Source organism: Triticum aestivum, chromosome 2D (assembly GCF_018294505.1).
Source record: "Triticum aestivum cultivar Chinese Spring chromosome 2D, IWGSC CS RefSeq v2.1, whole genome shotgun sequence".
Classification (NCBI taxonomy): domain Eukaryota; kingdom Viridiplantae; phylum Streptophyta; class Magnoliopsida; order Poales; family Poaceae; genus Triticum; species Triticum aestivum.
This window is the reverse complement of record NC_057799.1, coordinates 559,358,775-559,430,863: the sequence shown is the minus strand read 5'-3', so window position 1 is coordinate 559,430,863 and position 72,089 is coordinate 559,358,775. Positions and strand designations below refer to the sequence as shown.

General features: G+C 47.7%; 2 protein-coding genes and 1 pseudogene across 2 annotated transcripts; all 3 read right to left on the bottom strand.

Annotated features, from left to right (window-relative positions):
* Positions 1-4,771: 4,771 nt before the first annotated feature.
* Positions 4,772-5,920, bottom strand: LOC123049960 (transcription factor MYB41). Its single transcript, XM_044472813.1, has 2 exons — positions 5,583-5,920; positions 4,772-5,420 (listed from the first exon to the last, which is right to left on the bottom strand). The coding sequence occupies exons 1-2, from the start codon at positions 5,852-5,854 to the stop codon at positions 4,772-4,774; spliced, it is 921 nt and encodes a 306-aa protein (XP_044328748.1). The 5' UTR covers positions 5,855-5,920.
* A 13,766-nt stretch (positions 5,921-19,686) lies between these two features.
* On the bottom strand, positions 19,687-20,814 carry LOC123049959 (transcription factor MYB93-like). The gene is made up of 2 exons (XM_044472812.1): positions 20,528-20,814; positions 19,687-20,374 (listed from the first exon to the last, which is right to left on the bottom strand). Exons 1-2 carry the CDS (start codon positions 20,797-20,799, stop codon positions 19,687-19,689), a joined length of 960 nt encoding a protein of 319 aa, XP_044328747.1. The 5' UTR covers positions 20,800-20,814.
* Positions 20,815-37,083: 16,269 nt separating this feature from the next.
* Positions 37,084-52,670, bottom strand: LOC123049958 (transcription factor MYB41-like; annotated as a pseudogene).
* Between the last annotated feature and the right edge of the window lie 19,419 nt (positions 52,671-72,089).

Here is a 72,089-nt window from a genome sequence, read left to right as displayed (position 1 = left end):
CTCCATCTCAAACAAGTCCTCAACCTCAGTGTCACCCTCATAATGTAATTGTTCCTCTTCTGAATCCTCATCATCTTCATCTGAATCTTCATCTTCAACTTCTTGCTCTGCTAGTCTATTCCCCTCAATTATCTCTGTGTCTTCAATTATCCTGTACTTCTCCATGCGGAAAGGGTTGTTATCACTGTCATATGCAGCAGCCTCAGAGTCATCACTGTTATTATGTCCCTCCTCTAGCACTGCCTCTTCTTCCATTACAGCTTTGAGCTTCTCCTTACTAAAATTTATGCTCTCTTGTGTGCACTGACTATGAAAAACAACACCTTGTTGATCAACAGCAAGAACTGCAGGCTCACTAAGATCATACACAACAGGTGGTCTATACAATATAGTTGCTAAATTTTCTTCTCTCCTCTGACAGACATTGCTGTAGTTTGATCTCACTAAATCTACTTCTATCTAACATACAAAAGGTGCTGTTGCCCTCACTAGCAAATTCAGAACTAAACTATGCTCATATTCCTTCTTAAGTTGCTGCAGTTTGATGTTTGTGTCAATTAACTCTAACCCATGCTCTCTTTCCTCTCCTCTGCCTAAATTCTTCATGTGATACAGTTCATCAGAGAGAGAATAACCTTGTGTGTGCATCAGTGCATATAAGTTCAGAAATGTAACATCTGAACTGCATATCTTCCTATCCAGATTGTGTTGTGCACATCAAAATGAATCCGAACATCCCAAACAGCATCATCCAAACTACAATTGACAGCACAAATTTATACTGTCATGAGCAACACTAACCCTAGCACCCTATTTTGGAATATACAGAAAGAAGCAGAAGCAGAGAAGAGAACGACTTACAGCACGCCGCCAGCAGCTCCACTGGTCCACTGATGGCTACTGGTAGGGTGGGCCACCCATATCTCTGCCAGCTTCACCCTGTCCTCCATTGACAGCGCGGCCTCCTCCTCCAAATCCGCGTCGTCTGCGCTGGAGTAGTATGAACTGGAGCCGTCGACGTCGTCCAGACCTAAGTGGTCATCGGGGCCGAGGCCAGGAAGGTCCCCGTACCCGCCCGCGCCGTCGACGCCGCCGGGACTCGCCGCCGCCATCGCCTGAGAGGGGAGAGGAAGACGAGGGCGGGGGGGGGGGGGGAGAGGAAACCAGGATTCGTCGCGTACAGGTTCGACCAGACCGGACCAAGCTACTTGGTGCGACCGAGCAGGCTGGGACGAGTGACCGCGCGGGTGCGGGTGCGCGCGGGTATGCCACCGTGGCACTTGACAAGTGGGCCGGGTCGGTCAGATACGTGGTCAATACGAGCTTATACGGCTATCAGACCGTTTTGCAACACTTAGGCTTAGAGTTGGCACTGCATGACAAAAAAAATGACTACTGGTACTGATTCGTCACAACGTGCCAAAGTGTGGTAGTGCCTTGCAATTAACTCGCACATCGGCGTCATCGCTTCGGTAAACGCGGCGTGCGGGCGTGCGTGAAATCTCTCGCCGGCCGGCGAGACGTGCGTCGCGTTTTCTCAATGTGCATGCGTTGGAGACCGGATGAACGGCAGTCAAATACGTTTCCCTTTATCAGCGAACCGATCCATCAGTTACTGTTTTTTAAGGAAGAAAAGCTACTGTTGTTGTTTTGCCCCGGCGAGATGATTGGGTTGCTTCGGGTAGAATCTTCCCCGGTTGCCCACATTCACAAGCATTTTAGCAGTTCGCGGGGGTTTCGTGCATGGGCAAGGTAAAACAGGTATTTCACCATCCTTCCTCCTGTCTCCTTTCGTCAAGTGTTGCCGTCATCATAATCACATTGATCATTTTCACCGACCATGTAACGCCATCATTTTGTGCTTGTACAGAAACTCTCCGCCAAAGATTCATGTTGACTTGGCTTAGATTCACCGTTTCACCTTTTACCCCATTGATCTTAATTAGCCAATATGACCACAGGCTAGGTCCTGCTACGTCTCAGTTTTTGGTCATTCACACTGGAAAATGCCTTTGCCCGTCAACAGTAAAATATATGCGATCATGCAAGGGATGGCCTTGGCCATTCAACATTCTACACTTCATGTTGCCGTTCAGTCGAACTCTTCTTAAGCACTATCTTGCATGTCGAACAATGGACTGGAGCATTCTGCGTATGGTCACTTGGTTCAGGAGATTAAAGAGTTAATAAGTAGTATGGAGTTTTATCCTCAGAAAAATTCTTCGTAGCCAAAATAGAGTTACAGATCGGCTAGCCAATATAGCCGTACCGATAGTACAACTGCTTTGTGGTTGGTCTCGGCTCCACCTTGTATTGAGAATTTGTGGCCTTAAAACTGTAACACTTACCTTGCAATAAAATTCCCTTTACATCGTAAAGAAAAAGTTCCACTCCATTTCCTATTCAGCTCCAAGAAGCCCCAACGGAGAGGATAGTCTCAAGTTAGCACGAGCAGCAAAAGTCAGCACAGTTCGTTTAACCTTCTGCTTAAAAAATGCTACCAGTCATTATCCATTGAAACGACACAAAGGACTTCCTTAAAGCTCGAAGGAAAGAAATACAGAATAACCCAATGATCATTGATCAATCACATCGATCCTTGTCTGTTTCCTTCTTTTGTTGGGACAAGTCAATGGCTTCAAACATCGGGCAAGCCTTTAACCTACCTAACTGCTAACTATAAACGAGCTTTTGCTGCGATTGTATGGATCAGCTAGAGCGCCAAGTCACCGATGAAGGCATCACTTGTATAGACTTAACACTGTCATTAGATTTAATCAATGCTGTCACATGATTGGAGGTAATACTCTTCGTGTATACTTTGGTGTCAGCTCTAGAAGGCCGCGCGTCGGTCTCAAGGTGCTTGAGCTAGCTCCATCACCTTTCAACACTGCAAAAACAACTTCCTACCCCAACTAACAAGATATCAGACAGAAACAGGACAATGCATCAATTGGATGGTGTATACGTCCATAAAATGTAAGCCTCATAGAGAGATAGATCACCCATAATTAAGAACTCGAAGCTTTTACGTTGCATCGGTTGAGATGGTAACGTTAGCTCATTTTGTAGTTTTATTCCTCTACATGTTGATGTTCATTAGAACAAAATTGTAGATCAATTGTCTCGGCTAGGGTACAAATAAGTTTAACAGATTGAATATGATATTTGTGACAAAGCAACATGTTGAAGCATGTTTCTTTGTGTCACTGCATCAGATTTAGCACAATTAATTCTTTTTATTTTGAAACACATTTTTTAGGTTAAAGGATGTTTTTCTTGTGTCAGTGCATCCGATTTAACAGATTTTTAGGTTGCCTGGTACTTGAAAGAACTGGCCCACATACCAATGTATTATGGCGAAGGCATGTGAAATGTGGATCTACCAGTCTTGAACCAAATTGTTACTTTCTGTTAAAGGCTTAGAGCATGGTTAATAGTATAGCCAACAACAGGCTATATGGAGTTGCCAAGTCACTTATAGACAATTCGATAGCTCACTTATACAATAGTTAGTCAAACTAGTAGTGTTTATACCATAATATATGGTCCACCTCCTTCTCTCACAAAGGGTGTTAGAGTCCGTGGTATAGCCGGATGTAAGTTTATAGCTCGTTTCACTTCTCTCTTATCTTTTCTCTCCTCCAACTAGGCATAAATCTTATGTGGCATCTCTTATATCCCACCTATGTAACTCTATTGTACTTGCTCTTAGGGCAGGTTGGGGTTAGCCTTTTGCTCTTGGAGTTATAAGCTGACCTTGATTACATGTTGCCCACCCATAGCCCCAGGTTGGAACAACATCTAAGAGTGATACTACAAATACAATGAACCAACCAGAATGGCGAGGGTTAGACGATTTGGCTTTATCCCCTCAAACCAGCCACACCGGATGTGTCCTACAAAAACAGGCTTCTATTTCGCCGTGTGCCCTCTGCGACATGTCCAATCGATTGCGTCATGTTACTTTGAATGTGACCATCATGTGAAAACTGTCCAATTGTTAAGCGTGGTTCTGTTCAAGATGGTTTGAACTAAATCTGGCTTCAAAGTTGCCACTGAATTTGCTAGAAAATACAAGGTTCCAAGTGGAACTTTTTTAGGAAACTACGTCAGACGAAAACGTTAACCATCCTGAACCAATTTTAATCCGGAAATAAAAGGTGGTTTTGCTATTTTCAAGGTGACCGAGGAATGTCTATTTATTCTAAATCATCGCTACAGTTTTCCGTATGGTTTTCTTGTGAATATGTTTGTAAGAAAAAATGTAGGGTTTCGGCAAGTTTGCCTCAAAATTTGCAGCTCTATACATAAAATTTCCTTTTCTTCTTTTATGAAAATGCAATGCTCTTGTTGGTTCCTCGAAATAAAAGTTTTTTATTGAAAATGAAATGTACTCAGCTATTTAATACGTACATCTTAGGTTCGTTCGTATTAGCTAGATGGGCTGTGAGTAAGCCAGTATAACACTATCGCTAAGGCCGGATTGTAACCAAATTATATCCTAAGTGCCACCGTTATTGCGACGAAAGTGTTTCAGTTATCCGGAATCTCATTTTACTTAGATGGTCCTCGCGTTTGCGTCGAGTGGCAACATGTTAACTTATAAGGAAAGTGTAGCACTGAGTCACATCAAATCAGCAATTGACAACCTTCAACTTCACTGAAAAATCTTTGGAAGAACCACAATGAACACAAACAAATCAATGAATGTTGTAGTACACCGTTATGATGGATCTAACTCTGTACAAAACTGTCATACACAAAACATCTATAAACGGTAGCTGTCTTCCGATGTGTCCTTCCAGAAAGAGTCACCCTCGAGAGAGCACAGCCCCGGCAGCTCCATCATGGGCTCCAGCAAGCCGCCGAACTCCTGTGTCGGCGACCAGTCACCCGCGGGTGCAACATCATATGAAGCGGCAGTGTTGCAGAGCTGATCAGCCGGTTCAGCTGCTGCAAAGGAGCTTGTCCCCGGAGACGTATCATTGGTCAGCTGCTGCTGCACCACGTGCTGCTCTGCAAAATTGGAGTTGTTGCTGAGATAACCCGTCTGCAGGTAGTTCATCTGGTTGGGAACGAAGCTGCTGCTTGAGTTCAGCACTGTGTTTGCTGAAGCCAGGTTGGCTATGAGGCCGGTGGTGCTGTTGTTAGAGCCGATGGCCTGGAGCAGCTGCTGCAGAAGCTGCGCCTGCATGAGGGCGCCGGTATCCAGGCCGCCGAGGCTCGCGGCGGCCGCCGCCCAGAGGAGCGCGGCGGCGGCGCCGTTGACGTCGTGGTTGGTCTGGTCGGGTGGCAGCTGCTGGTGGGTGACGGGGTCGACGCCCATCCGCAACAGCTTCTTGCGGATGTGCGTGTTCCAGTAGTTCTTGATCTCGTTGTCCGTCCGGCCCTTCAGGTGCGTCGCGATCGTCGCCCACCTAACGTCCACCAAATAATTATCCATGCATGTCAGTGTCGCTTCAGGACTAACAACTATACAAAAGCCAACGGTGAAGAAATTGACAGTGCATGGCGGCTAAGGTGTTGTGCGAGTGGTGGTGTGTGGAGTAGTTGGATTTGGACGTGGACTAGGTACGTACTTGTTGCCGAGACCGGCGTGGAGGGTGATGATGAGGCGCTCCTCCTCGTCGGAGAAGTTGCCGCGCTTGATGTCGGGGCGGAGGTAGTTGGTCCACCGCAGGCGGCAGCTCTTGCCGCAGCGGTTGAGCCCGGCGGCCTTGGGCAGGCCGCGCCAGCTACCAACGTTCCCGCCGCGCTTCTGGATGTGCTCCACCAGCGCTTTGTCCTCCTCCTCCGTCCACGGCCCTTTCTTCACGCCGGCGTCGTGGCAGCAGCACGGCGACCTCCCCATCAGATCGATTTTCTACACGCTCTGCTAGCTAGTCACTTAGGATGGATCGACTACTGGTGGCTGTGATCGCTGTAGTGGACAGAAGTCAGAGCTCATAAGCTATGTTCGTGTCTTCCCTTGGTGAGGTATATATAGAGGGCACGGCCATTCGGTGGTCGTAGTCCTAGACAGATTGACAGGGCACGCGCGAGAGGTGCAGCCGAAGCTGCGAATTTTCCTTCCATTTTGCTCTATGGCCACTAGTATTGAACAGTTTGTGTATGTCGGATATAGTCTTTAGAAAAAGTCGTGCGTACGATGTAAGTCAAAGAGGGCGGTTGCTCCAGAGATTTGGCCACGTAAGACTAGATACATGCTCTTGCATGCGGCAGTTCACACATAATGCTTCCTCTGTGCATGCATGTGGCAAGGCAAGGTAACAAGGAGGAATAAAGTGATCACTCTCAACAAGTGGCAGGCTGCAGCATAGAAAATGTGTTATGAGGTCACTCCGTGTAGTGTAGCACCTGTAGTTATCTGGTTAAGCACGCTGGGTGCCTAGGTAAATCCTTAATTTTGGGGTACGTAGCTAGGCACCTTCCTCGGTTCCTTCCTTGGAGTGCTGATCGACACAGTGATCTCGGTGCTGAATAATGTTCCAAATGACGTCCACGTTTTGGTCTCTCCATGCAATAAAATAATAGCCTACGATTATCATCCTACCACTATACTATTGTATTTTCTTAACTAATCCTGCTGGCGGCTTGGCTGAGGTTTCACCAGATGATTTGGGTCATGAATTCGGTGAAGAACCTGATTAGAATACTCGTGGAAAACCGGTGCCAAGGAAGACGCCCGCGCTTGGGTGCGCGCCGGGGCCAAGGGGCTTGGCCACCCGATCGACGAGACGTAGTGTGTACTGTTCAGGTCGCGCGGCCCCCTTAGCTGCGCCCTTGTTTTTCTCGTTTACACCATCTCTTTTGTGCATGTGCTTACGAGATCACTTGTGTAACAATCACTTTCTTTCCCCCTATCAATGCAATGATACGCAAGTCTTTGTGTATTCATGAAAAAGAAAACCGGTGCCAAAAGTTAGGCCTGCATTCGATGAAACATGACCGATGTTTTTGGAGTATGAACATACAAGACAATGGCTCTTGTAGCTCCTGTGCTGCTTCTGAATCTTTTTTTCTTCGGAACACGTAAGAGCTTTGCATATTCCTTTTTGGGATTATATCTTTTGGATTAGTTTGAATTGCTTATCACATATGTCACGTGGTAGAGCTTTGCGTATTGATTCATTAAGAATGGAGCAACGTTTACAATATTTCAAATCAGGTTACAGAGGGCGCTTCTGAATGTGAGTGCTCATGACCATATTGCCGGGCGTTCGCTCGGTGTCAAATTTTCCACGGGACTCAAGACCGTGGCTCACCAGCCATTTCTTCCCGTGGAAAACCACACATTGCCTTACCGTTCAGACCGCCACCTGATCCACTAGAAGAGCCCGTGAAGGAGAGCCTGCATCTACCCGCCTAGCAACTAAGAGCATCTCCAACAGGCGCCGAACGCGCCGCGCGCTAAAAACTGCTTTGCCGCGCGTCCATCGCCTGGTTTGGCGCGGCGCGCAGCGCTGGCTCCAGCAGCCGCGCTAAAAAGCAGCGCGCGCGCCTCCAGCAGTGCGCAAAAATGCACAGCGCGCGACTCTCGCACAAACAACATATGCATTCCAAAACAGAAGCAAAAAGATCAAACACAAACAAAAATAAATCAAAATAAATAGTTCAATTTCGTTATTACAACTCAAACAAACAGTTTATCGTTCAATACAACAAATAGTGCAATAAACACAACAAATAGTGAGCGAGCGCGCGGGCGCTGTTCGTCGGAGGACGGACGCGTGCGAGGGGCGGCGGGACTAGAGGGGGGTTGGGGGCGGAGAAGCCACCGCGGGGCGGGGATAGGTCGGGGAATGGTCGCCGGGTGGCGCGGTCGGCGGCGGCGGCGCGGCTGGATGGGGTGGGAGTTGCGAGCGAGCGCGCGAGAGTCCAGCGCGCGGGAGCGGGCACAGCAAATAAGCGGCGCGCGATTGAGTTTCGCCCCGCGCGCTGAACTACATATGCCGCGCGCGCTGTTTTTGCGCGCCCGCTGGAGCAACTATATCGGTTGCGCGCGCACTAAAACGGGCAATTTTACGGCGCGGCGTTAGTTTGGCGCAGCTGTTGAAGATGCTCTAAGCTAGGCTGAGTAGGCGAGTAGCCGAGCCGTGCACACATGAGACATGACCGGCCATGGCGGCGTCTAGTCATCTGCCATGGTCGTCTATGTTCATTGGTGCCAAAATCTATCTACCTGATGACTGTTAAGCCCAAACCCATCCCTCTCTAGCGCTCTCTGTCTTTTAAGACCAGCTCCACGTAGCAGCACGGGGTGAAACGAGTCTCGTGCATGGTACCGTTGATTGACGGCCACCGGCTCCATGCCGCCATGGTTACGAGACTGGCTTGTAATTAGCCACGACACTGTACATCAAGCGGAGAGCAACAACTGGTTGTGCGTGCGGGGAATGGCCAGGGGAAAGTGAGGTAGACAGCCATGTCGAAAGTGTATATACCGGAAGAAGACACATCTCGCATGTTGCAATATCTCGTCTGCTGGAGCATCTCTAACAGCTGCCCTACTTTAGGTAGCAAAAATTGCTCGAGGAAGATATAGGGCACAGCAAAATCTGCGTCTCAGCGGGCGGACGAATAATGAAGGAAATGAGCGGACCGTTAGGCGCTTCTTCTGGCGACGTCTCGGGCGCCTTGCCCCGGTCGCCCAGTGCTCCGGCCGGCGAGGGCTGGGAAGTGGTAAGGAGTGGTGCTGGCTCCTCCCCGGCTTGGTCGCGGCGGGGCGCGGCGGAGGGTCCGGTGGTGGCGTCGGTAGGAGGTAGGTTCTGGGCGTTGGCAGGAGAGGAGCCGGAGGATGTGGTCGGTGTGGATTTGGAGTCGGAGGCAGGGCGGCCGGTGCCCGAGGGCCCGTCGTTGGGCGATTTTGTCGCCTTCGCGCATGCCGACGTCGTTTCGCTCCGGGTGGCCGGGGATCGCGCGCCGCCGTAGTTCGGGCATGGCAGCCCTCGCAGTCTCCGCTCAGGGGGGCGTCTCCTGGAGATGCTGCGCGAGCGATCCGGTCGAGGGCGGCGTCCGCGATGCTCGCTCCAGTGGCCTCGGCGGCTGAGTGGCCGCGGCTGCCGTCGCAGGTGGCCGCCGGTCAGGGGCCGGAGGAGGTGGAGGCGGCGGCAGGGCTGTCGGCGGGGGACGATGACCCTGTTTCCTCGCAGGCTAGGGTTGGCGCTGTTGGGCCTGGGGCCGAGGCCGGGCTAGTGGGCTGTGGGCCGGCCCCCGTGCCTGGGACGAGCGACGAGGGTGTGTCTCGCCTAGTGGGGCCCACACATCAGCCTGCGGGCGGTGGCTTGGATTCTACTGGGCCGTCTGGCCCGGTCAGGCCCGCGCCAGCGCTGTCTAGGCCTTGGCCCAGCCACGGCTCATATATATGGCTGCGGCGCGGCTGCCTCACCCCCTCGCTAGGGTTTCCCGCAACCAGAAACGAGGTGCGGGGTCTTGCACACCTCGCCAGATCCATTCGCCCCACCCCCCCTCCTTCGCTTCCCATTTCGTTCGCAGCGGCGGTGATGAGCGATCGGCGCATGGAGAAGAGGCCGATGGAGGTCCAGGACCTGGATGGGGAGCGGAAGCGGGAGAGAGACCTGCGGGAGAAGGCGTCGAAGGAGACGCGCGCGAGGCAAATTGGTAGATTCGACCGCTACCAAGAGCAAGTGGGGCGCGAGGGGGATTGGGGTCCTCCTCCCCCTGGTGGATCCAGCAGCAGGAGAGAAAGAAGAAGAAGAAGGAGCAGGCGCGGCGGCGGGAGTTGGAGCGGAAGCCAATGGATCACCCTAACTGTGGTGGTGGCCACGGGGATCCACTGGCCAAGAGGCCCAGGGCGGCTTCCGCCCCCCTGTCGGTGCCGCTCCTCCCTGGATCGAAGGGTACAGCGGATGAACCCATTCCAGTGGAGGATGTGCCCAAGGCCCCGGAGGTGGAATGCTTCAAGTGCGGGAGACTTGGCCATTTCCAGTCGCAGTGTAAGTTCAAGCCTTTGTGTGTGTTGTGCAAGGAGGAGGGACACGCGTCTGCGCACTGCCCGACGAGGGGTCGGCAGCCTTGTTTGCAGATCATGGGTAGCGCTATTGCTGGGGAAGGCTTCTTTTGTCTGCAGTTCGAAGAGGAGGAGGAATCCGAGGGTCCTCGGCAGCTCTCTGTTGGCAACGCCGCCATCCTCTCGGCTGAGCCAGGACGCCTGAGCCTGCGGATCCTTATTCAGGAGCTCAACCACATGGTCACGGGGGACTGGGACTGGCAAGTCACCCAAGTAGGTGAGGACGATTTCATGGTCGTGTTCCCTTCAGCGGATCTCCTGCATATGGCCCGGACTAGTGGCAAGCTCTTCCTTTCTATCAACGATATCATTGCTAGGGTGCGTGATGTGGAGCAAGAGGTGATCCCCCCGATGGTGATGCCAGAAGCTTGGGTGCGGCTCTACGGGATCCCTGAGAAACATCGCAAGATTGAGCGTATCAAGGAGGCTTTTAAGATGCTGGGACGTCCGATCGTGGTTGACGAGCTTTCCCTCATAAAGTTGGGGCCTGTGAGGATGAAACTGGCTTGCAAGTCGCCGGCTAGGCTTAACGGCACGGTCGAGGTGTGGTTTAACCAAGAAGGGTACCAGATCAAGGTGGAGGTGGAGCGGCTGCCGCGGAGGCTGGGGGACGGGAGTGGTGCGTCTGGGGCGGGCCCATCCGCTCCCCTCTCTGTAAGCCAGCTTGGTGCGGGCGGGCAGCTCAAGCTCAAACCCGGGCCAGCCGCGAAGATTCCCTCCAAGCAAGTTGTTAAGGATGCGACAACGGACAACGCTGTGGCTGGGGGGCACCAGCAGGTGGCACCGGGCGCGGGGGTGACCCCGGTTGGCCAAGATGTGGAGATGGGCGAGCTGCATGAGGAGCCCGAAGAGAGCATTCCAGATACTTCCATTGACACGGAAACTTGGGAAAAGTTGGGTGTGCTAGCTACTCAAGACACTGCTGTGAGTTTTCCCCCCCCCTTGCCCGTTCACTCGATCAGTCCTTCGACCAATACGGCTCCAACCTGCAAGTCCCTATCAAGCCGGTGCCCTTGCCGCTGGTGTCGAAGGAGTCAGACCCTTTGACTGCCTCTCCAGCGCGCGTTGGGGGCTCGGGGTCAGGATGCGAGGTTTCTGACCTTACCCCGGCCTCGGGCAAGAGGATGTCGAGCGGCTCCGGGCGGCAGAACAAGAAGACAGCAGGGAGGAAGCCAGGGATCAAGACGGTAGGCAAGGAGGCGGTGGGGGCGACTGATGCGCTGGGAGGAGAGCTGGGTGCGGCTCTGGAGGCGCCAGGGCCGGCGACCAAGGCCAAGCGTTCGAGGGCGACTCCGGTGGCGACCCGGGCTCCTAGCGTGCGCGCCAAGGCCAAGCTCGGGGACTTGTCCTCATTGGAAAGCGCCAAGCTCCGTGCTGCTGACAAGAACATGGACGTGACAGGTAACCCTCCCCCTCTTATAAGATCTTAAATGCCTTTTCTGATGTTCATCTAGCTGAGATTCTTCACGATAGTGGCGTTGCACTAGATTCCTCGCCTTTGGATATCATTCCCTTAGTTCGCGCGCGTGAGGATGCTCAGGCCGCTCTGGCGGCTGCTGCCGCCCGTTGTGTGGCCGTGCAGCCCGCGGACGGTCAAGCTGCGATACCAGTAGGGGCTGGTGCAGTAGTTTTGCCCACCGAGGAAGACGAGGCCGGGGTGGCCTCGGACTTGCCTTCTTCCAGCCGAGCGCCGGCAAGGAAGCGTGTGGCCAAGGCGGTGAGCTCCCGAGGAGTTCGCCTGCGTAATAGGGTTATCTGATGAGATACATATTCTGGAACATTCGCGGATGCGGCCATGGGGGGCGGCGTACGCAGCTCAGAGAGTATATGTCTAAAGAACTCATTGATTTTGTTGCGCTCCAAGAGACTATTAAGGCTGATTTCTCGTTTAGGGATTTAGTGGCGTTTGATCCTTTGCAGCGTTTTGATTGGTTTTGGACCCCTTCCATGGGGCATTCTGGAGGCCAGCTGATGGGTTGTAATAGAGATATTTGTGATGTTATTGCGTGGGAACCGGGTCTTTTCTTTATTGCAGCTACTGTTCGTCACAGGGTTTCCATGGCTACTTGGGTAATTGTCAGCGTCTACGGGCCGGCGGACCACGCGAGGTCGGCAGATTTCTTGGGGGAAATCACAACCTTGGTCGGGGCCAAGCGTGCGGCCAACTTGCCCGTCGTTGTGGGCGGGGATTTCAACTTGATTCGCTCGGGGGCGGACAAGAGTAACAGCAACATTGACTGGGCTAGGGTGTTCCTTTTCAACAATGCGATAGCAGCCGCGGCTCTTAGGGAAATTGCGCGGACAGGTGCAAGATACACTTGGACTAACAAACAGCGGGTTCCAGTGCGTTGTGTTCTCGACCGTGTCTTTTGTTCTAGCGATTGGGAGGCCCTGTTCCCCCTTTGTACCTTAGTGGCCGAGACGCGTATTGGTTCAGACCATGTACCTCTTATTCTTTCGTCAGGGGAGGACAGTAGGCGTCGTAGCCGTAGATTTTTCTTCGAGACGGCGTGGTTTGAACACGAGGGCTTCTGTCAGTTGGTCACGACTCGCTGGGCCTTGATTGGAGACCAGGTGGGATGTCAAAGAGGACCAGTAGAGTTCTGGTCCTCTGCGGCTGCGGCTCTGCGGGCTTTCCTCAGGGGATGGGGGGCCAACCATGGCAGCGAGTCCAAAAGGGAAAGGGAACGCATCGTGGAAGAAATCGCGAGCTTAGACGCGCAGGCGGATGCCAGACCCTTCTCTGGCGACGAATGGGAGCACCGCTACTCTCTTGAAAACCAGGTCTTTGCTATCCTTAGAGCAGAGGAGGAATACTGGCGACGCAGGGGCGGCGTCAAGTGGGTCGTGAAAGGTGATGCCAACACTGGCTACTTCCAGGCTTTCGCCAATGGCCGTAAACGCAAGAGTACCATCCTAAGACTTCAGTCGGAGCATGGAACCCTGGTGGCCCATTCTGAAATAGTTAAACACATCTTCGATTTCTTTGTCGAGCTGTTGGGAACAGCCGAAGAGAAAGTCTTAAGTCTTAGGGAAGACTTATGGGGCCCGGGGGAGAGGGTGTCTCAGCAGGAAAACGATGCACTCATGTTGTCCTTCTCGCCACAAGAGATTGACCTAGCGCTAGCAGGCATGAAGAACGACACGGCTCCAGGTCCGGATGGCTGGCCGGTAGAGTTCTTCAAAAAGTTCTGGCCTTTACTTAGAAACCTCTTCCAAGCCATTATTAATGGTTTCGCCCTAGGTACGGTTGACCTCTCGAGACTTAACTATGGGGCGATCTGTTTGATTCCCAAGGTCAAAGGGGCGGATACAATCAAGCTGTTCCGTCCGATCATGCTCCTAAATGTTCCCTTCAAGTTATGTGCCAAAGCCTATGCCTCTAGGTTAGCGCCGGTGGCCCAACGAGTTATCCATAAGAGCCAGACCGCTTTCCTTAAGGGTAGAAACATTCTAGAAGGGCCTATCGCGCTAATGGAGATAATCCATGAGTTAAAACGTACTCGTGGACAGGGCGTTATCCTCAAGCTCGATTTTGAGAAAGCGTACGACCGCGTAAACTGGGAGTTTGTGCGGGAAGTCCTCCTCAAAAAGGGATTTGAGGCGGGTTTCGTTCACAGGATCATGCATCTGATCACTAGTGGCAACACCTCGGTTATTGTCAATGGCGAGATGGGGAAGTTTTTCCGTAATAGGAAAGGGTTAAGACAGGGCGATCCATCTCCCCACTCGTCTTCAATTTTGTAGCAGACGCTTTGGCAGCAATGTTGTCCAAGGCCAGCGTGGCTGGTCACGTTAAGGGACTCGTTCCTCACCTCATCCCGGGCGGTGTGACCCATTTACAATATGCAGACGATACCTTGCTTCTGTTTAAACCCGACGATCATAGTATCGCCTCGATTAAGCTCTTGTTATTAGCCTTTGAGATCCTGTCCGGACTCAAAATAAATTTTCTCAAAAGCGAGGTCATCACCATGGGGATGGACGACCAGCAAAGTCGGCGTGCCGCAAATCTACTTAATTGCAAGCTTGGGAGCTTTCCAATTAAGTATTTGGGGCTCCCTATATCCCATCGCAAATTATCGATTTCTGAGTGGGAGCCGCTGTATGGGAAGGTGGCCAATAGGGTTAGCCCGTGGCGAGGGCGTTTTATGTCTTCTGCGGCTAGGCTCATTTTGACTAACTCGAGCCTCTCCTCCTTACCCCTATTCACTATGGGGATGTTCTTATTAGCTGATGGAGTGCACGCTAAGCTAGATACACCGCGCTCCCGGTTCTTTTGGGAAGGAACTGGTATCAAGCGGAAATACCACCTGGTAAAGTGGGCGGCTGTCTGTAGGCCAAAAAAATTTGGAGGTTTAGGGATCCTAAACTCCAAACTTATGAACGTAGCCCTACTGTCCAAATGGTGGTGGCGGCTCGCCCAAAACGAGTCGAGTCTTTGGGCTCAGCTGCTAAAGGCTAAGTATTTCCCAAATGGGAATCCTTTCAGTGCCCCGGCTAGCGGATCCGTGTTTTGGAAAGGGATCCAAGCGGTCCGTCCAGCTTTTGCTATCGGGGCCAAATTCCACATCCAGAATGGTCAATCCACTCGCTTTTGGCTGGACCATTGGCTGGGAGCCTCTCCCCTTTGACAAAGTCACCCCAATCTCTTTCGGATCGCCACAGACAGCAACATCCTAGTGGGAGAGGCAGCCCGTTCTGACCCTCCAGCGATACATTTTATGAGGGCCCTTTCCAATGCCGAACGGGAGGCATGGGATGACCTCGTACATCAAATGGGTGTCAACAGGATAGGGCTGGGCGACGATTTGGTCGAATGGAGCTTGTCAGCGTCCCAGAAATTCTCGGTTAAATCCTTATACAACAAGCTTACTGAAGGGACAGCACTTGATATAGCTAGGGGGCTGTGGAAGGCAGGCCTGCCCTTGAAAATTAAAATCTTCATGTGGCAAATGCTCAGGAATAGGCTGCCCACGTCGGACAATGTGGCAAAACGTAACGGTCCGGCGGACGGTACCTGCGCTGTCTGCGGTCTAGGTGAAGATGCTAATCACGTCTTTTTTAGATGCCACCTAGCCAGGTTCGCGTGGAGCGCAGTTAGGGAAGCCTTCCACTCGAACTGGAACCCAGCCTCGGGGAACGACTTGATTGCCATCCTTAAAACCACGAGAGGGACCAGTAGTAGAATCGCTTGGCGTTGCGTAGGGGCGCTTCTTTGGGCTATTTGGACGACGCGCAATAAATTTACGATTGAGAAAATATTCCCTAACCACCCTGCGGATGTGATCTTCAAATGTCACCTTTTCTTACAGACATGGACTCCGCTGGGGAAGGAGCACGATGCTGAGCGTATGTCGGAGGCCATGGCGCGTATCAAGACTATCCAGGTGATGGCTAGACAAGACACGACGACTCGATGATCCTTTTGGTGCCTTCGGAGATGGTTTCATGCTAGTTAGGTCTTTGCATTGGATGAGCTGTATGTTGTTCAGTTGCCTTCGCGTGGAACCTTTATGTCGTTTCGTCGTCCTCATGGACTGAACTTGTTTTCTGTTTCTATGGGTTGTATCCTGCTGAACTGGTGCCTGAAGGCTTTATTAATTTAAAGCCGGACGCGTCTAGCGTCTTCGTTCCAAAAAAAAAAAAATCTGCGTCTCCAACAGCTACTCTAAACACGAACCCTTATTAGAAGTGTTAGATGTTTGAAACAAAATTTATAATACATAATATAAGACATCTATGCAAAATATGAAAAGAAAATCCAAGTAACGGCGATGATGTTAATAGGCTAAAAATCATCGAAAACAAAAAGATACACGACATATTAGACCTGTGAATGACATTACTTCTTTTTTGCGGCAAGAATGACATTACTTTTAATAAGGCACAACTAGTAGGTCTTTCTGACCTGGACCAAACTCTTACCTTTATGAACCCAGCAATCCCTTTTCTTATCAACAAGCACAAAAGTTAGAAATTTTCAAATGTAAAACCCATTCAAGAGAAATAATAATGTTGCCTATTTATATGTACTCCTTTGCACAATAATTGTATGTGCTCATCTAATTTCAGGCAGAAAAAAACTAATCCCGTACCTTTTTTTCGTTTTGACCGTTCTTGTGCCGTACTTGACCACCCAAAAAGCCCTAGCACAAGCAGAAGCCGAGGTGTTCCTCGAAGAAGAAGAAGAACGTCTTCGACTGTCGGCATTGGTTGTCTTATCCTAAAACACTGCCGGCGTTTCTCTCCGGCAGGTAGCGGCTGCCACACACGTCATCAGAGTCTTCATCCAGGTTAAAAATCAAAAGCACGTCATCAGAGTCTTCGTCGAGCACAAATCTTCGCCGGTGACCTTTTTCACATGGAAAACGCATCGCACGAAGTACATTCCCTTGTGCAAGGAAGGGAGCCACCGAGACTACATCCGGCCGCCGGCGGTACGTGTAGCCTGCCGGCATGCATGGTTTGATTGGTACTTCGGCGTCGTCGATTCGGTAAACACGGTGTGCATGCGTCGCACTCCTCTCGTGGCGTCACGTAGGGCGACCAGCGTTTTCTCTGGGTGCATGCATGCCGGTCCCTCTGGAGAAACGGCAGTCAAATACGTTTCCCTTTGTGCACCAACTGATATATCCATCAGCTAGCTGCTGTTTGTTTTGCCCGCCCTGGTGATTGGTTCGCCGAGGCAGGGTTAGCTTCGCGTAGAATCTTCCTCCGTTGCCCGCGTTCACAAGCATTTTAGCAGTTCGTACGTGGTTTCGTGCATGGGTAAGTAGAACATCCGCAAGTTGCCCTACTTAACTACTTGCTGACAGCAACGATATTTCGCAATCGGTCCCGTCTCCCGTCGTCGTCAATCATTTTCATTGAGACAATGCATGTAACGACATCATTTCTGGGTGTACAAAACTCTCTGCCTATAAGATAAATCAGTTTCATAATTTAGTATAGATTAACCATTTACACCTTTTACTTAATTGGCCAGAATTACTCAATATGACCAGCTGCTCGATCCGTGTCAGTTCGCTCATACTCACACTAAAAAAACGTGTACCGAGTTCAACTGTTCCACTCCGTTTCCTATTCAGCTCCAAGAACCCAAAGGAAACAATATCCTCAACGAGCTTGGCACGAGCAGCAAAAGTCAACAGAGCTCTTTTTACCTTCTACTCAAAAAATGCTACCGGTCTTTATCCACCCTTAATGGTCCAAGATGAGAATAACACAACGACGATCATTGACCACTCACATCGATGATCGATCCTCCATCTGTTTCCATATTTGTTGGCACAAGCAGTCAATGGCTTCAAACATCCAGCAAGCCTTTAACCTACCTAACTCTTAACTATAAACGATCCTTTTGCTGCTCCTTGTAGGGACCGATCAGCGAGAGCGCCAAGTCATCACTTCTTTATTCTTAGCACTTCTAGTCATTAGATTTAATCGATGCTGTTACCACGATCGGAGGTAAAATCCTTGTGCAGACTTCGGTCTCGGCTCTAGAAGGCTGCGCGTCAGTCTCAACGTGCCTGAGCTAGCTCCATCACATTTATTTTGAAGTACAAGCTCCATTACCTTTCAACGCTCCACAAACAACCTCTACCCCAACTAATAAGGTATCAGAGAGAAACAGGACAATGCATATATGGGAAGGTGTTACGTCCATAAAATGCAACTCTGATAGATCATTAGATCAGCCTTAATTAATATCTCGAGCTTTCCTGTTAGATCCATTGGTACTCTTAACATTTTCTAAATTTAGTCCTCTACATATGTCGATGTTCATTAATTGTTTTTGTAGATAATTTTTTTCTGCTAGGGTGCAAATAGTTTAACAGAATGAATCTAATATTTGTGACAAAGAAACATGCTGAAGCGTCGCCGGTCGCCGTCCCCTCCCCTGTGTTGGTCCTCTATGCCTCGTCGCCTCTCCGCCCTGACCTTGTACACCTCCACGCCGCACTCTTGTGCTAGATCCAATGCTCGTAGGTTCAGTGGTGCCCACTAGAATCCTCCGGCGGCAGATGCAGCCCCACCAACCCCCTTCCCGACATGGCGAATCCGACCAGCGACCTGGCTCCCTCATGTCCATATCCGGATTCGGTGGCTATGGGATTGCTCAGACCTAGGCCAAGAATCCCTGCTCAACTTGCCGATGCGGGCAGGAACAACACTCGTGGGTGTCATTCCCGTTCTTAGAGGCGCTGCCATGGCCTTCATCAGCGCCCCTCTTCGAGCTCAAGAGAAAACCCTAGGTCTCGTTCTTTGGATCGGATGGTGATGATGTCACGGCATCCTTCTCCTTCATGAAGGCGCTATCTTGCTTGCTCGCGCACGGTGTCCCTGGTGTTGGCTTTGGCGATGTTGGATGTCATGGTGGTTTGGCAAGTCTCTTGTTTCGGGCTTGGTGGTTCAGCTGTGTAACCTATGTTGTATCCTCTGTTCCGGCCAGCCATCCCTTGTCCCTCTGCTCCGGGCACCATGTTCAAGCCTCCTTGCATTCGTGCCAGCTGTTGTACCCAACCTTATATTCAATTCTATTTATCAATGAAAAGATACGCAAGCTTTGCGTATTTCCGAAAAACATGTTGAAGCATGTATTATTTTTGTGTAAAGTCACTACAATGTATCTGGTACAATTTTTTTAGGGAATGGATTTGGAACAATTAATTCTTTATTATGTTTCCAAACACAGTGGTTGTTCAACCGGATGCACCATGTCATGTTGACTGTGGGGCATCATGTCAAAAATTGTCCAACGGTGAAGTGTTGTTCTATTCAAAATGGTATTTAGCTAAAGCTGGCTTCAAAATTGTCGATTAAGTTGCTAGAAAATATATGGTTCTTAGTGAAACTGTTTTTAGGAAACTAAGACAGGAAAAAAAATCATGAACTAATTTTAACCCAGAAACAAGTCATTGCAAAATGTGGTTTTGCTATTTCTGTGGTATTAAAATAGCTATTTAATCTAAATTACCGGTTAAAACTGTTCATTTCAAATGTAGTTACAAGGAACTGTACGGAAGGAGAATACATTATAGAAAGGGTGTGGCTAGATCTCACATAACATATAAAAAGAAAAAAAGGAAATTTTTTATGGATCTCCACGTAAGATCTTATGAATATAGCATAGGCTGAGATTTGGTTAAGTCTCAGCCGATTGAGATTTAGCAATCCCGTTATTGAAAATACAGGGTTTCGGCTAGTTCTCTTTAAAAATTTGTCACCTTTGTAATTCCTCCTTTTCTTCTTATGAAGAGGTAGTGTTCCTGCCGGTTTCTTGAAAAAAAAACATTGAAAATGAAATCTACTCAACTTTTTCCGACCCTTTAGATCCGTTCATGTATTAGCTGACATGGGTTGTGTAAACCAGTGTAACATTCCATTACAGTATCTATTGCCACGCTCCAACCATAACAAAACTATACTATCTAATAAGCACCACGGTCATTGCGACATAAGGAGCAAGAGTCACATTAAATCAGAAATAGACAACCTTCAACTTCAGTGACCAATATATTGGAAGAAGCACAATGAACACACAAACAAATCAATGCATGTTTTATCATCTCATCTACATCTCTATGATGGATCTAACCATGTACAAAACTGTCATACACAACACATTTGTTTCAGTCGGAAGGGAAAATCTACAAATGGTAGCTGTCCTCTAGTATGTCCTTCCAGAAAGAATCACTCTCCAGCGAGCACAGATCGGGCAGCTCCATCGTGGGCTCCATCAATCCAGCGAACTCTTTTGCGGGCGACCAGTCACCAGCCGGTGCAACATCATGCGATGCAAATGTAGCTGCAGTGTTGCAGAGCTGATCAGCCTCTTGACCGGCTGCAAAGGAGCTCGTTCCCGGAGACGTGTCATTTGTCAGCTGCTGCTGCACCACATGCTGGTCTGTAAAATTAGAGGTGTTGCAAAGGTAACCCAGCTGCAGGTAGTTCATCTGGTCCTGGAGCTGGAGGTTCGGAACCATGCTACCTCTTGAGTTCAGCATTGCGTTTGCTGCAGCTAGGTTGGCGATGAGGCCGCTGGTGCCATTGTTGGAGCCGATGATCTGGAGGAACTGTTGTACAAGTTGCGCCAGCATGAGGGCGCCGGTGTCCATGCTGCCGAGGCTCGCGGCCGCCGCAGCCCAGAGGAGCGCCTCGGGGTGGTGGGCTATGGAGGTGGCGTTGAGGTGGTGGCGACTCTGGTCGGGTGGCAGCTGCTTGTGCGTCACTGGGTCGACTCCCATGCGCAGGAGCTTCTTCCGGATGTGTGTGTTCCAGTAGTTCTTGATCTCGTTGTCCGTCCGCCCCTCCAGGTGCGTCGCGATCGTCGACCACCTAACGCGCAACAATAATTTATCAATGTCAGTGTCATTTCAAGACTAACAACTATGGCAAAAGGTCCAGCTGTAGGAAATTGAGAGTCCATGCATGGGGCATGGCGGCTAAGCTTTGTGTGTGGAGTAGTTGGACTTGACGTGAACTACGTACTTGTTCCCGAGGCTGGCATGGAGGTTGATGATGAGGCGTTCCTCGTCGTCGGTGAAGTTGCCGCGCTTGATGTCGGGACGGAGGTAATTTGTCCACCGGAGACGGCAGCTCTTGCCGCAGCGGTTCAGCCCGGTGGCCTTGGGCAGGCCGCGCCAGCTACCGACGTTCCCGCCGCGCTTCTGGATGTACTCCACCAAAGTCTTGTCCTCCTCCTCCGTCCATGGCCCTTTCTTCACGCCGGAGTTTTGGCAGCAGCACGGCGACCTCCCCATCAGATTAGTTTCCTCGACGACTGTACGAAACACGCTCTGCTAGCTAGTCACCTGGTGGCTGTGATGGATGTAGTGGACAGAAGTCAGAACTCAGAAGCTATGTTCGTGTCTTCCCTTGGTAAGGTCTATATAGAGGAGTAGAGGGCACGGCCAGTTCGTGTTCGTAGTCCAGCAGAAGCTACGAATTTTCCTTCCGTTCTGTTGTCATCGCCACTAGTGTTGAACAGTTTGTGTATGTCGGATACTGTAAACAAAAGGCGTGTGTACGATGTAAGTCAAAGCGTGCAATTGTCCGGAGATCTGGCCACGTAAGACACACGCAACAGGAATAAAGTGATCACCCTCAACAAGTGGCAGGCTGCTGCATAGAAAATTCGTTATGAGATCGCTCTATGTAGTGTAGCACCTGTAATTAAGGATCTGGTAAGCAAGCCAGGTAGATCCTTAATTTTCGGGTACGTAGCTTGTGCCACGCACGAAGGAGGAACCTTCCTCTATTCCTCCGTTTGGAGTGCTGATCGACACAGTGATCTCACTGCTGAATAATGCATGGCTGCAATCGTATGCTCCAAATTACGTCCATGTGTTGGTCTCTGGATCCGACGCAAGAATTCTTATGTTACTACTATACTATTTTTTCTTAACTAATCCTACTGGCGGCTTGATTGAGGTTTCGCCAAATGATTTCAGTCGGAATTTGGTGAAGAATCCAATTAAAATACTCGTGGAAAAACTGCTCCCAAAGGTTAGGCAGGCCTGCGTTCGATGAAAAATGACCGATGAATCTGAGTGCTCATCATGACCGTGGCTCTTGTAGCGTTCTCTCGTCGTCAGATTTTCCACGGGACATGGCTCCCGCGTCAGGACTCGGGGCCATTTCTTCTCGTGGAAAACCACGTTGCCTTCCTGTTCAGACCGCCACCTGATCCACTAGAAGAACCCGTGTTCGTGTAGCCGAGCCGTGCGCATGCACCCGGACGTGGTTTTTTTTTTGGTAAATATTGCCGCATTTATTTAAACTTCAAACGCCGGAATGTCATCCGCGATTACAGTAAGAACAAAGTCTGGGGCACCCCCAACCACACCTTACACAGTTTATTACCAACACCAACCCTAGCTAATTTATGCGCGGCAATATGAGTAGAACGACGAACCCAAGAAATCTTGTACTCGATGAAGGACCCAAGAAGAGCTTTAACCTCCTCAATCCATGGACCATTTGCAGATAGATTCCTCTCTGATTGTTGCAACATGTTCACTACCGCCTGAGCATCAAGTTCCAAGTGAACCCTCGGAGCATTAACATCTGCAGCCAGTTGCAAAGCACGTCTACGCGCCAAAACTTCTGTAGCTTCCGGATCCACAATGTTTGGGAAAAAATGACAAGTAGCTGCAAGAAAAGCTCCATTGTGGTCTCTAAGGATTGCACCACCGCCACCCTTCTCACCATACTTGGATACAGCACCATCTGAGTTCACCTTCACCCACCCCTCATCAGGGGGTTCCCAGCGCTGCGCTAGCTGCCGTGCAGGAACACCGGTCTTCCGTGGGTGAACTTCCCTCCATTCTTTCATATGGGCAAAAACTGTGTTCATTATTTCATGTGCTGGAGCGATCGGCTTGCCATCCCTTGCATCATTCCGGGCCAACCAAAGGCCATACGTTGCTTGCACCATCGCCTCTCGCTCTTCGTCAGACGCTCCAGCGAACCAGTCGAGGAGCCAGCGGGCTAAAGCACTCTGGGAGTCCATCGAGCACGGTGGGATCGCCACCGCAACTCCCTTCTCTGAGTGAAAGAGCTGCCAGAACCTTACTGAATGTTGACATGCCCAGAAGCGGTGATATAAGGTTTCTTCTTGACCGCATGCAACACAAAAAACACCCGGTTTGATCCGACGTCTATGTAGTTCATACCCTACAGCCAGCCCATTTTTGATCAAACGCCACATATGCATCTTAGCTTTTGATGGTGCACAAGTGTCCCACAGCGCCATGAATCCCTTGTGCGCAGAAACCGTATTAGAGGACTCCAACTGTCCGGTCCTCGATCTTCCCATCGACCTTCTCAGATGGTATGCGGATTTAACTGTAAAGCACCCATTCTTTGTGAAGTTCCAAGCCAAAAAATCATGTTCCTCCGGCCCTCCGATGGCGATTTGTTTAATATCCACCGCATCACTCGGACTGAACATAGCATCAACCTTTGCTGCATCCCATGAACGACCATCAGGCGTTAACAAGTCTGCCACTCTCGTTACCCCCGGCATGAAGATTTGGCCCAGTGGCTTCAAACTCCCGTTCCGAGGGATCCAGTTGTCGTGATGTATATTCACCTTCAAACCATCTCCTATGCGCCAAATTGTTCCTTCCCGTAAAAGGTCTCTTCCATGCAGCACACTACGGAAAGCATAGGAGGCATTGGAAGGGCAAGGCCGACATGATCGTTTGCTCCTTAAAATAGCGAGCTTTGAGCACCCTTGCGCAAAGTGAGTTCGGTTCTTGAAGAACCCTCCACCCCTGTTTCGCTAGTAATGCTTGGTTGAAACCCTCGGGATCACGGAAACCGAGCCCTCCAACTCTCTTTGCAGCACCCGGACGTGGTGGCGTCTAGTTATCTGCCACGGACTGGCATCTTTCTGACAACAAACACGTCTTTGTAACCAAACCTAAACAGCTGCCACCATTTTCTTTGGCAACCATTAACTTGCATTTAAATGTGAAGAGCGTAATTAATGAATGTCCAAGGAGAATGGCGTTTTGGAGGCCGAGCTCCATGGAGGCCTTTATTTTTGAAAAATTCAAATTCAAATTTTTATGTTTCAAAAAATTCTGAAAAAATATGCGTGTATGTAAGGATGTAAGCCATATGTGTGTAAAATTTCATGATGAAATACGTTGAAATGCGACCTGTACGAAAAAGACAAATTCATGGCATGCGAGGATGAATAGTATCATGTGTAAAACAGCCCCAGATTTGTCTTTTTTGCACAGCCCTCATTTCAACGTGTTTTGCCCTGAAAATTTACATACATGTGTGTTATGCCTTCATGTATATCTGTACTTTTTCTCAGAATTTTTTGAAATGTAAAAATATGAATTTTGATGAAATTTGAATTTTGAATCTGGAGACCTCCAGTGAGCTCGGTCACCAAAGACAATTTCCGATGTCCAAGGTTCTATTATGTTTAAGAATAATAGGTTGTGCTTTCTTCTTCAATGGCCATGCCTAATGTTGTACAACTTATACTCCCTCCATCCGCAAATACTTGTCGGAGAAATGGATGTATCTAGACATATTTTCATTCTAGATACATCCACTTTTATGTATTTCTACCACAAGTATTTTCGGACAGAGGGGGTATATATTAAGATGTGCTAGTTTTTGCAAAGACGATGAAAGAAGAAGAAAAAATAGTTTTTCCTTCAAAAATCAACCTGTGATTGGATGGTTAGGAGGACAGTGGTATCCCCAAGCCATCAGGGTTCAAGTTTCGTTACTCGCTTTTTCCTTGATTTATTTCAGGATTTTCGATGATGCGCGTACAGTGGGAGGAGACGTTATCCTCGACTATGAGGTCCTTGTGCTGACTTCGTCAATCTAAAATGATATGCCGGCTCAGTCTCTCAGAGGTCCTTATAGAGATAGGGTGTGCGTGTGTATGTTCATATGAGCGAGCGTACCCACGTATATATAATCACATGGGTCTCTACTGGGTTCTTTTTTACCATTGTTGTCCCGTACTTGACCACCCAAAAAGTCCAAGCACACTCAGAAGCCGAGGTGTTCTTGGAAGAAGAACAACTTCGCCGACCGTCAGCACCTCGGGATTGTTGGAGTTGTGTCGAATATAGTGTATAAGGTAGGTTACAGTTGGACTCTGAGTTGTATTGTGTTTAGATAGGATATGGAGTCTTGTCCTAGTAGGACACTTGTATCCTAGGCCTCTCATATATAGCGGGGCTAGACACACGATGTAACCTATGCCAACATAATAGCACCGGAACGCGGGGGAAGCCGGCGGCATGTGCCGGTGTCCAGGGCGACCGGGTGCGGTATTGTAGCGGTGTCATGGGGAGGAGCGCCCATAGTCAGGCCCCGGGGATGTAGCCATATCGGTGAACCTCGTTAACAAATCTCGGTGCACTAGTAGAAAAAGGGGCTTTTGTCCCGGTTGGTAAGTCCCTTTAGTCCCGGTTTTTGAACCAAGACTAAAGGGTCGTTACTAATGCCTCTCCCCTTTAGTCCCGGTTCTACACGAACCGGGACTAAAGGCCGCGGCCACGTGGAGCTCCACCTTTAGTCCCGGTTGGGAAATTTTATGATTTTTTTTGAATTTTTTTATTTTTAAATTTCTGAATTATTTTAACCTCTAATTTCTAATCACCACCCCTCATCACTGGTCAATTTATTCTCTAATCTCTAATCACCCCTCATCATTTCAAATCATCTAACTTCCCGGACGGTCACCCATCCTCTCACTACTCCAGCCTGAGCACGCTTAATTTTCGGGTTCTGTTCTCCCTCGTTTCCAAGTCTGCACTTGTTGTTTTTCTGACAATAGTAAGTTGTCAATCCTATTAACCCTCAGGAATTTAGCTTGAGCATGAAGTGACACATTTCACTGTTTGAGTTTGAAACTATAGTTTTAAAAAACAATAATTATTTAGTAACACTAATATTTCTTGAATAATTAGTTTGATCATTGTTTGACCACAGTTTGACCAGATTTGACCAAAATTCAAAAAACTGAAATAATTATTTAGTAACACTAATATTCTAGAATAATTAGTTTGACCACAGTTTGACCATATTTGACCACATTTTTTCCATTTTTTCCACTCTAGATCTTAAAAGCCCCGAAACTTTTTTTCTGTTAGGTTTTTGAGGATTTTGAAAATGTTTAACGGGGTTCTCCCGGTTAAACTCGGATGTAACTATTCGAGTAGATGATTTTTCATATAAAAAACTTTTTCATCCGAGTTCGTATGCAAAAGTTATGCCCATTTTACAAATTCCAGAGAGATTTTGCAAATAAAGTCGAAATTCATATTTGTAAATTTTCCCAACAACTAGACCACATATCACATGGGAAACTTATTTTATTTTATTTTTTTGACATTTCCATCATTTTCTTTTGTTTTTTCTAAAACTGAAAAGGTGGTCCACGGGGGGTGGGTGGTAGAGTTTGAAAATGGGACCTTTAGTACTGGTTCGTGCCATGAACCGGTACTAATGCCTCAAAGCCCATTAGTACCGGTTGGTGGCACCAACCGGGACTAAAGGTCCCTTTAGTCCCGGTTGGTGCCACCAACCGGTACTAATGGGCATCGCACTCTTTAGTCCCGGTTTGTGGCACCAACCGGGACTAAAGGGGCCCAGGTGAACCGGGACTAATGCCTTAGCCGCACGAACCGGGACCAATGCTCACATTAGTCCCGCTTCGTGAATGAACCGGGACTAATGTGAATACTGCCATGTGACCAAAGCCCTGTTTTCTACTAGTGGTGTCGTGCTTGTGTGTGATTGTTTGATCCTCGGATGATCGACGGTGGCCTCCTATTTATTTTAACAAGTGGTATCATGAGCTAGGTTGTCGGGAGGTTGCTGGATTGTTGATCTGGAGGAAGTGATCGAAGCGCGGGTGCGTGTGTCAGATTGGATCGATAGGCAGATGGCGAAAGCATCAGTGGCAGAGCGAGACGCTGCGATTGATCAGGTGCATCAATCGGGCGAGCATACGTAAATCCCGGCGAGGTCGGATCGAGCTGGCGATGTATCAAGATATTCCCGATCGACTCGGTCTCGACGAGATCGATGCGGCGAAGGAACGTGGACAAGTCGGCCCAGTCCGAGGTGCGTACGGGTGGCAGGCTGGCAGCGGCTTCGGTCCACTAGGTCTGCGAAGGGCTTGTGCGGGCAGCGGCCCACAGGTGGACGCTTGCTGGCCTATGGTTGGGCACAGTGGCCGGCTGATGATGCGGGAGGCTGCTGCTAGCACGTGATGCATGAGCCATGAGGCTGCGTGTACATCGGTACATGCTGATGCAAATACGTGAGATTTGTTTGAGACAAAAAAAAGGAAGAACAATCTGCGGTATTGGTATTGACATGGCATGGACAACAACACAATAAAGAAAAGGGAGCTTTGGAGGTTATGGGGGCAAAGGCTTGGTGTACCCATGGAGACTACCACGAGGGTTAACATTTTCTTTTGGAAGTGTTGCTAAGTGCACATGAGGTTTTACCATCACGATGGCAGATTGGTGATGTGCGTCAAGGCTTGTGGAGTCTGGAGCATGTTGCGCGGTCGAATGAGTTCGGCTAGGTCGGACTAGGCAGTCTGACGGATCGACGCGAGTTCGTTGGTACAGAAGACGGTGGTTGGATCGGCGACAATGTCATAGGAGCGTGATGCTGATGGTGACCGACTTCTGGGCGTGGAAACACGTGGCACATGCCCAAGTGCTTGTGTGGCTTCAACAAGGCTATGGCGCGGGGTTGATTCAAGACGGTGCACATGTGAGCTTGGAGTCGACGGGGCGCGAGGGTGGACTGATCATCTACCATGGAGTCATGTTGAAGGTGGAGCTGGATTGAGGAGCTACGGTGTAAGGATCCAGGGAATCGAAGCCTATTCAGCGGGGAAAAGCGAGTGACACGCAGTTCGGACTGGAGCCCAGTGGTTTGATGGAAGGGTGAAACTCGTCATCGGTCGGTGATGATCGGCGGTACTCTGCAGTGGGGGTTGAGTGGTGTGGGTTCGCGACCCTTGAGACTCGACCGGGACAGCGGAGGCTCGACGCGGTAATAGCGGCGAGGCGTGCGGTACGCACGGGGCATGGAGACGGGCCAGGGCTCTGGTGGTTATACATGTGGTGAGACAACTGCGAATTTGACTCGGGATGACTACAAGCAATGGTGAAATTTCTTCAAGTTTGAGACAGGCAGTCAAGAAAGGAGCGGTGATGTTGAGTTCACGTAACTCTTATGTGTGACACCCAATATGTGAGTTGTTCACTTTCACGTAGGTCAGTGATCAGTGTGTGATGGCGTTGGACTGATACTCTGGAAGTTGGGAGCACAAACTAGAGTAACGAGGAACTTAATTTTGCTCGAGCGTTGACTATGGTCAAGAAAAGAAGGGACTACAAGTTGCAGGTGGAGTCACATGGAGTCTTGGAGTAGCAGCGGTGTCCATGGGATAAGCTCGAGTCCAATGTACATGGAAGTTTGACGCATTGACGAATTCAAGGTGGTGGATAATATTCGCCAAGGTGGAGTTTGTTGGAGTTGTGTCGAATATAGTGTACAAGGTAGGTTACAGTTGGACTCTGAGTTGTATTGTGTTTAGATAGGATATGGAGTCGTGTCCTACTAGGACACTTGTATCCTAGGCCTCTCATATATAGCGGGGCTAGACACACGATGTAACCTATGCCAACATAATAGCACCGGAACGCAGGGGAAGCCGGCGGCATGTGCCGGTGTCCAGGGCGACCGGGTGCGGTATTGTAGCGGTGTCATGGGGAGGAGCGCCCATAGTCAGGCCCCGGGGATGTAGCCATATCGGTGAACCTCGTTAACAAATCTCGGTGTCGTGCTTGTATGTGATTGCTTGGTCCTTGGATGATCGACGGTGGCCTCTTATTTATTCTAACAGGGATTGCTTGTCTTATCCTAAAACACTGCCGGCGTTTCTCTCCGGCAGGTAGAAGCTAAATCCTCCAGGTTAAAAAATCAAAAGCACCACAGTCTTCGTTGAGCAAAAATCCTCGCGGATGACCTTTCTCACATGCATGGAAAACGCATCGCACGAAGTACATAATTCCCTTGTGCAAGGGAGCCACCGAGACTAGATCCGGCAGCCGGTATGCATGCGTGCGTAACGGAAATCTCTCGTCGCGTCACGTAGGACAACCTGCGTTTTCTCAGGGAGGGTGCATGCATGCCGATCCCTCTGGAGAAACGGCAGTCAAATACGTTTCCCTTTGTGCACCAACTCATCCATCAGCTCTAGCTGCTGTTTGTTTTGCCTGGCCTGATTATTGGTTCAGCGAGGCAGGGTTAGCTTTGCGTAGAATCTTCCTCCGTTGCCCGCGCTCACAAGCATTTAGCAGTTCGTATCATCGTATGTGGTTTCGTGCATGGGTAAGTACAACATCTGCAACGATATTTCACCACCGGCCTTGTCTCCCGTAGTCGATCATTTCCCCTGAGAGAAGGCATGTAACGCCACAATTTCTGGGTGTACAGAACTCTCAGCCTAAGACATAAGTAGGTAAATCCGTTTCATAATTCACTTTAGATTCACCATTTTCACCTCTTACTTCGTTGGCCAGAATTACTCAATATGACCAGTGGCTCGATCGGTGTCAGTTCGCTCATATTCACACTAGCAAAACGTGTACCAAGTTCAATTGTTCCACTCCGTTTCCTATTCAGCTCCAAAAACCCAAAGGAAACAATATCCTCAACTAACTTGGCACGAGCAGCGAAAGTCAACAGAAATATTTTGACCTTCTACTTAAAAAATGATACCCGTCATTATCCATTGGAATGACACAAAGGACTTCCTTAAAGGTCTAAGATCAGATAACCCAACGATGATTATTGATCACTCACATCGATCCTCCGCCTGTTTCCGTATTTTGTTGGAACAAGTCAATGGCTTCAAACATCGGGCAAGCCTTTAACCTACCTAACTCCTAACTATAAACGACCCTTTTGCTGCTCTTGTAGGGATCGGTCAGCTAGAGCGCCAAGTCATCACTTCTTTATGCTTAGCACATCTAGTCATTAGATTTAATTTGATGTTGTTACATGATCGGAGGTAATACTCTTCATGCAGAGTTCGGTCTCGGCTCTAGAAGGCCGCGCGTCGGTCTCAAGGTGCTTGAGCTAGCTCCATCACATTTCTTTTGAAGTCCAAGCTCCATCACCTTTCAACACTGTACAAACAACTTCCTACCCCAACTTTGTATCAGAGAAAAACAGGACAATGCATCTATGCGGTAGTGTACGTCCATAAAATGCATGTCTGATAGATCATTAGATCACCCTTAATTAATATCTTGAGCTTTCATATTACATCGATTGGGACTGCAAAATTTTCTATATGTGTGTGTGTGTGTGTGTTGATGTTCATTAATTGTTTTTGCAGATCATTTTTTTCAGCTAGGGTGCTAATAGTTCAACAAAATGAATCTACTATTTTTGACAAATCAAGATGCTGAAGCATGTTTTATTTTTGTGTAAAGTCGCTACAATGGATTTAGCACATTTTTTTGAGTGAATGGATTTAGCACAATTATTCTTTGTTATGTTTCCAAACACATTTAGTGGTTGCCCTACCGGATGCGCCACATCATGTTTACTGTGGCCATCATGTAAAACATTGACCAATAATTAAGTGTTGTTCTATTCAAAATGGTATTGTGCTAAATCTGGCTTCAAAATCATCAATTAAGTTGCTAGAAAATATAGGATTCTTGGTGGAACTGTTTTTAGGAAGCTACGGCAGGAAAAAAACATCATGAACCAATTTAATCCAGAAAAAAGTCTCTACAAAAGGTGGTTTTGCTATTTCTGTGGTATATATATAATAGCTATTTATCTTTTTTTTTTGAAAAGGAGGAATACCTCCGGCCTCTGCATCAATCATTGCTTAAAACCGTTCCCTACAAACATATTTACAAGAAAATGTATAAAGGTGGATACATTCTTGGAAACATAGGGTTTCGGCTAGTTCTCTTCATAAACTAGTCACCTCTGTACATAAATCCTCCTTTTCTTCTTATGGAAAGGTAGTGTTCTTGCCGATTCCTTGAAAAGAAAACATTGAAAATGAAATCTACTTAGCTTATTATGACACCTTAGCTCCGTTCGTGTATTAGCTAAGATGGGCCGTGTTAACTAGTATAACATTCCATTGCAGTATATATTGCTAAGCTCCAACTATAATCAAATTCTATCTAATAAGCACCACGGTCATTGCGACAAAAGTGTTTCAGTTGTCTGCCATCTTAATTAGTGGCAACATCTTATCTGATAAGGAGCACAAGTCACATTAAATCAGCAATTGACAACCTTTCAACTTGACCGACAAATCTATTGGAAGAAGCACAATCAACACATAAACAAATCAATGCATCATGTTTTATCTTCTCATCTACACCTCTATGATTGATCTAAACACTGTACAAAACTATCGTACACGGCACATTTGTTTCAGCCGGAAGGAACAGTCTACAAACGGTAGCTGTCCTCCAGTATTTCCTTCCAGAAAGAATCACTCTCCAGAGAGCACAGATCGGGAAGCTCCATCACGGGCTCCAGCAAGCCAGCGAACTCCTGTGCGGGCGACCAGTCACCCGCGGAGTCACCCGCGGGTGCAACGTCAAGCGATGCAAATGAAGCTGCAGAGTTGGAGAGCTCATTAGCCTGTTCAGCTGCTGCAAAGGAGCTCACTCATGGAGACGTGTCTTGGTCAGCTGCTGCTGCTGCACCACGTGCTGCTCTGCAAAATTGGAGGTGTTGCAGAGGTAACCCGGCTGCAGGCAGTTCATCTGGTCCTGGAGCAGGAGGTTCGGAACCATGCTACCGCTTGAGTTTTGCATTGCGTTTGCTGCAGCTAGGTTGGCGATGAGGCCACTGGTGCCATAGTTGGATCCGATGGCCCCGAGGAGCTGCTGTAGGAGCTGCGCCTGCATGAGGGCGCCGGTGTCCAGGCTGCCGAGGCTCACGGCCGCCGCAGCCCAGAGAAGTGCCTCGGGGAGGTGGGTGATGGAGGTGGCGTTGAGGTGGTGGTGGCTCTGGTCGGGTGGTAGTTGCTGGTGCGTCACTGGGTCGACGCCCATGCGCAGGAGCTTCTTGCGGATGTGCGTGTTCCAGTAGTTCTTGATCTCGTTATCTGCCCGGCCCTCCAGGTGCGTCGCGATCATCGACCACCTAACGTACAACAATAATTTATCCATATCAGTGTCATTTCAAGACTAACAACTATGGCAAAAGGTCCAGCTGTAGGAAACACTCCCGGCATTTCTCTCCGACCGTCAGCATCGCCTGTCTTAACTAGTGGCATCCATATCAGTATCTTCAGGATCTCTTGTACATCCGCAACTATCTCCACAACAATGGCAAAAGGTCCAGTTATCCGACCGTCAGCATCGCCTGTCTTATCCCGAAACACTCCCGGCATTTCTCTCCGGCGGTTAGCGACTGGCACATCCTCCAGGTTAAAATTCAAAAGCATATCATTACAGTCTCACGGTCACAGGGCCAAAGTCTTCGCCTGACCTTTTTCACATGGAAAACGCACGGCACGCATAACATTCCCCTGTGTGAGCGACGAGCCACCGAGGGCTGCGTCCTGCATAGTGGTTTGGTTGACACGTCGGCGTCGTCGCTTCGGTAAACGCGGCGTGCGGGCGTGCGTGAAATCTCTCGCCGGCCGGCGAGACGTGCGTCGCGTTTTCTCAATGTGCATGCGTTGGCGACCGGACGAACGGCAGTCAAATACGTTTCCCTTTAACAGCGAACCGATCCATCAGTTACTGTTTTTGAAGGAAGAAAAAGCTACTGTCGTTGTTTTGCCCCGGCGAGATGATTGGGTTCAGCAGAGGCAATGGGGTAGCTTCGCGTAGAATCTTCCCCGGTTGCCCGCATTCACAAGCATTTTGCAGTTCCTGGGGGTTTCGTGCAGGGCTAAGTAAAACAGGTATTTCACCATCGTTCCTCCTGTCTCCCTTCGTCAAGTGTTGCCGTCATCATAATCCCATTCGTCATTTTCACCGATCGAGACCATGCAACGCCATCATTTTGTGCGTGTAAAAGAAACTCTCTGCCAAAGATAGAAGTAGATAAATCCATTTCGTATACTCATCTTGATTTGGCTTAGATTCACCGTTTCACCTTTTACCTTGATCATATAATACCACAGGCTCGGTCCTGCAACGTGTGAGTTTTCGGTCATTTACACTGGAAAATGCCTTTGCCGAGCTCAACAGTTCCACTCCGTTTCCTATTCAACACCAACGGAGAGGATATTCTCAAGTTGGCACGAGCTGCAAAAGTCATCACAGTTCGTTTAACCTTCTGCCTAAAAAATGCTACCAGTCATTATCCATTGAAACGACACAAAGGACTTCCTTAAAGCTCGAAGGACAGAATAACACAATGATCATCGATTAATCACATCGATCCTTCTCAGTTTCCTTATTTTGTTGGCACAAGTCAATGACTTCAAACATCGGGCAAGCCTTTAACCTACCTAACTGCTAACTATAAACGAGCCTTTTGCTGCGATTGTATGGATCAGCTAGAGCGCCAATGTTAGACTGTATTTACATATGGCTTCTGTATATGTCTTGTATATTGTATCGTACACTTTGGTGTACCCCTTATATATATGAGATAGCCACACCCTTAACGGGTGTTGGGCAGTTTCCAAAAAACCTAAGTCTTACATGGTATCAACCCTAACCGGTCCTATGTCTTCCGCTGCCGCCGCCGCCGCGATCGCACCGAACTCCGTCGCCGCCGTCGCGCCGGCCCCTGTCACGGCGCCTGCATCGCCGTTCCTCTCCTCGCGCCCCCGGTCTCGGTCTACACCGGCCAGTCCTCGATGGTGGGCGCCTCCTCGGATCAGCCACCGCCGCCGTCACCGGTCGCGCCTCCGCTGTTCCCGGGAGATCCTTCGTACGCTGGTCCCTGGATGGGATCGGCGACCTACGGGCCCTACGGGGCCGCTCCCCCGCCGCCAGCAGGCCCCTACGGGGCGGCGCCTGTCCCTGCCGGATCGCTGCCCTACGGCCCCTACGGGGCGGCTCCTCCGTCGACGGGCCACTACGGGGCGCCGCCTGCACCCGTTGCCGCGTATAACGCGGCGTATGGCGCCTTGCCCTACGCGGCCGCTGCGGCTGCACCTCCTGCCGCCGTCACAGCGGCGCCCTACGCGTCTTCAAACCCGCAACCCTATGCGGCTGCACCTGGCGCCGCGAACGCCGGGTCGGACAGGGCTCCGCCACCGCCATTGCCCTACGGCGGCTACTACCCTCCGGCCATGGCTGCATCTGGTGGTTCATCCCACATGAGCTACTACACGTCGCCTCCTCTTGCTGATCGTGCCGTGGCCAGTGCGCCGTTCTACTTCGCGCATCTAATCCCAGTGAAGCTGACGACGGACAATTATTTGTCGTGGCGTGCACAGGTGCTGCCACTTCTCCGCAGTCGCTACCTGGAAGGTTACGTCGACGGTTCCTTGCCGTGTCCTCCACCACATCACCCGGCATACCATGCGTGGGTGGCTCAGGATCAGGCCATCCTTTCGGCGATCCAGTCGTCACTCACCGAGGCGGTGTCCTCCTTGGTCCTCTTGACTGCCACGTCCCAGGAGGCGTGGTCTGCCCTTCACACCAGCTTCGCATCTCAGCAGCAGGCCCGTGCTCACACTCTTCGTACGGAGCTGGGGGAGACCAAGATTCTTGACCTCAGCATTACCGACTACTTCGGCAAGATGACGCGTCTCGCAGACACTTTGGCCTCCATTGGTCAACCGCTTCGCAAAGAGGATTTCACCACTTTCGTCATGAACGGCCTGGACGACGACTATGATAACCTTGCTGAGAACATCAATGGTCGTGATACTCCACTTGAACCCCGTGAGCTCTACGCCCGCCTCCTTGCCACGGAACAGCGCGTCAAGTCCCGCCGTACCAACCCGAGTTTCATTGCTGCCAACGCTGCCACTCGTGGAAAAGGGAAGCCCTTCAAGTCATCTGCAGCGGGCAAATCAGTACCACTGACTTCACAGGCTCCGCGGTCGCCTGCCGCTGCCCCCTTACCCCCGACCGGGGGTGGCCGTTCGTGTGCTTGCTGCCCTTCATGTGGTGTTCAGCTCCCCTGCCAACTGTGCAACATTCCAGGTCACGTTGCTTCCCGTTGTCATCGCCGTTTCAAGCAGGACTTCCTCGGCGTCAAGCAGGCCACACTCCATCATATCCCATTGATCCGACTTGGTATATGGACACGGGCGCTACGAATCATCTGACGGGCGAGATGGGCAAACTCTCGGTTCAGGAGCCATACCGTGGTCATGATCAGGCTCACAGCGCCAGTGGAGCAGGTATGCATAGTTAAGATTGAGGGAGGGTGTTAGACTGTATTTACATATAGCTTCTGTATATGTCTTGTATATTGTATCGTACACCTTGGTGTACCCCTTATATATATGAGATAGCCACACCCTTAACGGGTGTTGGGCAGTTTCCCAAAAACCCAAGTCTTACAGCCAAGTCACCGATGAAGGCATCACTTGTATAGACTTAACACTGTCATTAGATTTAATCAATGTTGTTACATGACCGGAGATAATACTCTTCGTCTATACTTCGGTGTCAGCTCTAGAAGGCCGTGCGTCGGTCTCAAGGAGCTTGAGCTAGCTAATAAGTTATCAGACAGAAACAAGACAATGCATCAATTGGATGGTGTTACATCCATAAAATGTAAGCCTCATAGAGAGATAGATCACCCATAATTAATAACTCGGAGCTTTCATGTTGCATCGGTTGAGACGGTAACGTTAGCTCATTATGTAGTTTTAGTCCTCTACATATGTTGATGTTCATTAGAACAAAATTGTAGATCAATTGTCTCGGCTAGGGTACAAATAAGTTTAACAGATTGAATATGATATTTGTGACAAAGCAACATGTTGAAGCATGGTTTTTTGTGTCACTGCATCAGATTTAGCACAATTAATTCTTTTTTATTTTGAAACAATTTTTTTAGGTTAAAGGATGTTTTCTTGTGGCACTGCATCTGATTTAACAGAATTTTAGGTTGCCTGGGACTTGAAAGAACTGGCCCACATACCAATGTATTATGGCGAAGGCATGTGTAATGTGGACCGACCAGTCTTGAACCAAATTATTGTTTTCTGTTAGAGGTTGGTTAATAGTATAGCCAACAATAGACTATATGAAGTTGCCATGTCACTTATAGACAATCCGATAGCTCACTCATACAATAGTTAGTCAAACTACTAGTGTTTATACCATTAATATATGGTCCACCTCCTTCTCTCCCAAAGGGTGTTAGAGTTCGTGCTACAGCCGACTGTAAGTTTATAGCTCGTTTCACTTCTCTCTCATCTATTCTCCCCTCAAACTAGGCATAAATCTTTTGTGGCATCTCTTATATCCCGCCTATGTCACTCTATTGTACTTGCTCTTATAGGGCAGGTTGGGGTTAGCCTTTTGCTCTTGGAGTTATAAGCTGACCTTGATTACATGTTGCGCACCCATAGCCCCAGGTTGGAACAACATCTAAGAGTGATACTATAGATACAATGAACCAACCAGAACGGTGAGGGTTAGACAATTTGGCTTTATCCCCTCAAACCAGCCACACCGAATGTGTCCTACAAAAATAGGCTTCTATTTCGCCGTGTGCCCTCTGCGACATGTCCAATTGAATGCGTCATGTTACTTTGAATGTGACCATCATGTGAAAACTTTCCAATTGTTAAGTGTGGTTCTATTCAAAATGGTTTGGACTAAATCTGGCTTTAAAGTTGCCACTGAATTTGCTAGAAAATACAAGGTTCCAAGTGGAACTTTTTTAGGAAACTACGTCAGACGAAAACCATCCTGAACCAATTATAAATCCAGAAACAAAAGGTGGTTTTGCTATTTTCAAGGTGACCAAGGAATGTCTATTTATTCTAAATCATCGCTACTGTTTTCCGTATGGTTATCTTGACTATGTTTGTAAGAGAAAATGTAGGGTTTCGGCAAGTTTGCCTCAAAATTTGGAGCTCTATACATAAATTTTCCTTTTCTTCTTTTATAAAAATGCAATGCTCTTGTTGGTTCCTCGAAATAAAAGTTTTTTATTGAAAATGAAATGTACTCAGCTTTTTAATACGTACATCTTAGGTTCGTTCGTATTAGCTAAATGGGCTGTGAGTAAGCCAGTATAACACTATCGCTAAGGCCGGATTGTAACCAAATTATATCTTAAGCGCCACCGTTATTGCGACGAAAGTGTTTCAGTTATCTGGAATCTCATTTTACTTAGATGGTCCTCGCGTTTGTGTCGAGTGGCAACATGTTAACTTATAAGGAAAGTATAGCACGAGTCGCATCAAATCAGCAATTGACAACCTTCAACTTCAGTGAAAAGTCTATTGGAAGAACCACAATGAACGCAAACAAATCAATGAATGTTGTAGTACACCGTTATGATGGATCTAACTCAGTACAAAACTGTCATACACAAGACATCTATAAACGGTAGTTGTCTTCCAATATGTCCTTCCAGAAAGAGTCACCCTCGAGAGAGCACAGCCCGGGCAGCTCCATCATGGGCTCCAGCAAGCCGCCGAACTCCTGCGCCGGCGACCAGTCACTCACGGGGTGTTTTTACATGACAGTTGTATTAGTGCACGTTAAACGTAGAAAAAAATTTAAAGGCCGTAAGAGGAAGCTATCTCCCGTTCGTCATCAAACATGCATTGTTCCCTCTCGGAACATCATATGAAGAGGCAGTGTTGCAGAGCTGATCAGCCGGTTCAGCTGTTGAAAAGGAGCTCGTTCCCGGAGACGTATCATTGGTCCGTTGCTGCTGCACCACGTGCTGCTCTACAAAATTGGAGGTGTTGCAGAGGTAACCCGGCTGCAGGTAGTTCATCTGAGTTCGGAACGATGCTGTTGCTTGAGTTCAGCTTCAGCGCTATGTTTGCTGCAGCCAGGTTGGCTATGAGGCCGGAGGTGCTGTTGTTAGAGCCGATGGCCTGGAGTAGCTGCTGCAGAAGCTGCGCCTGCATGAGGGCGCCGGTGTCCAGGCCACCGAGGCTCGCGGCCGCCGCAGCCCAGAGGAGCGCCTCGGGGAGGAGCGCGGTGGCGGTGCTGTTGACGTGGTGGCTGGTCTGGTCGGGCGGCAGCTGCTGGTGGGTGACGGGGTCGACGCCCATGCGGAGGAGCTTCTTGCGGATGTGCGTGTTATTGGAAATATTCTTTGTATGTCACGTACCAATGTGTGGGCGTGTACATCAAGTATAGGTCAGGGTTTAGTTAGAGATAGTTAGAGATTTTCCTGTTTATCTTCTTATCTCTCTATCCCTCGCATGTATCTCTCTCTCTGGTCGTTTGTACGATCAACCACCTGTAAACCTACGAGACCTAGCTCTCCATCTAATCAATAAATACACCGCGGGCTCCTGTGTATAGGGGTTGAGACGCTTTACCCATTCTTAACATGCTATACAGAGCCTCCTTCTTCCTCGTCTAGCTTTCATCTTCACCACCACTTCCGCCATGTCTTCCTCCTCACAAAACATCTCCTCCGGCCTAAACAACACCACCTCCGAGCCTCTCAATCGTACCAACTATATCCTATGGAGAGCTCAGGCCCGTTCTCAGATCATGGGGGCGGGACTTTTTGGCTATCTCGACAAAACAATCCCTGAACCCTCCACCACCATAGTCTCAAAGAACTCCGAAGGGAAGGACCAGACGGTTCCTAACCCCGCCCATAACCCCTGGTTGATCCAGGATCAACAGCTCGTGGCCTACCTGCTTCATAATCTTTCTAAGGAAGTCCCGATCCAGGTTGCGTCCCTTGAAAAATCCCATCAAATCTGGACCGCCCTTGCCAATATGTTCGCAGCCCAGTCACGCTCCTGAGCCAACAACTGTCGCACAGCCCTTTCCAACGCCCAAAAAGGCACGCAATCAGCTGCCGCTTTCTTCGGCCAGATGCGATCGCTCGCAGATGAGCTCGCCGTGGCTGGAAAACCCATAACTGAGGACGAGCTGATCTCGTTCATTATTGCTGGTCTTGATATGGACTATCAGCCCCTAATCTCGGCCCTTGATGTGCGCACAGAACCTCTTTCCGTAGACGACCTCTTCGGCATGGTAGCCAACTTCGATCAACGAGTAGAGATGTTCCATGGATCGGGGGGCAGGGGGCTTCAAGTCCTCAGCCAATGCGGCCTACCATGGCCAAGGGAGCTCCTCCAAGGCCAACCGCAACTCACCTAAAGGGGGTAGCGGCGGTGGGTCGCGCGGCGGCGGCACTGGTGGCGGCGGCTACCACAACAACAACTCCGGCGGCCGCTACAACAACTCCGGCGGCGGCTACCACAACAACAACTTTGGCGTCGGCCAACGCATCTACAACAACAATGGCAATGGCGGCGGCTACAACAACAACCACCCACCTCGTCCCTTCTACAACAACAATAGGGGCGGAGGAGGTGGTCACTTTGCCGGGTATGAAGAGTACAAAAACAAATGTCAGATCTGTAAGAAAACTAACCATATTGCCAAGGAGTGCAAGTGGCGTTATGCAGAGGACAACTTCCAACGAAGGCGTGTTGCAGCTGCGGCAGACACCTCCTATGGTGTTGATTCTGTTGGAAATATGCCCTAGAGGCAATAATAAATTGGTTATTATTATATTTCCTTGTTCATGATAATCGTTTATTATCCATGCTAGAATTGTATTGATAGGAAACTCAGATACATGTGTGGATACATAGACAACACCATGTCCCTAGTAAGCCTCTAGTTGACTAGCTCGTTGATCAATAGATGGTTACGGTTTCCTGACCATGGACATTGGATGTCGTTGATAACGGGATCACATCATTAGGAGAATGATGTGATGGACAAGACCCAATCCTAAGCCTAGCACAAGATCGTGTAGTTCGTTTGCTCAGAGCTTTTCTAATGTCAAGTATCATTTCCTTAGACCATGAGATTGTGCAACTCCCGGATACCGTAGGAATGCTTTGGGTGTACCAAACGTCACAACGTAACTGAGTGACTATAAAGGTGCACTACAGGTATCTCCGAAAGTGTCTGTTGGGTTGGCACGAATCGAGACTGGGATTTGTCACTCCGTGTAAATGGAGAGGTATCTCTGGGCCCACTCGGTAGGACATCATCATAATGTGCACAATGTGACCAAGGAGTTGATCACGGGATGATGTGAGTTACGGAACGAGTAAAGAGACTTGCCGGTAACGAGATTGAACAAGGTATCGGGATACCGACGATCGAATCTCGGGCAAGTAACATACCGGTAGACAAAGGGAATTGAATACGGGATTGATTGAATCCTCGACATCGTGGTTCATCCGATGAGATCATCGAGGAGCATGTGGGAGCCAACATGGGTATCCAGATCCCGCTGTTGGTTATTGGCCGGAGAGTCATCTCGGTCATGTCTGCATGTCTCCCGAACCCGTAGGGTCTACACACTTAAGGTTCGGTGACGCTAGGGTTGTAGAGATATTAGTATGCGGTAACCCGAAAGTTGTTCGGAGTCCCGGATGAGATCCCGGACGTCACGAGGAGTTCCGGAATGGTCCGGAGGTAAAGATTTATATATGGGAAGTCTTATTTTGGTCGCCGGAAAAGTTTCGCACTTTATCGGTATTGTATCGGGAGTGCCGAAAGGGGTCCGGGGGTCCACCAAGGGGTCCACCAGCCCCTGGGGGGGCCATATGGGCTGTGGGGGGTGCGCCTTGGTCTATATGGGCCAAGGGAACCAGCCCCAAGAGGCCCATGCGCCAAGAGATAAGATAAAGGGAGAGTCCTAAAGGGGGAAGGCACCTCCGAGGTGCCTTGGGGAGGATGGACTCCTCCCTGGCCGCACCCTTCCTTGGAGGAAGGGCCAAGGCTGCGCCGCCCCCTCTCCCTTGGCCCTATATATAGTGGGGGGGAGGGAGGGCAGCAGCAACCTAAGCCCTGGCGCCTCCCTCTCCCTCCCGTGACACCTCTTCCTCCCCGCTTGCGCTTGGCGAAGCCCTGCCGGGATCCCGCTACTTCCACCACCACGCCGTCGTGCTGCTGGATCTCCATCAACCTCTCCTCCCCCCTTGCTGGATCAAGAAGGAGGAGACGTCGCTGCTCCGTACGTGTGTTGAACGCGGAGGTGCCGTCCGTTCGGCGCTAGGATCATCGGTGATTTGGATCACGACGAGTACGACTCCATCAACCCCATTCTCTTGAACGCTTCCGCTCGCGATCTACAAGGGTATGTAGATGCACTCCTCCCTCTCGTTGCTAGTAAACTCCATAGATTGATCTTGGTGATGCGTAGAAAATTTTGAATTTCTGCTATGTTCCCCAACAGTGGCATCATGAGCTAGGTCTATGCGTAGTTTCTATGCACGAGTAGAACACAAAGTAGTTGTGGGCGTCGATGTTGCCAATTCTTCTTGCCGCTACTAGTCTTATCTTGTTTCGGCGGCATTGTGGGATGAAGCGGCCCGGACCGACCTTACACGTACGCTTACGTGAGACAGGTTCCACCGACTGACATGCACTAGTTGCATAAGGTGGCTAGCGGGTGTCTATCTCTCCCACTTTAATCGGAACGGATTCGATGAAAAGGGTCCTTATGAAGGGTAAATAGAAATAGGCATATCACGTTGTGGTTTTACGTAGGTAAGAAACGTTCTTGCTAGAAACCTATACAAGCCACGTAAAAACTTGCAACAACAATTAGAGGACGTCTAACTTGTTTTTGCAGCATGTGCTATGTGATGTGATATGGCCAGAAGATGTGATGAATGATATATGTGATCTATGAGATTGATCATATTCTTGTAATAGGAATCACGACTTGCATGTCGATGAGTATGACAACCGGCAGGAGCCATAGGAGTTGTCTTTATTTTTTGTATGACCTGCGTGTCATTGAATAACGCCATGTAAATTACTTTACTTTATTGCTAAGCGCGTTAGCCATAGAAGTAGAAGTAATCGTTGGCGTGACAACTTCATGAAGACACAATGATGGAGATCATGATGATGGAGATCATGGTGTCATGCCGGTGACGAAGATGATCATGGTGCCCCGAAGATGGAGATCAAAGGAGCAAAAATGATATTGGCCATATCATGTCACTATTTGATTGCATGTGATGTTTATCATGTTATGCATCTTATTTGCTTAGAACGACGGTAGTAAGTAAGGTGATCCCTTATAATAATTTCAAGAAAGTGTTCCCCCTTACTGTACACCGTTGCGAAGGTTGATTGTTTCGAAGCACCACGTGATGATCGGGTGTGATAGATTCTAACGTTCGAATACAACGGGTGTTGACGAGCCTAGCATGTACAGACATGGCCTCAGAACACATGCAAAACACTTAGGTTGACTTGACGAGCCTAGCATGTACAGACATGGCCTCGGAACACAAGAGACCGAAAGGTCGAGCATGAGTCGTATAGAAGATACGATCAACATGGAGATGTTCACCGATGATGACTAGTCCGTCTCACGTGATGATCGGACACGGCCTAGTTTGACTCGGATCATGTATCACTTAGATGACTAGAGGGATGTCTATCTGAGTGGGAGTTCAATAATCAGATGAACTTCATTATCATGAACATAGTCAAAAGGTCTTTGCAAATTATGTCATAGCTTGCGCTTTAGTTCTACTGTTTAAGATATGTTCCTAGAGAAAATTTAGTTGAAAGTTAATAGTAGCAATTATGCGGACTGGGTCCGTAAACTGAGGATTGTCCTCATTGCTGCACAGAAGGCTTATGTCCTAAATGCACCGCTCGGTGTGCTGAACCTCAGCGTCGTCTGTAGATGTTACGAAACATCTGACATACACGTTTTGATGACTACGTGATAGTTCAGTGTGTATTGCTAACGGTTTAGAATTGTGGCACCAAAGATGGTTTTGAAACGTCGCAGAACATATGAGATGTTCCGAAGACTGAAATTGGGATTTCAGACTAGTGCCCACGTCAAGAGGTATGAGACCTCTGACAAGTTTCTTAAGCCTGCAAACTAAGGGAGAAAAGCTCAATCGTTGAGCATGTGCTCAGATTGTCTGAGTACTACAATCACTTGAATCGAGTGGGAGTTAATCTTCCAGATGAGATAATGATGGTTCTCCATAATCACTCCACCAAGCTATTAGAGCTTCGTGATGAACTATAAATATCAAGGATAGATGATGATCCTTGAGCAACTCGCTATGTTTGACACCGCGAAAGTAGAAATCAAGAAGGAGCATCAATTGTTGATGGTTAGTAAAACCACTAGTTTCTAGAAGGGCAAGGGCAAAAGGGATACTTCATGAAACAGAAAATCATTTGCTGCTGTAGTGAAGAATCCCAAGATTGAACCCAAACCCGAGACTAAGTGCTTCTGTAATGAAGGGGAACGGTCACTGAAGCAGTACTACCCTAGATACTTGGTAGATGAGAAGGCAGGCAAGGTCGACAGAAGTATATTGGATATACGTTATATGAATGTGTACTTTACTAGTACTCCTAGCAGCACCAGGGTATTAGATACCGGTTCGGTTGCTAAGTGTTAGTAACACGAAATAAAAGCTGCGGAATAAATGGAGACTGGCTAAAGGTGAGATGACGATGTGTGTTGGAAGTGTTTCCAAGGTTGATGTGATCAAGCATCGCATGCTCCCTCTACCATCGAGATTTGGTGTTTGCATTGAGCATGATTGGATTATGTTTATCGCAATACGGTTATTCATTTAAGGAGAATAATGGTTACTCTGTTTATTTGAATAATACCTTCAATGGTCTTGCACCTAAAACGAGTCTCGATCGTAGTGATACACATGTTCGTGCCAAAAGATATAAAATAGTAATGATAGTTCCACATACTTGTGGCACTGCCATTTGAGTCATATTGGTATAGAACACATGAAGAAGCTCCATGTAGATGGATCTTTGGACTCACTCGTTTTTGAAAAGATTGAGACATGCGAACCATGTCTATTGGTATATACGCATGAAGAAACTCCATGCAGATGGATCGTTTGGACTCACTTGATTTTGAATCACTTGAGACATGCAAATCATACCACATGGGCAAGATGACTGAAAAGCCTCGTTTTCAGTAAGATGGAACAAGAGAGCAACTTACTGGAAGTAATACATTTTGATGTATGCAGTCCAATGAGTGCTGAGGCATGCAGTGGATATCGTTATGTTCTTACTTCACAGATGATTTTGAGTAGATGCTGAGTGTATTTACTTGATGAAACACAAGTCTGAATTATTGAAAGGTTCAAGTAATTTCAGAGTGAAGTTGAAGATCGTCGTGACAAGAGGATAAAATGTTTGTGATATGATCATAGAGATGAGTATCTGAGTTACGAGTTTGGCACACAATTAAGACATTGTGGAAAGTGTTTCACAATTAATACCGCCTGGAACACCACAGTGTAATGGTGTGTCCGAACATCATAACTGCACCCTATTGGATATGGTGCATACCATGATGTCTCTTATCGAATTACCACTATCATTTATGGGTTAGGCATTAGAGACAACCGCATTCACTTTAAAAGGGGCACCACGCAATTCCGTTGAGACGACACCGTTTAGAGAAACCTAAGTTGTCGTTTCTTAAAAAAGTTTGGGGCTGCTTATGTGAAAAAGTTTCAGGCTGATAAGCTCGAACCCAAAGCGGATAAATGCGTCTTCATAGAATACCCAAAACAGTTGGGTATACCTCCTATTTCAGATCTGGAAGCAAAAGTAATTGCTTCTAGAAACAAGTCCTTTCTCGAGGAAAAGTTTCTCTCAAAAGAATTGAGTGGGAGGATGGTGGAGACTTGATAAGGTTATTGAACCGTCACTTCAACTAGTGTGTAGCAGGGCACAGGAAGTTGTTCCTGTGGCACCTACACCAATTGAAGTGGAAGCTTATGATAGTGATCATCAAACTTCGGATCAAGTCACCACCAAACCTTGTAGGACGACGAGGATGCGTGCTACTTCAGAGTGGTACATGATCCTGTCTGAGATATCATGTTGTTGGACAATACTGAACCTACGAGCTATGGAGAAGCGATGGTGGGCCCATATTCCGACAAATGGTTAGAAGCCATGAAATCCGAGATAAATGGATCTTTGAGAAGAAGACGGACGTGTACGGTAATGTTACCGTCCATGAAGCTCGACTTTTGGCAAAGAGTATTTCCACAAGTTCAAGGAGTTGACTACGATGATATTATCTCATCCGTAGCGATGCTTAAGTCCGTCGGAATCATGTTAGCATTAGCTGCATTTATGAAATCTGGCAGATGGATGTCAAAAACAAGATTCCTTACCAGTTTTCGTAAGGAAAGGTTGTATGTGATACAATCAGAAAGGTTTTGTCGATCCTAAGGATGCTAAAAGGTATGCTAGCTTCAGCGATCCTTCCATGGATTAGAGCAAGCATCTCGGAGTCAGAATATACGCTTTGATGGAGTGATCAAAGTTTTTGGGTTTATACAAAGTTTGTTAGAAACTTGTATTTACAATAAAGTGAGTGGGAGCGCTACAACATTTCTGATAAGTATATGTGAATGACATATTGTTGATCCGAAATGATGTAAAATTTCTGGAAAGCATAAAGGGTTGTTTGAAAGGAGTTTTTCAAAGGAAGACCTGGATAAAAGCTGCTTACATATTGGGCATCAAGATCTATAGAGATAGATCAAGACGCCCGATGATACTTTCAAAGAACACACACCTTGACATGATTTTGAAAGAGTTCAAAATAGATCAGTCAAAGAAGGAGTTCTTACCTGAGTTATAAGGTGTGAAATTGAGTAAGACTCAAAGCTTGACCACGGCAGAAGAGAGAAAGGATGAAGGTCGTCCCCTATGCTTCAGACGTAGGCCCTACAGTATGCTATGCTGTGTACCGCACATGAAGTGTGCCTTGCCATGAGTTGGTCAAGGGGTACAATAGTGATCCAGTGATGGATCACATGACAGCGGTCGAACTTATCCTTAGTATCTAGTGGACTAAGGAATTTTCTCGATTATGGAGGTGAAAAGGAGTTCGTCGTAAAGAGTTACGTCGATGCGAACTTTGACACTAATCCGGATGACTCTGAGTAGTAAACTGGATTCGTATAGTAGAGCAGTTATTTGAAATGGCTCCAAATAGCGCGTGGAAGCATCCACAAGATGACATAGATATTCATAAAGCACGCACGGATCTGAAAGGTTCAGACCCGTTGACTAATAACCTCTCTCACAAGCATAACATGATCAAACCAGAATTCATTGAGTGTTAATCGCATAGTGATGTGAACTAGATTGTTGACTCTAGTAAACTCTTTGGATGTTGGTCACATGGTGATGTGACCTGTCAGTGTTAATCACATGGTGATGTGAACTAGATTATTGACTCTAGTGCAAGTGGGAGACTGTTGGAAATATGCCCTAGAGGCAATAATAAATTGGTTATTATTATATTTCCTTGTTCATGATAATCGTTTATTATCCATGCTAGAATTGTATTGATAGGAAACTCAGATACATGTGTGGATACATAGACAACACCATGTCCCTAGTAAGCCTCTAGTTGACTAGCTCGTTGATCAATAGATGGTTACGGTTTCCTGACCATGGACATTGGATGTCGTTGATAACGGGATCACATCATTAGGAGAATGATGTGATGGACAAGACCCAATCCTAAGCCTAGAACAAGATCGTGTAGTTCGTTTGCTCAGAGCTTTTCTAATCTCAAGTATCATTTCCTTAGACCATGAGATTGTGCAACTCCTGGATACCGTAGGAATGCTTTGGGTGTACCAAACGTCACAACGTAACTGGGTGACTATAAAGGTGCACTACAGGTATCTCCGAAAGTGTCTGTTGGGTTGGCACGAATCGAGACTGGGATTTGTCACTCCGTGTAAATGGAGAGGTATCTCTGGGCCCACTCGGTAGGACATCATCATAATGTGCACAATGTGACCAAGGAGTTGATCACGGGATGATGTGAGTTACGGAACGAGTAAATAGACTTGCTGGTAACGAGATTGAACAAGGTATTGGGATACCGACGATCGAATCTCGGGCAAGTAACATACCGGTAGACAAAGGGAATTGAATACGGGATTGATTGAATCCTCGACATCGTGGTTCATCCGATGAGATCATCGAGGAGCATGTGGGAGCCAACATGGGTATCCAGATCCCGCTGTTGGTTATTGGCCGGAGAGTCGTCTCGGTCATGTCTGCATGTCTCCCGAACCCGTAGGGTCTACACACTTAAGGTTCGGTGACGCTAGGGTTGTAGAGATATTAGTATGCGGTAACCCGAAAGTTGGTCGGAGTCCCGGATGAGATCCCGGACGTCACGAGGAGTTCCAGAATGGTCCGGAGGTAAATATTTATATATGGGAAGTCTTATTTTGGTCGCCGGAAAAGTTTCGCACTTTATCGGTATTGTACCGGGAGTGCCGAAAGGGGTCCGGGGGTCCACCAAGGGGTCCACCAGCCCCGGGAGGCCACATGGGCTGTGGGGGGTGCGCCTTGGTCTATATGGGCCAAGGGAACCAGCCCCAAGAGGCCCATGCGCCAAGAGATAAGATAAAGGGAGAGTCCTAAAGGGGGAAGGCACCTCCGAGGTGCCTTGGGGAGGATGGACTCCTCCCTGGCCGCACCCTTCCTTGGAGGAAGGGCCAAGGCTGCGCCCCCCCCTCTCCCTTGGCCCTATATATAGTGGGGGGAGGGAGGGCAGCAGCAACCTAAGCCCTGGCGCCTCCCTCTCCCTCCCGTGACACCTCTTCCTCCCCGCTTGCGCTTGGCGAAGCCCTGCCGGGATCCCGCTACTTCCACCACCACGCCGTCGTGCTGCTAGATCTCCATCAACCTCTCCTCCCCCCTTGCTGGATCAAGAAGGAGGAGACGTCGCTGCTCTGTATGTGTGTTGAACGCGGAGGTGTCGTCCGTTCGGCGCTAGGATCATCGGTGATTTGGATCACGACGAGTACGACTCCATCAACCCCGTTCTCTTGAACGCTTCCGCTCGCGATCTACAAGGGTATGTAGATGCACTCCTTCCCTCTCGTTGCTAGTAAACTCCATAGACTGATCTTGGTGATGCGTAGAAAATTTTGAATTTCTGGTACGTTCCCCAACAGATTCAAACTGGTATGTTGATACCGGTGCGAATGAGCATATCACTTCAGAGTTTGCCAAGATGAGCATGCATGAGAAGTACACCGGTCAAGATCAAGTCCACGCGGCTGAAAACGGGCAAGGTATGATGATTAGTCATGTTGGCCAGTCTATTATTAACACCCCATATCGTGATATCCATATCAAAGATGTTCTACATGTTCCTGATGCATCAAAAAACCTCCTTTCTGTTCACCGTATTACCCTTGATAATGGTGTCTTTATCGAATTTCACCCCTATTTTTTTTTATAAAGGACCAGGCCACGAGGAGGGTTCTCTACCGCGGTTAATGCGTGCACGGTCTCTATCCGTTGATTCCACAAATTTGCAATTCCAATAAACAAGTGTATGGCGCCACCAGAGTCTCTTCAGAAAGGTGGCATAAGCGTTTAGGCCATCCATCTTTTTCCATTGTTTACCAAATTCTTAGTAGAAATAAGCTCCCGTATGTTGGTGAGCGTGATCATGAAACTATTTGTGATTCTTGTCAGCAAGCAAAAAGTCATCAATTGTCATACCCAGTTTCTACAAAACCCTTGCAACTTATCTTTTCTGATGTGTGGGGACCGGCCCCTTCCTCTGTTGGTAGATACACATACTACGTAAGCTTTATCGATGACTATAGCAAGTACACGTGGATCTATCTCCTCAAAAAACGTTCGGATCTTTACCAAGTCTTTCACAACTTTCAAGCTCTCGTTGAACGCAAGTTTGATAGTAAAATAATTGCCATGCAATCTGATTGGGGTGGCGAGTATGAAAAGCTAAACTCTTTTTTTCAAACGATAGGCATTTCCCATCATGTATCTTGTCCCCATGCTCATCAACAGAACGGATCAAGAGAACGCAAACACAGACATATTGTTGAAATAGGTCTTGCCCTTTGTCGGGGATATACCCCGCGGCGTAACCCGGCCGGAAGTATAACCCGGCCGGACTAGACGACTCACTGGTAACCCGCCCGGAGCTTGGCGATTCACGGGTAACCCGCCCGATCTTGGCGGTTCATTAGTAACCCGACGGGCGGGTCAAATGGATGACGAGGCCCAAGGCCCAGAAGGCCGGTTCACGTTTAATGGTGTGGGCCGGTTTATGAGGAAAGCACAAGGAATATTCCCTTACAAAGGAAGCAAGACTAGGACTCCACTTGTAATAGAGTAATCCTAATCCAACTAGGATTAGTCATGTAAACCGCCCCTTCAACATATATAAGGAGGGGCAGGGCTCCCCAAAAAGGGAGAGGGCAACAATCAATAATCACTAGGGCTAGACACAATTAGAGGAGAGCCGGTTTATGGCGATTCCCTCATGAGCGTAATGAGATCTAGCCTCAAAAAGCATGTAGGGTTATTACCGAATGATGTTTCCCGGGGCCCGAAGCTATCTAAATCCTCGTCTTGTGTTGCGTCTCTTGATTCCGCTCAACCCCTCTAAAGCTACCACATAGATGCGTTGGCCTCGCGACTAAGTCCTCACCCTAAGGACATCTGCCGTGACAAAACCACGACACCCTTCTTGCTGCTGCATCCATGCCGCTCAAATTTTGGGATGAAGCCTTTTTAGCCGATGTTCATCTCATAAACATACTGCCTAGTCGTGTCATAAAAAAGAAACTCCCACCGAACGACTTCTTCATGTCAAACCAGACTATGCTCCACTCCGTGTGTTTGGTTGTGCTTGCTGGCCCAATCTTCGTCCCTACAACAACAAGAAACTCATGTTTCGTTCCACACAATGCGTTTTTATTGGCTATAGTGCACAACATAAAGGTGTCAAGTGCCTTCATGTTGCTACTGGTCGTGTTTACATATCACGTGACGTTGTTTTTGACGAAACTCAATTTCCCTTTGAGAAACTACACCCTAATGCCGGTGCTCTTCTTCGCAAGGAAATCTTGCTTCTACCACCATCTCTTATTGGAACAGATCACGGGGGTGAAAGTAATAGCACTGTTCCTTCCTTGACTACTCAACAAAATTTATCTGAGTCTGTGGCTGCAGAATTTACTTTGGATGCAAATAGGGCAAGAAACAACATAGAAAATGGCAGTTATTTCATGTGTTCCCCGCATGGAGACAGCGAAACTCGAGGCAGTTCCGCCTCAGGATTATTCCCGCAGCACCTGACACAGATGCCAGGGAGATCCACATCGGGATCCGTCCCTCCCACTGATAGAGCCGCGTCCTCGCGCGACCCACAAACGACACCGCGGGGGCGAGCGCGCATGCAGGCGACGCCAGCGACGTTGCCTCCCTCGCCTCTCCGCGGCAATCTGCAGATGACACGTGGCTGGAGCCACCCTCACCCGGTCCCGCTGCTGGCCCGTCGCCAGGCGGCCCGTGTGCATCGCCAGGCTGCATGCAGCCACATGCGCCCGAACCTCCCTTGGGATCGGGCCGGTCGGTGCACCCTGCGGTCGAACCCTCCTCGGGATCGGAGCGCACAGCGACTGCTCCGGGATCCCCTGTGATCGCGGCTGGACCGTCTACATCGAGCGCTCCTGTGGTCTCTCCTGTGCAACCGCGAACCAGACTACAGAAGGGAGTTACTTCCAGAATCAATTATAAAAACTTTTCCAAGTTTGGTTTATCTTGTATGTCAGGTGAACCTACTAAATTATCAGATGCTCTTGTTGATGACAGGTGGAAGACAGCTATGAATGATGAGTACATGGCCTTAAAAAGGAATAAAATGTGGCACTTGGTTCCTCCTCAGCGCGGCTACAACTTGATTGACTGCAAGTGGGTGTACCGCATCAAAAAGAAATCAGATGGCACCATAGATCGCTACAAGGCAAGACTCGTGGCAAAGGGGTTTAAGCAAAGGTATGGATTGGATTATGAGGACACATTCAGTCCTGTTGTCAAAGGTGCAACAATTCACCTTGTGCTATCTATTGCTGTGTCCAGGGGATGGAGCCTTAGACAGCTAGACGTTCAGAACAGGTTTCTTCATGGTGTTCTGGAAGATGTGTACATGAAGCAACCTCCTGGGTTTGAAGATAAAAATAAACCCTTCCATGTTTGCAAGCTTGATAAGTCTCTATATGGGTTAAAACAAGCCCCTAGAGCATGGTATTCAAGGTTGAGCACGAAACTCCAATCACTTGGGTTTGTTCCATCAAAATCTGACACCTCTCTGTTTATCTATACCAAATCTCACATATCCATATTTGTACTCTATATGTTGATGATATTATTGTCACTGGTTCGTCTAATGAGGCTGTAAGAAAGTTGCTTAAGGATTTAGGATCTGAGTTTGCTCTCAAGGATTTGGGAGATCTGCATTTATTTTTGGGCATTGAGGTTCAGAAAAAATAGTAATGGTCTTCATCTATCTCAAGCAAAATATGCAACTGAGTTGTTAAACAGGATTGGCATGCAAAACTGCAAACCTTCGCCAACACCATTGTCTAGTTCAGAATCTCTGTCACTAACACAGGGAGAGCTCCTGAATCAGGAGGATATAACCAGTTACAGAAGCATAGTTGGTGGTCTTCAGTATTTGACTCTCACAAGACCTGACATGTCATTTGCAGTCAATAAAGTATGCCAATTTCTTCATGCTCCTACCACAGCTCATTGGACAGCAACCAAGCGGATTTTACGGTATGTGAAGCACACGTTAACTGTTGGTCTCACATTTAGCAAATCGTCATCTACTCTTATAAATGCATTTTCTGATGCTGACTGGGCTGGCTGTGTGGATGATAGAAGGTCCACTAGTGGGTTTGCTATATTCTATGGACCAAATTTAATTTCTTGGTGTGCAAAGAAACAGGCAACTGTCTCCAGGTCAAGTACAGAAGCAGAGTACAAAGCACTAGCAAATGCCACAGCAGAAGTCATTTGGCTCCAGTCCATGTTGAAAGAACTTAAAATTGCACAAGTGCAACCTCCTTGTCTTTGGTGTGACAATCTTGGTGCTACGTATTTGTCAGCTAATCCAATTTTCCATGCCAGGACTAAACATATTGAGATAGGTTTTCACTTTGTCAGAGAATGAGTTGCAAATAAACAGTTAGAGGTCAGATTTATTCCCTCAAAGGATCAGCTTGCAGATGGATTCACAAAGCATTGCCTACTAGAAGTTTTGAAGAATTCAGGCGTAATCTCAACTTAGTATAGTTGTGATTAAGGGAGAGTGTTGGAAATATTCTTTGTATGTCAGTACCAATGTGTGGGCGTGTACATCAAGTATAGGTCAGGGTTTAGTTAGAGATAGTTAGAGATTTTCCTATTTATCTTCTTATCTCTCTATCCCTCGCATGTATCTCTCTCTCTGGTCGTTTGTACGATCAACCACCTGTAAACCTACGAGACCTAGCTCTCGATCTAATCAATAAATACACCGCGGGCTCCTGTGTATAGAGGTTGAGACGCTTTACCCATTCTTAACACGTGTTCCAGTAGTTCTTGATCTCGTTGTCCGTCCGGCCCTCCAGGTGCGTCGCGATCATCGACCACCTAATAACGCCCAACAGAAATTTATCCATGTCAGTGTCAAACTCAAAGACTATGGCAAAAGGTCCACGAGGAAATTGACAGTGCATGCATGGGGCATGGCGGCTAAGCTCTGTGTTGTGTGTGGAGTAGTTGGACTTGACGTGAACTACGTACTTGTTGCCCAGGCCGGCGTGGAGGGTGATGATGAGGTGCTCCTCATCGTCGGTGAAGTTGCGGCGCTTGATGTCGGGGCGGAGGTAGTTGGTCCAGCGGAGGCGGCAGCTCTTGCCGCAGCGGTTGAGCTCGGCGGCCTTGGGAAGGCCGCGCCAGCTGCCGACGTTCCCGCCGCGCTTCTGGATGTGCTCCACCAGCGTCCTGTCCTGCTCCTCCGTCCACGGCCCTTTCTTCACGCCGGCGTCGTGGGAGCAGCACGGCGACCTCCTCATCAGATCGATTTCCTCGATGACTATCGACTAGTCGCTGTGATGGATGGGGTTGTTAGAAGTCAGAAGCTATGTTCGTGTCCTCTCTTCGTCAGGTATATATAGAGGACACAGTCATTCGGTGGTCGTAGTCCATGACAAATTGATATGCACGCGCGAGAGGTGCCGCAGAAGCTACGAATTTTCCTTCCATTCTTCTTCTTGTGTCTTGTCCATTAGTACGGTTTGTGCATGTCGGATACTCTAATCGTGTGTACGATGTAAGTCAAAGAGGGCGGTTGGTCCGGAGATTTGGCCACGTAAGACCAGATATATTCTGCATGCTGGACTACACACACGGTGTATGCATGTCGCGAGGCACGCAACAAGGAGGAACAAATAAAGTGATCACTGTCAACAAGTGGCAGCCTGCCGCATAGAAAATGAATGCTTAATCTTGGGGTCGGTCTGTGTAGTACACTACCTCTAATTCAGGATCTATTTAAGCACGCCTGATAGAACCAAGGAGTACATAGTTAGCGCCACGAACGAATGAGGTAACGGGACCGGGCTATCCTTGGTTCCTTCCTTGCAGTGCAGATCGATACTGTGATCTCACTGCTGAATAATGCATGACTGCAATAGTTTACGTCCATGTACGCAAGAAAACAAATAAACTACAATTCTTAGGGCACCTCCAACGACCCGTAAATTTTCTCCCGCATCCATCCACGGACAGGAATAGACCAGTCCGCGGATACGAATGCGGGATGCCACCATCCAAGCTTAGCCGAATACATTTCGACAACAGTTTGAATCAACCGGACGAAATTCGTGCAAACCGGGTGAATTTTAATATAAACATGGTCGAATTTCATATAACACATGATGGATTTCATTACATTTACATCAACTAAGCGGTGCTGGTCCGGATCTGGAGGTATAATTAATACGTAATTTAAATAGTCGCCGGCGCCCGTTCCCCGTGTCCTGTCATGAGCCCCGAGAATTGAAGCTTCTCCTTCTCAAGCTCCACCTCGGCGCTCTCCAGCTCTGCTTCCGTAACCTCCTCCTCCGGAGCCCTTGGAAGCGAAGCAATCCGTCTTCACATTGCTACCAAGCGGCTAATCGATCGATCGACGATGTTGATCCCACCAAGCTTGGCTTCAACGGGAGGGGAAGAGCGGTGGCCTTCTTGGTACCCGAGCGATAGCGACCTATCGTGCACTACTATTTCTCTCTGCCAGCGGCGCCCACAGACGTGCCGGCTTCGTGGTCGTGGCGGTGGGGCGCTGCCTCGGCGGTGTCCTTCTCCCTCTCGTCGGTCTTACTGAACACGGCCTCGCCCGCCTTGTCGCACTCCTTGTAGGCGCCCGCCACCTCCCCCACCCGCTGCCGACATCGCCAGCGGGCAAGGAGGATCTCGCGGGTGGAGCGGTAGGACTCGAGCATCACCTCCTGCTCCGCTAGGTCTGTGTCCGGCGCGATCGCCCTACAGGCGGCAAGCTACACCTCCGCTTACATATGCTCCTAGAGAAGGTGGTGGTTGTAGGCGGCATCAGCCTGCACGTCCCAGAACTGCTCCTCCTGCTCCTCCCGCACCATGTCCATGTAATGGGCACGGGCCTCGTCGATGGTCATGGTGCAGTGCACCGGCGAGGATGGCATGGTGGCAGAGGAGGGTGGTGCGGAGGAGTAGGAGGGTGGCGCCGGATCGTCGTTGGCCGCGTCCTCCATTGGGACGTCATTGTCCTTCGGCTGCCTGCCGGCAGCAATGGCAGTCATCTCCTTCTTCTGGTCCGGCGTCAGCCCATCCCAGAGAGCTTTGGCAGGGAAGGAATCCATGGTGGGGAGTGGTGCGGAGAGAGATTGGAGGCGGATGACTGTGGGTATGGCCGGGGCAGAGGTTTGTATAGTAGTGGCAGGCGGCACATAGACGAACAAGTGGCACCGGAGGAGACGCCTCGGCAACCGTGTGCCATCAATGTGGGCAGCTGACGGACAGACGGGCGGTCTCCTGTTGTTTGAACCCGTAGTAGTCGCAGGGAAGTGGCGTGGGCGGCGCTCTCTCGACCGGCGTGCCGCTTCAATGCCGGCGCCAATGAGCGGCCGCCCTGACCGGGCATGAATTCGGGCACTGACGCTCTGGAGCGGCACTGACCGTTTCAGGTGGGAAGCTCGCGCGGGTGAGGGAGGAGTTTTGGGTGGGCCAGGATGGTCAGAAGCGAGCGTGGGAGCGGCTCGGACTCCTGCAAAGCCCCTCCACGTTTGTCTCCAGTTTACGGAAAAAAGTATATCCGGACTGTGCTGCGGACGGATGCAGCACAATGTTGGATGGCTACCGTGGTCTGGACTGATACGAAAAGTTTAAGGGTCAGCGTCCGAGATGGCCTTAGCCTACTATACTATACTGATATGTCCTTAGCTAATCCTACTGGCGGCTGGATTGAGGTTTCGCCATATGATTTGGGTCGTGAATTCGGTGAAGAATCCAACTAAAATACTCGTGGAAAACCGCTCCCAGTCCCAACAGTTAGGCCTGCGTTATGACCGATGCTTTTGGAGTATAAACTAATTAAACGTACGGCACCGTGGCTCTTGTAGGAGCTCATGTGCAGCTTCTGCATCTGAGTGCTCATGACCATATCCATACGGCGCCGAGCGTCAGGACTCGGGACCGTGGCTCATCACCCATTTCTTCCCGTGGAAAACCACACGTTGCCTTCCCGTTCAGACCGCCACCTGATCCCTTGTGCAAGGGAAGGGACAAAAGCCACCGAGACAACATCCGGCAGCCGGCCGGTACGTGTAGCCTGCCTGCACAGTGGTTTGGTTGGCACGCCTGCGACGTCGTCGCTTCGGTAAACACGGCGTCCATGCGTACGTAACTGAAATCTCTCTTGGCGTCACGTAGGGCGACCTGCGTTTTCTCAGGGTGCATGCATGCATGCCGATCCCTCGGGACAAACGGCAGTCAAATACGTTTCCCTTTTCTTTTTTTGACGTTCAACACCTCCTTTATTAATTGACTACAATTGTAGCATCAGAAACCAGAAAAGGAACAACAGCCATCGGGGCTGCTTCCATCCATACATCAGGAGGAGTGAATCTAGCTAGTCTACCTAATTTGTGGGCTACTTTATTGTTCTCTCTATAATAATGTTCAAAAACAATATTATTGAAATCTAAGGAAATGAAAAAACAATCATCAAAGATCGCGCTGGCCACCGAAGATGAGTATCCCTCTTTGAGTGCTGAAATAACCTTCACGCTGTCTGAATTCACTTCAATTTTGTTGCACCCAACTGTACGGGCGTGGTTGAGTCCAAACCTAACTCCAATGGCCTCTGCAGTGAAAGCATCATAGCATATTTCCAGTTTTTCATTCACGGCAGCTATAAATTTACCATTATGGTCTCTGATGACAGCACCAACAGAACCTTCAAGTGAATCGGGATCAAATCCCGCATCCACGTTTAGTTTGACGTAATCCGTCCTTGGTCTTGTCCAGCCACCCACGCGAATTTTCGGCTTTGAGGAACACGCAACAGTAAAGTTTGCCGCCAAGGCTCGAACAGCAAGGTTGATTTGTGCCGCAGATTGTGGAACATCTCCATGTGTAATCTTCCTCCTTTCCCACCACAAAAACCAACAGCATGTAGCAACAGTTTCTCTCAGTTTTGGCAGACCTAGCACATGGACATGATTGTCTCGTAAGCTGAGAAGAAATTCCAACACTACCTCGCCGGACACACTAATCTGTAGTCCATTCTTTATCACATCCAGCACTCCCAGGAGTTTCCATACCTGCACCGCAACAGGGCATTCAAAAAGAAGGTGGCGGATGCTCTCCGGTCCTTGATTGCATACTGGACAGTGTGGCTTGATCTTGATATGTCAAATCAGCAAGAATGGAACGGCATGGAATAGCACTAAGAAGTACTCTCCAGACAAAAATTTTAATCTTTGATGGGCAACTCAGACTCCACACCAAATCCCAAGTAGGTGTTGGCGCGGATGAGCACTCCATGTCCTGCAGATTGTGGCCAAACTTTGCTTCCCACATGGTATGATATGCTGATTTCACCGTGAACACTCCTGTTTTAGTGAAGCTCAATGCTACAAAATCTGTCATTTCATGTACTGGAGGTGGGATTGCAAGAATTCTCTGAGCATCAACACTACAAAAAGTTTGGTTCACAAGCAGCGAATCCCAGTCACCTGACACTGGATCAATAAGTTCTGACACCCACGAGAGGAGATGATTTCCTCTACTAGATATAACTTTCCTGGATGGTGATTGTGGGATCCAACTATCCTCCCATATCTTAATTTTTTGACCATCACCCACCCTCCAAATGTGTCCATGTTTCAAAGTTTCCACTCCTGCCATTATGCTTTGCCACGTATAAGAAGCCTTCTTCTTCAACCTAACATTCATAAGGTCATCATTAGGACAATATTTTGCTTTAAGAATCTTTGCACAGAGAGATTCGGGATCATCAATAAGCCGCCATGCTTGTTTAGCCAATAGCGCCAAATTAAAACAATGGATGTCTCGAAACCCCATTCCTCCTCTGCTCTTTGGGATGCACATCTTCCACCAAGTAAACCAGTGCATTCTCTTGTGTGGCGCATCATCACCCCACCAGTAACGCGAGATCGCATCTGTAATTCCTTTGCAGATTTTCTTAGGAATTTTAAACACCGACATCGCGTACGTTGGTATAGCTTGTGCAACAGCTTTGATAAGCACTTCCTTACCTCCAGAAGACAAACATTTTTCCTTCCACCCTGACAATTTCAAGATCAATCGATCAATTAAGTATTGAAAACTCTCAGTTTTGTCCAGTCCTAGGGTTGTGGGCAACCCCAAATATTTGTCATTCAGAGCCTCCGTCATGATATTAAGAATAGTGCAGACTTGAGACTTGATGTTTGCATCCGTACTAGGGCTGAAAAAAATACTGGATTTATCCACACTCACCAACTGGCCAGAAGCACCACAATAAGAATCCAGAACAGATTTCAAACTTATCGCATTCGACACATTAGCTTTCATCAGAATTAAGGAGTCATCAGCAAACAAGAGATTTGTAACAGAGGGTGCATCTCGACAAACCTTAATCCCCACAATCTCACCTGATTGCTCTGCATGGTTCAGTAGTGCTGTCAGTCCCTCAGTAACCAACAAAAATAAGTAGGGTGATAATGGGTCACCCTGGCGAAGGCCACGCGAAGGTTTGATAGTATCTGTTTCAACCGAATTGTATCTTACTCTGTACTCCACGCATGATACACAAACCATGATCATATTAACCCAATCAGCTAGCTACTGTTTGTTTTGCCCGGCCTGGTGATTGGTTCGGCGAGGCAGGGTTAGCTTCGCCTACAATCTTCCTCAGTTACCCACGTTCACGAGCATTTAGCAGTTCATGTGTGGTATGTGCATGGGTAAGTAGAAAAACAGCAACGATATTAACCATGGGTCCTGTCTCCTGTCGTCATCAAGTGTTTCCTTTGAGACAAGGCATGTAACGCCATCATTTCTGGGTGTACAAAACTCTCTGCCTTAAGAGATAATAAGTAGATAAATCCGTTCCACAATGAGAAACGCTTCTAACCAGGATAGTAAGTAGACAAATCTGTTTCACAATGAGAAACGCTTCTAATCACCCGACGGATTGCAGCTCTCGTGTCCGCTGTCTTCTCTGCACACCAGGTGGCCCATGGACCACGACCATTAGATTTACACCCTTTGTTGCAATCTTACGCCCCGCAACAATTGGTCTGCTGCAGACCGATGATGACGAAGGCGAGACTGTGACGCGGCGACATCTAGACCCCACACGCGTCACTCGACCCTTCAGCGCCGATAACCGCCCACCTTGCCGAAGAGAAGGATGGTGGAGAGGTTGCAGTCGGGGTCAGGCGCGGTGGCCGCCGTTACCGCCTGCCTCCACCACGACCGTCGGCCGCGCGCGGTGCGCCCACCTCGCCAGATAGGAGGATGGCAGCGAGGCGACCTTGTCGGGGGTCCAGCGCTCATCAGCGGTGGTGCAATGGCGGGGACGGACAGTGCCGCTCCTCCCTCACCACTGTTCGACCGGAGCTCGCGGAGAACGACCGACCGTGATATTTTTTCTTGCAACATCCTCTCTGTTGCAAGAAAGATTTCTGCAACATTATCGTTGTTGAAAGACTTACCTTTGTTGCAAAAGTTCAACAACATGAACTCTGTTGAAACGTCTGAGCGCAACATCATCCTTGTTGCAAAGCTTGCAGCTGAATCTGACGATCATCTTACGTTGAATCCAATGGCTCGTGAGGCGGCGGATCTTTTACCGCCGGCGCCTAGCATCGCCCTTTCATAATTTAGTTTAGATTCACCAGCCTGCAAAAAAAAGTTTGGATTCACCATTTTCACCTTTTACTTTGTTGGCCAGAATTACTCGGTATGACCCAGCGGCTCGATCCGTGCCAATCCAGTCCGCTCATATTCACACTAAAAAAACGTGCACCGAGTTCAATTGTTCCACCCCGTTTCCTATTCAGCTCCAAGAACCCAGAGGAAACAATATCTCCTCAACTACAACTAGCTTGGCACGAGCAACTAAAGTCAATAGAGTTCTTTTAACCTTGTACTTAAAAAATGCTACCAGTCATTATCCATTGAAATGGCACAAAGGACTTCCTTAAAGATGTAAGATAAGAATAACCCAACGATGATCATTGGTCACTCACAGCGATCCTTCTTCTCTTTCCTTATTTTTGTTGGAACAAGTCAATGGCTTCATACGTCTGGCAAAAAAGAAAGAAAAAAAGGCTTCAAACATGGGGCAAGCTTTTAACCTACCCAACTCCTAACTATAAACGACCCTTTTGCTGCTCTTGTAGGGATCGATCAGCCAGAGCACCAAGTCATCACTTCTTTATGCTTAGCATATCTAGCCATTAGATTTAATTTGATGCTGTTACATGATCGGAGAGGTAAAACCCTTCGTTTAGACTTCATTCTTGGCTGTAGAAGGCCGCGCATCGGTCTCAAGGTGCTTGAGCTAGCTCCATCACACTTCTTATGAAGTCCAAGCTCCATCACCTTTCAACACTGCACAAACAACCTCCTACCCCAACTAATAAGGTACCATAGAGATATAGGACAATTCATCTATCTGATGGTGTTACGTCCATAAAATGCAAGTCTGTTTTTTTCTTTTTGATAAAGGGTGCAGCATCGAGGGATACAATCATAATGAGCATACACCTGGCCTCTGCATAACTATAATGCACATAGCCAACACGCGTGCGCGCGCGCGCACACACACAATCATGCCGGCAGAAGCAAAGCCATACAAGACCGAAGCTATGCCTTAGCGGAGGAAGAAAAAGAAAAAGAAAACCGAAGCAAAGAAAACAACACTTGATAATATACAGTAGTGACCATTAGCACCAAAACCATCTCTTGACAGCATAAAGACTACGAAAAAGGTTCTCAAAAAGCAACGCCTTCAGGAGAAGGGAGCGACGCACAAGCGCCGCCGTCGCCAGATCCAACGACGGAAGGACGGGTCATGGATTTTCACCCCGAAGATCAAGTCAGAGTAAATTTCAAGCAATGCATTCATCAGGGTAATGACACAAAGAACACCGTCATTGCTAGGTATAACCAAGTAGGGTCAAACCTAGGGTTTTCACCCCGGAGACCAAGACCAAGTAATCGATAAGGACCACCCAATGTTAATTAATATCTCGAGCTTTCCTATTAGATTGGTTGGGACTGTAACATTTTCTAAATTTAGTCCTCTACATATGTCGAAGCTCGGTAATTATTTTTGTGGATCAATTTTTTCTGCTAGGGTACATAATAGTTTAACAAAATGAATCTAATATTTGTGACACAGAAACATGCTCAAGTGTTTTTTGTGTGTAAAGTCACTACAATGGATTTAGCACAATTTTTCTTGAGTGAATGGATTTAGCACGATTATTTCTTTATTATGTTTCAAACACATTTAGTGGTAGTCCAACCGGATGCGCCATGTCATGTTGACTGTTGCCATCAAGTAAAAAATTGTCCAATAGTTAACTACGGTTCTATTCAAAATGGTTTTGTGCTGATCTGGCTTTGAAATCGTCACTTAATTTGCTAGAAAGTATATGGTTCTTAGTGGAATTTTTTTAGGAAACTACCGTGGGAAAAAACATCATGAAACAATTTTAATCCAGAAATAAGTCTTTACAAAAGGTGGTCTTGCTATTCCTATGTCATTTACAATAGCTATTTAATCTAAATAACTTCTTAAAACCTTTGCCTACAAACATATTTACATAAAACTGTATTGAAGGCGTATACATTGTTGAAAACGTCGAGTTTCGGCTAGTTCTCTACAAAAACTTGTGACCTCTGTACATGAACCCTCCTTCTCTTCATATGAAAAGGTAGTGATAGGGGGATGACACCTTTAGTCCCGGTTCTTACACCAACCGGGACAGATGGGCCTTCACGTGGCCGTTGCGGCGAGCCCAGGCAGGAGGGCCTTTGGTCCCGGTTGGTAGCACCAACCGGGACCAAAAGGCACCCACGCGTCAGCAGCTGGCAGGAGCTGAGGTTTTTCTTTTTCTTTTTTGAAAGGGGGTGGGTTTAGGGGGTTTTGGGCGGTTAATTCAGGTGTTTCATATATTGTGTTAGCTAGCTAATTAATAGAGATAAGTGTCCTCTCTTATCTCCATGCTTGGTCGACGCTACGTACTATACGTATAGAGAGGACTCGACACGCTAGCTAGTAAGCAAATGAAGGAAACAGAAGATCGTCATGAACACATGCATACAGAGAGAAGTGATATCGACCTCTCCTTCTCCGAGAGATTGGTCAAACAACAAGTTTTCGTATATCTATCCGACGCTACTGGCTACATATATACAAATATAAGATCTCTTACAATATAATTCCCTAATTATATATGAACTCAGGGTCCACATGGTATTCTCCGTCTTTATCGATCACGTGGTCAAGAAAGAATGCCGCCAATTCCTCTTGAATTGCTCGCATGCGATCTGGTGCTAGGAGTTCATCCCGCATCCGAAACATCTAATTTGAAGAAGGGGGTCAATACATATATATGAATGAATGAAACTCAACACAAATGATGGTAATAAAATAAAATTGTGAATATTATTGCTTACGCACTTCATATTGTTTGTTAGAGTAGCCCCGCTCACAGGCCGTGTGGCGGATGGACTCGCAAACGTAGTATCCACAGTAATTATTCCCGGCTTCCTGCCACAACCACTTTACAAAAAATAGAGGTCAATCAAACTGATAAGCAAGCATGCTAAATGGTATTGATGAAACTAGCGCTTGAATCCGGAGATGCGCGGAACTAGCTAGTAGTACTTACTTTCGGGTGTGTAAATCGTAGCTTCCTCGACAGTCCCGGAGCTTTTGAGGTGAATTTTTTCCAAACCCTGCCAGACAAAGAAAACAATTACTTGATATCAGAAAATGAACAGAGTTGCCGATATGGTGCGATAATGATCGATTTAACTTACTTCTCGAGCATTTCAGTCATGTCTGCATACTCCTGGGGATCTTTTCGTCTCGAGTCTAAGACGGTTACTAGTCCCTGCTCAAGCTTAATCTCTAGGAGATTATAGTGGAACTTGCGCACGCATGCATAACTCATCAGTTACATTACTATAACCTTGACTAATAAGGGAAACTAAATATGCACAAGACAGTAACACTCACTTGAAGTTGTAAGGAAAGAGTATTATATCTTTGTTTTGAGTTAATACCAACGATCGTAGCAAGTTGGCCTCGGTATCTTTGGCATGAAATTCAACCGTATATGCATCTATGAGATTTGTGTTAATGAACCCAATATCACCGATTTGTCTTTTATTTAATACGGCGATCTTCAATCTGCATAGTATAGTGAGGATAATTATATATACATGCAATGAAAGAGCTGACCTGTATATAGAGACTTAATGACAGAAGTAGTACTTACAGACAGTAGCAAGTGACCGTTAATTTATCGAGGGCCTTTTGATTAAAAAACTGGAAGAACTCCTCAAATGGAACAGACAACAGTTCAATTCCAACGAGGTCATCCTCCTCTTTAACTCTCAACGTCAAAGTATCCTCCCCCCCAGACTCTCTGGAGGTTTTCATGTACCAATCATGGAATCTTCGCATCATCGTTGTTAGAGATCTTTCATCTTTGACGAGAGGCTTCCCGTAATGGTATTTGTGTTCGTCCGCCTCCAAGAAATCATAATGTACATCGTCGGGTAGGTAATCTCTAAGATTGGTATTGGGCAAAATCTCCGGATGATTAGCGACGATATCGCTAGACACCTTGAGCGGGGGGCACGATTGGTTCACTTGTTCGCCGAGCTGGGCAATTTTTTGCCCAGCTCGTCGTTCTGCTAACCTTCGATCACTAATAGTACTTCCCGACCGATCCACTTTGATAAATGACCTTTCAATAATGCGATCATAGTTGGATTGCGGCGGAGAAGGTGGTGGTCGCTTCAGGGCATCGATAGGGCACTTCGCTTTCACCGGGTCTATCTTCTCCTCCGGAGGTGGATGTTTCTTTGCTTTCACCGCTCCAAAGAAGTCCCTCACTTCGGCTTTCACGATCTCCGCGTTTTCCTGTTCGGTCATCTCGTATGGTAACTTCTCTAGAGGCTTGAGAGATGGACCGAATCTGTATTGCCTCCCGCCTCTGGCTGTACTGCTAGACGCGGGAGCAGACGGAGCGGCTGCGGCTGTCTTCTTTCCTTGCTTACGAGGCGGAGGAGAAGGACTACGACGCGCCGGAGCAGCCGGAGCGGCGGCGGGTCTCTTCCGCCCTTGCCGAAGAGGCGGAGAAGAAGGAGGTTGGCTGCTCGGGCGCGCCGGCACAGGCGGAGAAGGAGGCGGAGTGCCGCCACGCGCCGGAGAAGGAGGCTGAGTGCCCTGGTCACTCACCGGAGGGGGAGGCGGAGGAGGAGGAGGAGTGCCCTGACTCGCCGGAGGAGGAGGAGGAGGCGGAGGCGTCCAGTTCGGAAGGTTGATGACCTCCTTCCGCCATAGGCATGGAGTCTTCAGAGCAGAACCCAGCCGAGTCTCCCCTTCACCGGTAGGGTGGTCAAGCTAGAGGTCCTCAAATCCCTCCGTTATTTCGTCCACCGTCACCCTAGCATATCCTTCTGGAATTGGACAGCAGTGAAAAGTTGCGTCCGGTTCAGGAGGTCGAACAGAGCCGACAGCCGCCTTGACTTTGAAGTTCTGCCATTGCGTCATAAGGTGGCAATGTTGAGACTCCGTGATAGCATCCACGGGATAGCTAGCAGGAGCCGTGAAGACAGGCTCCAGCTGAAGCAGCTCGGTGGAAGCCACACTGCTTCTCCGCTGAGATGGCGGGGTAGCTTCGGCAGGTCGCTTGTTGCGAACTGCTTCTCGTTCCTCTATCGCTTGTACCCTTGCGTGCAGCACCTGCAGTTGGGTCTACTCCACTTTCTTCCTCCTCTCCTGGCATTTGTAACCGCCTGCCCGGAAACCCAGCCTTCCACGGAACGGAGCCTGGCGTGCCTCGTGTCCGTCCAAGGTGCTCAGGATTCCCGAGGGCCATTGTGAGCTCGTCGTTCTCTCTGTCTAGAACGAACGTCCCTTGCTGCGCTGCGGCGATATAGTCCTGAAGCTTCATGACGGGTATTTGCGTTTGCTCGTTCGTCCAAACGCACTTCCCTGATACAGGGTCCAAGGTTCCGCCAACCCCGAGGAACCAAGTCCGGCAACGGTCTTGCCAGTCCAATGTCTCTGGTTCGACCCCTTTATCAAGCAGGTCATTCTCAGCCTTGGCCCACAACGGTCGGGCTTTGAGGTAGCCACCTGACCCCGTGCGATGGTGATGCTCCTACTTCGCAGCATTTTTCTTGTTTCTCGCTGACATCTTCTTACTCTTGTCCGATGTCTTGTGGGCCACAAATGTGGTCCAGTGATCTCTGATCTTCTCATACCAGTCGGTGAATTCTGGTGTCTTTTCGTTGTCGACAAACGTTGTTTTCAGCTCATTCTTCCACCTCCTGAATAGATCTTCCATCTTCTTAAGAGCATAAGACTTGATCAATTGCTCTTTAATTGGCTTCTCCGGATCCTCCTCTGGCGGTACGGTGAAATTTTCCTTCAGCGTGATCCAAAGATCATCTTTCTGCATATCGTTGACATAAGACACCTCAGGGTCTTCCTTCTTAGGCTTAAACCATTGGTGGATGCTGATCGAGATCTTGTCCCTAACAAGAACCCCGCACTGAGCAGAAAATGCCTCCTTGGTCCGGATGGGTTCAATCGGTTGGCCATCGCGTGCGATTGCTGTGATCTCAAACCTTTCATCCGAGCGCAGCTTTTTCTTCGGGCCTCGTTTCTTTACCGAAGTTGTGCTCGATCCGGAGGGCTAGTAAAAAGAAGAAAGACTAGAGTTAATATGTGTACATACCAAAACAATGAATGCATCAATTAGCTAGTCAGCACAGGATTAATTAATATATATACCTGGCCGGACTCTATTCGGTCACCGAAGCCGTCATCATGGTCTCCTTCTTGCACCGGCATTCGGTCACCGGAGCCATCATAATCATGTCTTTCCTCCTCCATTGTTCAATCACCGTAGCCTACTTCTTCACCCTGTCCTTCCAGACCATCATTGTCGTTAAGATACGACAAGACATCAGCTCCGGCTAAGATTATGTCCCCCAACACCTCTTCTGCAGCCTCCTCTCGTCCGTGCTCCATTGTTTATGCAAATATTACAACATGGCAATTATTATACAAACATGACAACAGGTGGATATATTAGTGGCAAAAGTGGACCTAGCTACCTAATCACAACAAGGAATCATATTAGTGGCCTCGATGCTTCTCTAGGGTTTGGGGGAGTGGCCTCGGCAACGCTTCAAGGGATCGGGGTGGCCTCGACGACAACGCTCTTTTAACTTGGTAAATTTGGGTGGCCTCGGCAACGCTTCAAGGGTTCATATGCAAAAGCCATGGATTTCTTCAATACTTTGACACTAGCTAGGCAACCTCTCGACCCCTCGGCCCCTCAACGACCCTCGAACCCTCGACCCTCGAACCCTCAATCCTCGACCCTCGGCCCCTCGGCCCCTCGACGACCCTCGAACCCTCGACCCTCTACCCTAGCTAGTTCCCGACCCTCACCCCCTCGAACCCTCGTCGACCCCCTCCCCCCTCATATCGAAGTTATCGGGGAGGGGGTATATCGACCACCCCCCCCCCTCATGTCGAAGTTATCAGGGAGGGGGTATATCAACCCCCCTCCCCCCTCATGTAGAAGTTATCGGGGAGGGGGTATATCGACAACGACATACCCGATAAAAAATAAGAAGACGAAGAAGAAAAAAAAAGAGGAGAAGAAGAAAGGAATAGAGGAGAAGATCGAAGAAAAAAGAAAAAAAAGAGGAAAAGAAGAACGGAATAGAGGAGAAATTTTTTCTTCTTCTCCACTATTCCTTCTTCTTTTTTCCTCTTCTTATTTATTTCTCCTCTTCTTCCTCTTCTCTTCTTCTCCTTCTTCTTCTCCTTCTTCCTCTTCTTATTTTCCTTTTTCCTCTCCTTCTTTTTCTTCTTCTTCCTTCTTCCTAGATAAATTTTTTCTAAAAATGTAACTTTTGCATATATAAAAGTGTTTCTTCTTCTTCTTCTTCTTCCTTCTTCCTTCTTCCTAGCTAGATATATAGAACTTTTCTAAAAATGTAACTTTTGCATATATAAAACTTTTTCTTCTTCTAACTTTTGCATACATAGATAAAAACTTTTCTAAAAATCTAACGTTTGCATATATGAACATATATACACAGAGAACATACATACATATATACATTTTTATAAAAATGCAAGAAATATAAATAAAATACATTTATACACATATACACATACACACACACACATATACACAAAAAATTACATGTATCAAAAAAATGCATGGCAGGGGCGGCGGGGCGGCGCGCGGCGCCAGCGCAAGGCAGGGGCAGCGGCACGGCGGCAGCGAAGGGCAGGGGCGGCGGCGACGGCGGCCAGTACAGGAAGGAGGAGGAGGGGATCGGGGCGGCGCTCACAGCGAGGTGGCGTCGGCGACGAGGAGCGTGCTCGGGGGGGGGGGGGGGGGGGGGACGGCGAAGGCGCGCTCGGTGGACGGGGGAGGGGCGCGCGGGCTCGGGGATGACGTCGGTGACGACGAGGCACGGGCGACGGCGACGGCGCGGTCGGGGGCGACGGCTGATACGTCCATTTTGCATCATGCTTTTATAACGATATTTATTGCATTATGGGCTCTTATTACACATTATGTCACCATACTTATGCCTATTCTCTCTTATTTTACAAGGTTTACATAAGGAGGGAGAATGCCAGCGGCTGGAATTCTGGGCCGGAAAAGGAGCAAATATTAGAGACCTATTCTGCACAACTCCAAAGGACCTAAAACTCCACGGAAGTTGTTTTTGGAAATAATAATAAAATACTGAGCAAAGAAAATACCAGAGGGGGCCCACACCTTGGCCACGAGGGTGGGGGCGCGCCCTACCCCCCCGGGCGCGCCCCCTGCCTCGTGGGCCCCCTGGTGGCCCTCCGATGCCCATCTTCTGCTATAAGAAGTCTTTCGTCCGAAGAAAAATCATAAGCAAGCTTTCGGGACGAGACTCCGCCGCCACGAGGCAGAACCTTGGCGGAACCAATCTAGGGCTCCGACAGAGCTGTTCTGCCGGGGACACTTCCCTCCGGGAGGGGGAAATCATCGCCATCATCATCACCATTACTCCTCTCATCGGGAGGGGGCCAATCTCCATCAACATCTTCACCAGCACCATCTCCTCTCAAACCCTAGTTCATCTCTTGTATCCAATTCTTGTCTCTAAGTCCGGGATTGGTACATGTAGGTTGCTAGTAGTGTTGATTACTCCTTGTAGTTGATGCTAGTTGGTTTATTTGGTGGAAGATCATATGTTCAGATCATATATGCATATTAATACTCCTCTGATTATGAACATGAATATGCTTTGTGAGTAGTTACGTTTGTTCCTGAGGACATGGGAGAAGTCTTGCTATTAGTAGTCATGTGAATTTGGTGTTCGTTCGATATTTTGATGAGATGTATGTTGTCTCTCCTCTAGTGGTGTCATGTGAACGTCGACTACATGACACTTCACCATTATTTGGGCCTAGAGGAAGGCATTGGGAAGTAATAAGTAGATGATGGGTTGCTAGAGTGATAGAAGCTTAAACCCTAGTTTATGCGTTGCTTCGTAAGGGGCTGATTTGGATCCATATGTTTCATGCTATGGTTAGGTTTACCTTAATACTTCTTTTGTAGTTGCGGATGCTTGCAATAGGAGTTAATCATAAGTGGTATGCTTGTCCAAGTAAGGACAGCACCCAAGCACCGGTCCACCCACATATCAAATTATCAAAGTACCGAACGCGAATCATATGAACGTGATGAAAACTAGCTTGACGATAATTCCCATGTGTCCTCGGGAGCGCTTTTCTTTATATAAGAGTTTGTCCAGGCTTGTCCTTTGCTACAAAAAGGATTGGGCCACCTTGCTGCACTTTATTTAATTTTGTTACTTGTTGCTCGTTACAAATTATCTTATCACAAAACTATCTGCTACCTATAATTTCAGTGCTTGCAGAGAATACCTTGCTGAAAACCGCTTATCATTTCCTTCTGCTCCTCGTTGGGTTCGAGACTCTTACTTATCGAAAGGACTACGATAGATCCCCTATACTTGTGGGTCATCAAGACTCTTTTCTGGCGTCGTTGCCGGAGAGTGAAGCGCCTTTGGTAGGTGGAATTTGGTAAGGAAAAATTTATATAGTGTGCTGAAATTTACTGTCACTTGTTACTACGGAAAGTAATCCTCTGAGGGGCTTGTTCGGGGTATCTTCACCCCGAGCAGTAGAGCAAAGAGTTGCTCCTCAACCTACTGAACCTACTGAAAATGAAAATTTCTACTTTGAAATTCCTTTGGGTATGATAGAAAAACTGCTAGCTAATCCTTTTGTGGGAGACAGAACATTACATCCTGATGAGCACCTAATATATGTGGATGAAGTTTGTGGATTATTTATGCTTGCAGGTATGCCCGATGATGTTATCAAGAAGAAGGTCTTCCCTTTATCTTTGAAGGGATATGCATTGACATGGTATAGGCTATGTGATGATATTGGATCATGGAACTACAAACGATTGAAATTGGAATTTCATCAGAAGTTTTATCCTATGCATCTTGTTCATCGTGATCGCAATTACATATATAATTTTTGGCCTCGCGAAGGAGAAAGCATCGCTCAAGCTTGGGGGAGGCTTAAGTCAATTTTATATTCATGCCCCAACCATGAGCTCTCAAGAGAAATGATTATTCAAAAAATTTATGCTCGGCTTTCTAACAACAATTGCACCATGCTCGATACTTCTTGTACTGGTTCTTTTATGATGAAGACTATTGAATTCAAATGGGATTTATTGGAAAGAATTAAATGCAACTCTGAAGATTGGGACCTCGATGAAGGTAAGGAGTCAGGTAGAACTCCTAAGTTTGATTGTGTTAAATCTTTTATGGATACCGATGTTTTCCGTAAATTTAGCACTAAATATGGACTTGACTCTGAGATAGTAGCTTCTTTTTGTGAATCTTTTGCTGCTCACGTTGATCTCCCTAAGGCGAAGTGGTTTAAATATCATCCTCCCATAGAAGTAAAAGTAGTTGCACCTATTAAAGTTGAAGAAAAGACTATCACTTATAATGATCCTATTGTTCCTACTGCTTATATTGAGAAACCACCTTTCCCTGTTAGAATAAAGGATCATGCTAAAGCTTCAACTGTGGTTCGTAAGAGCAATATTAGAACCTATACACCTCCTGAGCAAGTTAAAGTTTAACCTAATATTGCTATTGTTAAGGATCTCTTGGCTGATAATATTGATGGGCATGTTATCTATTTCTGTGATGAGACTGCTAGAATTGTTAAACCTTGTGCTAAAGATAAACATAGACCTGTGGTAGGAATGCCTGTTATTTCTGTTAAAATAGGAGATCATTGTTATCATGGCTTGTGTGATATGGGTTCTAGTGCTAGTGCAATACCTATTGATTTATACAAAGAAATTATGCATGATATTGCACCCGCTGTGTTAGAGGAAATTGATGTTACCATTAAGCTTGCCAATAGGGATACTATATCAACAATTGGAATTGTTAGAGATGTTGAAGTCTTGTGTGGGAAAACTAAATATCCTGCTGATTTTCTTGTTCTTGGTTCTCCACAAGATAGTTTTTGTCCCATTATATTTGGTAGACCCTTCTTAAACACTGTTAATGCTAAGATAGACTATGAAAAGGATGATGTTACTATTGGTTTAGGTGATATGTCTCATGAGTTTAACTTTTCTAAATTTCGTAGACAACACCGTGAAGAGGAATTGCCTAGTAAAGATGAAATTATTGGTCTTGCTTCTATTGCTGTGCCTCCTAGTGATCCTTTAGAACAATATTTGCTAGACCATGAAAATGATATGTTTATGAAAGAAAGAAGGGAAATAGATGAAGTGTTCTTTAAACAGGGACCTATTCTGAAACACAACTTGCCTGTTGAAATCTTAGGGGATCCTCCTCCACCCAAGGGCGATCCCGTGTTTGAGCTTAACCCATTGCCTGATACTCTTAAATATGCTTATCTCGATGAAAAGAAGATATATCATGTTATTATTAGTGCTAACCTTTCAGAGAAGGAGGAAGAAAAATTGTTGAAAACTCTGAAGAAGCACCGTGCTGCTATTGGATATACTCTTGATGATCTTAAGGGCATTAGTCCCACTCTATGCCAACACAAAATAAATTTGGAGAAACATGCCAAACCAGTTATTGATCATCAACGACGGCTGAATCCTAAGATGAAAGAAGTGGTAAGAAAGGAAATACTAAAGCTCCTTGAGGCAGGTATAATTTATCCCGTTGCTGATAGTCAGTGGGTAAGTCCTGTCCATTGTGTCCCTAAGAAGGGAGGTATTACTGTCATTCCGAATGATAAAGATGAATTGATTCCTCAAAGAATTATTACAGGTTACAGGATGGTAATTGATTTCCGCAAATTAAATAAGGATACTAAGAAAGATCATTACCCCTTACCTTTTATTGATCAAATGCTAGAAAGATTATCCAAACATACACATTTTTGCTTTCTAGATGGTTATTCTGGTTTCTCTCAAATACCTGTGTCAGCTGATGATCAAGCTAAGACCACTCTTACTTGCCCTTTCGGTACTTTTTCTTATAGACGTATGCCTTTTGGTTTATGTAATGCACCTGCTACCTTTCAAAGATGCATGATGGCTATATTCTCTGATTTTTGTGAAAAGATTTGTGAGGTTTTCATGGACAATTTCTCCGTTTATGGATCCTCTTTTGATGATTGCTTGAGCAGCCTTGATCGAGTTTTGCAGAGATGTGAAGAAACTAATCTTGTCTTGAATTGGGAGAAGTGTCACTTTATGGTTAATGAAGGTATTGTCTTGGGGCATAAAATTTCTGAAAGAGGTATTGAAGTTCATAAAGCCAAGGTCGATGCTATTGAAAAGATGCCATGTCCCAAGGACATCAAAGGTATAAGAAGTTTCCTTGGTCATGCCGGTTTTTATAGGAGGTTCATTAAGGACTTCTCAAAAATTTCTCGGCCTCTGACTAATCTATTACAAAAAGATATACCATTTGTCTTTGATGATGATTGTGTAGAAGCATTTGAAATAATTAAGAAAGCATTAATCTCTGCACCTATTGTCCAGCCACCTGATTGGAATTTACCTTTTGAAATTATGTGTGATGCTAGCGATTATGCTGTAGGTGTTGTTCTAGGGAAAAGAGTTGATAAGAAATTAAATGTTATTCAATATGCTAGTAAAACTCTAGACAATGCCCAGAGAAATTATGCTACTACTAAAAAAGAATTTTTAGCAGCTGTATTTGCTGTGATAAGATCAGACCTTATATTCTTGATTCTAAAGTAACTATTCACACTGATCATGCTGCTATTAAATATCTTATGGAAAAGAAAGATGCTAAACCTAGACTTATTAGATGGGTTCTCTTGTTACAAGAATTTGATTTGCATATTACTGATAGAAAGGGAGCTGAGAACCCCATTGCAGACAACTTGTCTAGGTTAGAAAATGTTCTTGATGACCCACTACCTATTGATGATAGCTTTCCTGATGAACAATTAAATGTCATAAATGCTTCTCGTACTGCTCCATGGTATGCTGATTATGCTAATTACATTGTTGCTAAATTTATACCACCTAGTTTCACATACCAGCAAAAGAAAAGGTTTTTCTATGATTTGAGACATTACTTTTGGGATGACCCACATCTTTATAAAG

Coding starts and splice junctions, on each gene's coding strand:
- LOC123049960 (XM_044472813.1), bottom strand. CDS start 5,854: ATGGGGAGGTCGCCGTGCTGCTGCCACGACGCCGGCGTGAAGAAAGGG. Junction 5,421..5,582: donor CACGCCGGTCTCGGCAACAA/GTACGTACCTAG, acceptor GGTGGACGTTAG/GTGGGCGACGATCGCGACGC.
- LOC123049959 (XM_044472812.1), bottom strand. CDS start 20,799: ATGGGGAGGTCGCCGTGCTGCTGCCAAAACTCCGGCGTGAAGAAAGGG. Junction 20,375..20,527: donor CATGCCAGCCTCGGGAACAA/GTACGTAGTTCA, acceptor GTTGCGCGTTAG/GTGGTCGACGATCGCGACGC.